This window comes from Euleptes europaea, chromosome 2 (assembly GCF_029931775.1).
Source record: "Euleptes europaea isolate rEulEur1 chromosome 2, rEulEur1.hap1, whole genome shotgun sequence".
NCBI lineage: Eukaryota > Metazoa > Chordata > Lepidosauria > Squamata > Sphaerodactylidae > Euleptes > Euleptes europaea.
Genome location: NC_079313.1, coordinates 126692975 through 126765063, shown reverse-complemented (window position 1 = coordinate 126765063; position 72089 = coordinate 126692975). Strand labels below are relative to the sequence as shown.

Below are 72089 nucleotides of genomic sequence, written 5' to 3'. Positions count from 1 at the left end.
GTAGAAAGGAATTAAATAAATGAATAAAGGCTATTTGACTTCCAAGAATTGCAGGATCTGTATCAAGAAAAAGTCATGGGAGGGGGCTTCAGAGATGGGAATAGACACAAATGCCTTCCTTCGGTCAGCAAAGAGCATGTGGAATCTTACCTGGCACTTTTCAGTGGACTTTATTCACAGTGCAGTTGCCATCAGCAGTTGATGAAGATTCAAACTAAAGCCATGCATGCATTAGGGAATTGCCTGGATGAGGGGTAGGGTTGCCAGGTCCCCCCTGGCCACCAATGGGAGATCAAGGGATAGGGTTGCCAGATCCAGGTTGGGAAATTCCTGGAGATTTGGGGATGGAGCCTGGAGAGGACTGGGACCTCAGTGGGGTACAATGGCATAGAGTCCACCCTCCAAATCATCCATGTTCTCAAGGGGAACTGATCTCTGTAGTCTGGAGATGAGGTATAATTCCAGGGGATCCTCAGTTTCCACCTGGAGGCTGGCATCCCTAATTGAGGGACATGCAGTGAGTCAGTGGTAGAGCATCTGCAGAAGGTCCCAGGTTCAATCCCTGGCATCTCTTGTTAAAAGGATTGGGCAGCATGTGAAAGATCTCTGCCGGAGACCCCGTAGAACCACTGCCAGTATGAGCAGACAATACTGCCCTCAATAGACCAGTGGTCAGATTCAGTGTAAGGGACCATCATTTATTCAGTGAAATGTTGGCGTAGAGCAGAGAGAGAGAAAAATAAAGCAGTAAAAATGCAGTTGAGAGCTGGAACAGGCTGCTTTTCACATTTAGAGCCATTAATCTAAGGATATTGTACAGGTCTAACCAAACACAAACTTTTTCATGTTAAAGAATCTCTGTTAGGAAACAGGCAGTAGTTAAATGTGAAAAACCACAAAACCCTCTTTGAATCTCTCAAGTGTCCTGCTTCCTAGCATAACCACATTATCTGTCAAATGTGCTCCCTGCTTGTCACTGTCTACAAATTTATGAGGTCTCACATTGTTCTGGAGGTCTCACATTGCAATGAAACTGTTAGCCTTCTGATTAAAACAAGTTCTTTATTTTGAATATTTCTACTCCCTCCCTCTACCAAATAGTTTCTGGGGGCAGTTTACAAAAGATCTTAAATACAGAACAACAACAAAAGTATTTATACAAATAATGGGCAAAATCTAAGCCACTGAAATGAGAAAAAGAAACTTATGACTGCTTAAAAAGGAACATTTAAGAACAGCAATAGTATCAATGCTGCAAATATATTTAAGTAGCATATCACATAAAATCAAGTATTAACAAACAATGTCCAAATCTGGTACATTTCAGGCTCCCTTACCCCAAGGAGCTTGGGGTAACTTGGTGGTTCTCCCTTGAACACATGAAGCTGCCTTATACTGAATCAGACCCTTGGTCCATCAAAGTCAGTATTGTCTACTCAGACTGGCAGCAGCTCTCCAGGGTCTCAGGCAGAAGGTCTTTCACATCACCTACTTGCCTAGTCTCTTTAACTGGAGATGCCGGGGATTGAACCTGGGACCTTCTGCATGCAAAGCAGATGCTCTAACACTGAGCCCCTCCCCAAACCCTTCTTCATTTCATTCTTACAAGGACCCTGTGAAGTTTATCTGGCTGAAAATGACCAGCCCAGGGTCACTCAGGAAACTGGGAATTTGAATCCCGGACTCCCACAAACTAGGCTGGCACTCCAGCCACAATGCCACGCCAGAGTGGCTGTAAACATGCTCAAATAGATTACTGAGGGAGAGGAATTTTTTTAAAGGGCTGAGGGGACCCTGATTTCCAACTGCAGTGCCCATGAATTAAAAAGAGTATTGCATTTAAAAGAGCAGTTCTTCTCCCCATCCCTTCAGTCCAACCCTGCTTGTTTGTGGGCTTCCTAGAGGCACCTGGTTGGCCACTGTGTGAACAGACTGCTGGACTTGATGGGCCTTGGTCTAATCCAGCATGGCCTTTCTTATGTTCTTGTGTGTGTGCAAAACAAAATGCTCCATCGGTCCAGCATTGCAAAAGCCCTGTCTTAAAATCCTTGACTATTTTATTTATTTAGTTAATTAGTTATTTCTAGCCCACCCTCTCCGGCCAAAGCCGGCTCAGGGCAGGTTACATCCTTTATAATTTTATACCAACAATATTAAAACTTATAATAATAAAACCCAATTAAAATCAAACAAATCCAAAGATGGCACAACAATCCCATCATACTGGCCAAGCAAATAGGCAGGCATCCCTCAGGTCGATCTTATATACACATAGGAGGAGGGGGAGAGTAGGGAGGCCAGCAGTTGTAATATCCGCGGCTGTCCTCAACCGTAGGCCTGGCAGAAAAGCTCTGTCTTACAGGCCTTGTAGAACTCCTTAAGGTCCTGCAGGGCCCTGGTGTCACCAGACAGAGCATTCCACTTGGCCGGAGCCAGGGCCGAAAAAGCCCTGGCTCTCATCGAGGACAACCACACACTCTCAGGGCCAGGAACCACCAGTAGATTATTAGCAGATGATCTTAATGCTCTTTGTGGGGGTATTCCAGGTATATTGACATTCTTCGCACATTTTCCATGAGCATGCTTTCATGTCTAGGCGATTGTGGTTTCCCGAGCCCTGGGGGTGTTGACTTTGTAATAAACCTCAGCTTTTACCAGAATGCCTGTTCCACAAAAGCTCCCTTGGGTCCCACTTCAACTGGGTTCCCCAAGTTCATCATCCAGATATGTGTCTGTGGTAGATGTAAGACTGCAGACCAAACCCCTGCCCTATAATCCTGTTGTATTAAAATCAGTGGGACCTCATTGCTGGTTTTCTTAAGTATACAACTGCACTCTGGTGTGTTCTTTTCTCCTGCCATTGTTTCCACCCAAATGTATTAAGATGAAACTTGGGGGAAACTGCCCAGGTTACCAAACCACTTTAAACCAGGTGGGGCCTGGAGATCTTCCAGAATTACAACTGGTCTCCAGACTACAGAGATCAGTTTCCCTGGAGAAAATGGCTGCTTTGGAGGGTGGACTATATAGTATTATACCCTACTGAGGACCCTCCATTCCCCAAATCCTGCACCCTCCAGGCTCCACCCACAAATCTCCATGAATACCCAGAACTGGCAACCCTATTGAGGAGAAATGTAATCCAACATTTATACTAATTTTTGCCTCCCGAAATGGCTTAGGAGGGAAGGCAGCATGGTATAGTCCGATCTCTTCAGATCTCAGAAGCCAAGCAGGGTCAATACTTGGATGGGAGACCACAAAGGAAGGCTCTGGAGAGCACGGCAATGGCAAGCCACCTCTGCTCCTCAACTGCCTTGAAAGCCCCTTGCTGGGGTCACCATAAGTCAGCTGCGTCTTGACAGCACTTAAAGGTAAAAGTCATCCCCTGTGCAAGCACTGGGTCATTCCTGACCCATGGGGTGACGTCACATCCCGACGTTTACGGGGTGGTTTGCCAGTGCCTTCCCCAGTCATCTTCACTTTACCCCCAGCAAATTGGGTACTCATTTTACCAACCTCAGCAGGATGGAAGGCAGAGTCAACCTTGAGCTGGCTGCCTGAAACCAATTTCTGTCGGGATAGAGCTCAGATTGTGAGCAGAGCTTTTGACTGCAGTACTGCGGCTTACCACTCTGCGCCACGGGGCTCCTATGTATGTATATGACAGCACGCACATACATAATTATGAGGAAGCTTTCTTTAAGATTTCACAAAGTTTTCTTACTCTCGTTGCCCTTCTTGGACTCTCGTTGGGCTTGTCCTTTTGCCCACAATTTTCAAAAGAGTCTGCAGCATACAGGCATGTGTATGTGTGTGTAAAGTGCCATCGAGCCAAGGCCAACTTATGGCGCATACAGGTAAAGCCAACCTATTTTAAGCCGCTTCAAAAACGCTGTACAATCCTGACATGTCCCTCCCTCGTCTTTTCGGCGCTCAGATGAGGAGAGATTTTATGAGAAGAGAGGACGTTTTAAAAGAAAGCTCAGCAGGATCCCGAGATAACATAAACAGAGAGGTTCAATATTCTTTGTTTAACTTGTCTGACATATTGTAAGCCATTTAATCCCAGAAGATTTCACTAGACTGTAAACCTTTCCATCACTCCTTGGGGGAAAAAAGAGCAGCAGCAGAAAACTGATCCTATTGCCTGATTCCCGTGTTAAAAGTTTCACTTGTCTGCTGCCACAGCGGATTCCATTGTTCAGATTCGAAAAGTGGGAAGTTTACACAAGTCGCATATTTGTCCGCAAACACTTTTGGGCTCATTTACATGTCACATCCAGACAATGGAGCACAGATCTTTGTCCATCAGTAAAATGCAAATTCCAGGCCCACTCAGCCCCCGTTTTGGATCAAGGTCACGCAAGGAAGAGAGATGGAATTTTTTAATAATTTTGGCCATTTTAAATTCAATCACTTTCCAAATAACACCCAGCATGGAGTTTAAATTTTTGGCTGCTGCTGTCCTCTTTGTCAACAGAGCATGGCTCTCGTCAAAATCATACTACCAATGTGCAGTCTTCCGAATACCCCAGAATCCTTCACTAGGGTAATATTTAAACATTGGAGGGGAGGGGAATATTTCAGGTCATGACCTTAAATCCTCTTCTCTGCATCCTGTGTAGAACGCTGGGCAGCTCTGAATGCATAAAATGGTGCAGGGAGGAGCTACTATCAAGTTGCACGTTTGGCTTTCCGGGAAGAAGAAACAATCACAGACTTCAAGTGGACATCAAAAAACCAGCCGTTAGAGAGGTTTTTCTTTTCAATTTCCCCCTAAATTCCATTTTCTTTCCAAATGCCAGGAAAGAACAGCCATCAGCCAGAATACGGCTGTTTTGCCAATGAACCAAACATCGTGGTATAGTGCAGGGGTCGGCAAACCGTGGCTCGCGAGCCGCATGCGGCTCTTTGGCCCCTTGAGTGCGGCTCTTCCTGGCATGCGTGGTGTCGGCCCCCTGTCGGGTATCCAGTTCTATCCACCGCCTCCTTGTTGGCAGGAAACCGCTTCCCGAAACAGAAGGCAGAGCCTGAACAGGAGAGATGGTTGGGCGGGAAAGGGAAAAAAAGGGGAGGAAGCGCGAGAGGGAGCCACTTTGCGAGCCACAAGAGGGGCCAGTGGCCGGGAGCCGGGGAGAGGGAAAGGTCCCAAGCGAGCCCGGCTCGTCCCACGCCTTCCCCAGAAGGGGGTGGGGGGCGCACTGAGGCAAACTTCCCTCAGCCATCAAGGTCTGGCTTCCCTCAGGTGGAACTGGGCAATCACCCGGCCTGGGGGTTTCCACGCCTCCGCCACCTCCGGGGACTCCTGGCCGTGGTGCGCTCCCACCTCCTCTTGCCGCTGCTGCTGGTGTTGTCCTTGAGCAGCAGCACCAGCACCAGCACCCGCGCCTCCTCCGCCGCCGTCTCCTTGCCACCGCCGCCTCTACTCTTGGCAAGGAGCATCCCAGCCACCAGGCTGCAAGCGAAGAAACCCATGAGGAAGGAGGAAGGTATGCTGGCCAGCGGGCAAGAGCGCGCCTGGCGCGGAAAAGGCTTGCCAAAAATTAAGGATCAGACCCTGCACAGTTTGCAAAAATTGAGAGCGGGGGGCTTGCAAACATTAAGACTCACACCCGGCAAAGTTTGCAAAAATTAAAGAGGGGGGGCTTGCAAAAATTAAGGATCAGACCCTGCAAAGTTTGCAAAAATTGAGGTATTGGTAGGGTTTAATTGCTGGTACATTGCTTCAAATTCCCTCCACCTTTGCTCCCCTCTGCAAGTCACACCAGAGGCAGCAGATGATGCTATAAAGCCTGCAACCCTATGCACACTTACTTGATAATGAGTCTCATTGGCAACCGGAAACATTCTTAGGGTTACACTACATGGTGTGCAAGGCCATTGTTCACATTAAGTGTCAGTCATTGTCATGATTTAATTTTATGGATACCTTACTTTTTTCCCTCCTCAGAGGCCATGTCTACTCACTGGCTTTCTTGGCGGTAGACCTGGACTCCGAGGAGGGAGTCCCCCTTCAGAGGCCAGGTCTACCAATTGGCTTCTATGGGCCTCCGGAGGCCAGGTCTACTACCAAGAAAGCCAATGGGTAGACCTGGCCTCCCAATGGGACTCAGCCAGAGGCCAGGTCTACCAATAGGCTTTTATGGCAGTAGACCAGGCCTCCAGATGAGGACTCTGGACGGGGAGGGGGAAATGGTAGGGACTTACAATTTAATTTTTATCAATAAATAAGATCACTATTAAGTATGATATCAAGTTTTATTCAGTGTACCTATAGTTTAATTAAGACTTAAAACTTTAATTAAAGTTTATTAAGTTAATAAACAGTGTACCTACCTATATAGTTTAAGAAATTTGGCTCTCAAAAGAAATCTCAATCGTTGTACTGTTGATATTTGGCTCTTTTGTCTAATGAGTTTGCCGACCCCTGGTATAGTGGTTAAGAGTGGTGGTTTGGAGTGGTGGACTCTGATCTGGAGAACCGGGTTTGATTCCCCACTCCTCCACATGAGCGGCGGAGGCTAATCTGGTGAACTGGATTTGTTCCCCCACTCCTCCACACGAAGCCAGCTGGGTGACCTTGGGCAAGTTACAGCTCTGTTAGAGCTCTCTCAGCCCCACCTACCTAACAGGGTGTCTGTTGTGGGGAGGGGAAGGGAAGGTGATTGTAAGCCGGTTTGAGTCTCCCTTAAGTGGTAGAGAAAGTCGGCATATATAACCAACTCTTCTTCTTCTTCCACGATAAGTAATGGCAGCAGGAGAATCACTTGTTAGTATAATTCTGCATTTGACAACATCACCGGATGAGAATAAAGCTAGCAAATCACCTTCCTTTAAAGGATTTCAGATGGCTGCAATTGATCCAGACCCAAGGCAAAAGCAAGAGCTGTCCGCATATGCAGTGCTACGCCATGGTGAGAATTCACTGCACAAGATGGAGAACCAGCGTGGTGGAGTGGTTAGAGTGTCAAAATGGAATCTGGGAGACCCAAGTTCAAATCCCCACTTGGCCATGGAAGCTTGCAGGGTGACTTTAGGCCAGTCACACACTCTCAGCCTAAACTACCTCGTAGGGATGTTGTGAGGTTAAAATGGAGGAGAGGAGAATGATGTAATTACAGAAAAGTGTTTGCTCTACCCATATGCTCTGCCTTGCCATTGGCAATCTTAGAAGGCAGGTACAAAAAGATCCACTTCTTGGAAAGTGTTTATGTATACTTGGGAAAGTAGAGTCTCGAAAACATGTGTTTTTTTGTTGTCCTTTTTACAATGGAATGTGAATGAAGATTACCCTTTACTAAAGAAAATCCCAGGTAGTTCTGAAAAAAACTCAATTCGTTCTGAAAAAACACGTTTCGGCAGGTACAAAAAGATCAACTTCTTGGAGAGAAAGAGTTTAAGTTTACTTAGGAAAGTAGAGACTCAAGAACATGTGTTTTTTTCGTTGTCCTTTTTACAATGGAATGTGAATGAAGATTACCCTTTACTAAAGAAAATCCCAGGTAGTTCTGAAAAAACTCAACTCGTTCTGAAAAAACGACTCGGCAAGAACAAAAAGATCCACTTCTTGGAGAGAAAGTGTTTATGTATACTTGGGGAAGTAGAGACTCGAGAACATGTGTTTTTTTCGTTGTCATTTTTACGATGGAATGTGACTGAAGATTATTGACCCTTTATTAAAGAAAAATCCCAGGTTGTTCTGAAAAAACTCAACTTGAAAAACTCCTCTCTGACGAAAATCCACAAGTCACAAGTAATGTCGCTATGTTCTGTGCTTTTGTACATAAAGTTCATCGCAGGTATGATGACAAAAATGCTAAATGAATTTAAAACTTAAATTTCATATTCATATATTTACTGTATTTTACTGTATTTTACTTTTTATATTAGCTTTTAAAGATTTATTGACCCTATTGCTATTGGAATTATACAAGTGATTAAAAGGTTTTACTGTTATCATGAATTAGTCTTTGGTGTTGTCCTATCGAAAATTGCTTTCGTCTTCACTTGAATGTTTTGTGTGTGTGCGCGCCATCAAGTCGCTTCGAACTCATAGCGACCCTATGAATCAAAGTCTTCCAAAATGTCCTATCTTTGACAGTCTTGCTCAGATCTTGCAAATTGAGGGCTGTGGCTTCCTTTGTTGTGTCAATCCATCTCTTGTTGGGTCTTCCTCTTTTCCTGCTGCCCTCAACTTTTCCTAGCATGACTATATTTTCCAGTGACTCTTGACTTCTCATAATGTGACCAAAATATGATCGCCTCAGTTTAGTCATTGTAGCTTCTAGGTTCAGTTCAGGCTTGATTTGATCTATAATGTTTTATATGAATGTTTTATATACATGAATATGTATTTTCTGGTCAGTGACCATAATAACAATAAAAGAATGATGTACGCTGCTTTGGGTCCCCCATTGGGGAGAAAGATGGTGTGTAAAAGCAGCAAATAGGGTAAATGGTAGCCAAGGATCAGCATCACTTATCAAAATGCAAAAGTTGTTCCCAGATTTCCTTCCCGCCCACCGCCCCCCACCTCACAGTTTCTGTTTACAGAGCAGGCCTGCATTCTAGGGCTGTCAATTCGGTTCGGCCTGAACTGAAAATCAGCCGAATTTCCCTTGATTCGGCGGTTTTTAGTTCGGGAGGAACCGAACTCAAAACTGGCGGGCAACCGGGGGGGCTGAATTCAGCGAGTTCGGGAGTTCGCGAATAAATTCGGCCAATTCGGGGCCGTCAGTAAGCAGCATAACCTTCAGTAAGCAGCATTCTCCTCCCCCGGCCAATGGGTGGCCAAGCTGGGTCTTCTGGCCAATCAGTCAGGATTGAGTACTGGAGGAATCAGGTGATGTGCGGCCGGCCGGGGAAAGAGATAGAGAGAGGGAAATCCTCGTGTGTGTGAGGGGGTGCTTGTGCACATTCGCTCCTTTCCGTGGCTGCAGGGGGCGCATTTTTTGGGGTACAGACCCCAAACTTTCAGGGGATATTCAGACAAGTTTTCTTAAGAGACCACCCAAGTTTTGTAAACATTGGGTCAGGGGGTCCCGAGATATGGGCTCCCCCCTTTTTCTTTCCATGGCTGCAGAGGGCGCATTTTTGGGTGTGCCGACCCCAAACTTTCAGCGGAGCATCAGACAAGGCTTCTTAAGATACCCCCCAAGTTTTGTAAACATTGGGTCAGGGGGTCCCGAGATATGGGCTCCACCCCTTTTTCCTCTCCCTTTTCCATTTTCGTGGCTGCAGGGGGCGCTTTTTTGGGGGTGCAGCCCCCAAACTTTTATCATAGCTTCAGACAATCCCTCTTAAGAGACCACCCAAGTTTTGTAAAGATGGGTTCAGTGGGGGCTGAAATATCGGCTCCCCTTTTCTCTTTCCGTGGCTGCAGGGGGCGCATTTTTGGGTGTGCCGACCCCAAACTTTCAGCGGAGCTTCAGACAAGGCTTTTTAAGAGACCACCCAAGTTTTGTAAACATTTGGTCAGGGGCCCCCGAGATATGGGCTTTCCCCTTTTCCCTATTGGGATGAATGGATCACCCTTGAGAGGTGCATACATATGGATCTTATATTGGATACAAATGGAATCATATTGGATTACCCAGCCTCCCAGCCCCTCCTGCTGGAACAGAAGACAGCCACAGTAAGACCCCTTTGGGGGCTTTAATCTATAATTTTTCTTTTCTGTGTGTGTGTGGGGGGGAAAGAAGAGTCTGTGTGTGTGTGTGGGGAGGGAGCAGTTTCTGTGGGTGGGGGGGGAAGCCAAAGGGGGCTTTTGCCGGTTCTGCCTGGGGTGTGTGTTCCCCCTCCAGTCTCTCTCTCCCTGGTTTGAGGGGGGGCTTCATTTTTATTCTTCAGGTTTTTCCTCATTCATAAGATCAGTTAGGTTATTTTGATGCTTGCTCAAAACTGGTTTTCAAATGGTGACTTAAAGAATGCATCTGCCTGGTCCCAAGTCCAATGCAAAAGGAGAAATTCCACCCCCTCCTGCTCATTATGCATAGCTAGCTGCCTCTGTCCCTTTCCATGGTATGCAAACTCCCAGGTGTCAGGTGTTGCTTTGCACTGTTGCAAAGGTGTTGCATTGCATGCTTGTGTTGCTTTGCAGTTGTATTGTTTTGCAAAATTCTTCACACCTGCCCCGCCCTTTGCATGTTTGCAAAGGTGTTGCTTTTCAGTTGTGTTGCTTTGCAAAGTTCTTAGCACCTGCCCCGCCCTTGTTCTCATCAGCTGTTTGTCGGGGCTGGGAGCTTTGTGCTTGGGGGCAAGCTCTGCTGAGAGATGCACATTAAGGGTGGGGGGGACCCCTTTCAGGGCCCATATCTCAGCCCCCCCGACCCAATCTTTACAAAACTTGGGGAGTCTTTCAATATACGTCCTTTAAGCTCTGCTGAAAGTTTGGGACCTCTAAGCCCAAAAATGCCCCCCCCCCAGAGCCGCGGAAAGGCGCAATTGTGTTTTTAATGGCTTTATTCGGCCGAATTTTTTTCCCGAACTTTGAATTCCCGCCGAATTGAACGGATCCGAAGTGGGGGAGTTCGGACTTCGGCACGTACCGAACCCACAAGGGCCAAATTCGGCCGAATCCGAACTGTACCGAATTTTTTTTTGACAGCCCTACTGCATTCTCGCCTAGCTAATTGCCAGCCTCCTCTTTTACATTTAACCCAGAGCCTTCCATAAGGTCAGCTAATTTAACAGGAGAGTGGATCACTCTGAATTCCTTTTGGCTGAACTAGGACTAAGGCATGTGTGTGTTTTTCATTTCAAGGTTTCACCTTCTGACCGAAGATATGCACTAACTTTTTCCCCCAGAGAGATGAAGCCAACCTGACAGTCCTGTCACCGTCTTGTATACTTTCCCCCTGCCCTGCAGCAAGTTCTGGTGCAAACCCTACCAACACATGTCCCTGCAGTAAGCATGTATTGGCTAGCACCTGTACTTTCACCACAGAGCAATTAATAAGCTTTAGCAATAAAACAAAACAGGTCTTCCTTTCTTCTTATATCATGATGTAGGGTCAGTTAAAGTAAGTAGTAGAAGCAAGACCCAGATATGCCCCAATTGCTCACAGGTACCAAGGCTTTTAAAAAGCAGTCTGTGAAAGCTTCAGAGGCTTATCAAGAGCCAATTTCTCACTCTCTTAATTAAAACGCATTAAACATTATTTTTCAACAAAACAGAAATTAGACACGTCCATAAAGTGATCGGCAAACGAGGAAGCTCACATAAATGTGATAACAGAGAGACTTATTTACTTTTATAAGTAGAATAATTTATTTATGTAATATATTCATATAATATATTTATATATATATATATATACTTTGACAAAGATCTCTTCCTTTCTTGTTCCAAACAATGTCCATTACCTCTTTGAGAACTTTATATTTGGGTTTGAAAACAGCCCAGGAGTTCATGTGTCTTTACTGCACAAGTTCATAAAGAGTTCATAAAGTCTTTAATGCGGCCTCCAAATATGTGTTCTAGTAAAATATAATTTTGAATAGAAAAATATCTCGGAAGTGTTGTTATTGTTGTTTTTTTAAGTGAAGTATCCTTTGAGAGGTTTCCAATGCTTTTCTTTTCATATTGCTGGTAAAACGACTCTTTAATTGTGAATTTCTTTTCCTTCTTTCTCTTTGATCAGCAAACATTAGATTAATTTTTTTCCAAAACAGATTACATCCCTCAATACTGCCAGTTTTCAATAGTGAACTATTTTTTAACAGCATCTGATATTTCCCTCTGTTCTTTCTCATCCAGCCCATCTAGCAGTTTGAATTACAGGCTAATAACGGTTTTGAATGTTTTTAGCAAATGTAGTTCCAGAGGGCAGCCTTGTTGGTCTGCAGTAGAAGACCTAGATTTGAGTCCTGTAGCACCTCAGAGCCCAACAAGATTTTCAGGGTATGCTTTCGAGAAAGCTCCCTGACTCTCGAAAGCTTGAGTGTTATATGCTGTCCAGTTGGCTTCCAACATACGGTGACCCTGTGAATTAATGGACTCCAAAACGTCCTATCATTAACAGCCTTGCTCAGGTCTTGCAGAGTGAAAGCTGTGGCTTCCCTGACTGAGTCAATCCATCTTGTGTTGGGTATTCCTCTTTTCAGGCTGCCTTCAACTTTTCCTAGCATTATTGTCTTGCCTTTATTGTCTCAGAAGCTTATACCCCAAAAATCTTGTTGGTCTCTAATGTCCTACTGGACTCAGTTCTAGCTCAGCAAATCTATTATTCGTACATCAGGCTTTCAAAAACAAGAAACTGGAAAGGTAACTGGTCTTTCACTCGCCAAAGCAATAGCTCTGTCAACTCCTATCCAATAAGCTCTGAACAGCCTGAAGGCCTAATTTAAAACTCCAGTGCACAAATAATTGGTGCCTAACTCCAATAGCCTATGACATGCTCACAGTATACTGTTAGCTTGCTATATGTTTATAGTGATATTAATATTAGCCATTCATATTTAGATCTGCATAGATATTTTGTCATTTAAATTCTTTGGTCACTGAATATACAATACAAAATAAAAGCTTGCATAAGATTAGAAAAATAAAAAAGGATTTATTTGTATCTGTATATAAAAGTGACATCAAAATACACCTATTTTTTTCCTAATGCACCAATCTCTCCCTTGACAACTGCCTGCAGAAAGTTAGACATTCACAATAAACATACAAAACAAGCAAGTGAAACAATATGTTTTCTCCCTCTGTCTTTGGTAGTAAAAAAAAGTCTTGTATGGTCAAGGGGTTGTTTGGACCCTAAAATATCACAAAAGAGTTCCTTTTCCAAAACAGACAGAAATGGTCACTGTGTTCTGTGTGATGGTAGAAGACTCTCTCACCAAAACAGTATGGAACAGTACAACATTGTCTAGGAAGGAGAATAGCACCCACTTCAAGGCAATCCATTTGAGAATCTGGCCACAACTGTCCACCTTGGAGGAGTTTTATGGCATAGGTCATAGCTTCTTGGCTTCACACCTTTTGACAGAACACACAGTGAAGTATCATGATAAAGGGTTTTTGTCCAGCTGCTCATACATTGGGGGAGTTTGCTTGGCGGTGTGGAAAAAGGATGATTTGAAAGGTGTAAGCCGGCAGAGTTTCCACGTACGCAAAACAGCACAAAGCACCACCTGTAAAGAAAGGGAAATTTAAAAATGTCCTAAATAAGCAAATAAAAAAACATGCATTGCTCATGAGTGAATTTAATTACAGAATAAACAAATCTAACAGTCTGCTCAGTGGGTTGGAGCCTAGGGATCCATTTTGCTAGCAACGTCACTTTCCTCTCACTCAAAGAGCTCACTGAAGGAGGGTCTTGAGAGCTTCCTGTGTTAGTGAAGCATTCCTCATGACAGAGAAAAGTGCCTGACTTGCTTTTCAACAGGCACTATGTTGAACATGGTTGCCCCATTCTGAGATAAAAGAAAAAGATAGCATAACACATGCTAGGCTTTTGAGGAGAGCCAGGAGGAAGTGGAATAACATCTGCTCGGCATGCAGAAAGTTTCACATTCAATCTCCAACATCTCCAGTTCAAAAAGGGATGGTCTTTGGTGATATGAAAAATGTCTATTTGAAATCCTAGAGAGCCAATGCCAGTCAGAGTAGACAATACTAACCTTCAGACCAATGGTCTGACTGTATAAAGCAGTGTCATGAACTTGAAGCAAACTAATTCTGATTTGGGGGAGGGAGGCAAAAATGACACCTAAATATGGCCTTAAAAGAGCACATACCCGGGTTTTCCATGCATACTTCTTGACTTCTTGTGGTCTTTTTCTCGATAGGGCTCCGTTTCTGCTGCGTTGTTCAGCAGCTCCTTATTACTGAGGGAGAAAAGAAAATGGAGGGTTAACCCCCTTTTATTAAAAGAAACTTGTTCATCCCCACATTATTGTCCCAGCCAAAATATTTTACTGTCATCTACCATTTTTCAAAGAACAAAACATGCACATTGTTTCTCCCTCAACAACAATAATTTGACGAGGGACTTTAACCCCATCATTATTTCCCTGATGCCGCAACATAAAGAAATATTAACGTTCATGCAGTCCTTGCTTTTTCCATACACTAAACTCATCCATGTCCAATTGCTGTGTTTTGCACCGTTACAAACCTAAGAGCATTCTTCCGGCGCTAACCAGAAGTGACGTCACTGCATAGGGGCAATGCTCCAGCATTCACCCAATACTCTATGGGTAAACACCCAGTGATGATGTGAGTTCCGAGTCACGCCGAAAGCGATGTCACCACATCGCCGGCTTGCTGGCGATATCACCACAGTGCTAGAGAGGGCCTCCTTCCGCACTAGGAGGTTCCCCACTAGTTGCTAACCTTGGTAACCCTAGTGCAAATACTAGAACCACACGGGAATGGCAAATCAAATGTCTTTCCCACCCCCATCAGCACTCAACCTCTCTCCAAACACAGCAGCAATCAAACGAGAATGGCCACTCAATTCCAGTATTTACATGCTTTCTGCAGCCACAGTGTGTGACATCACAGGGAAAAAAGCTCCCACGAAGCTATGGACAGGCATGTACTAACAAGAGTTTTATAAACAAGAACATAAGAAAAGCCATGCTGGATCAGACCAAGGCCCATCAAGTCCAGCAGTCTGTTCACACAGTGGCCAATCAGGTGCCTCTAGGAAGCCCCCAAACAAGACAACTGCAGCAGCACCATCCTGCCTGTGTTCCACAGCACCTAATAGAATAGGCATGCTCCTGGACAGAAGAGGTATGCATCATGACTAGTATCCATTTTGACTAGTAGCCATGAATACCCCTTTCCTCCATGAACATGTCCTACCAGGTGGCCAGTGGCCAACCAGGTGCCAGATTAGATTATGCACTATGTAAAGGAGGACGTTCTCCCCCTTTTTCTTCTTCTTTTAGTCCTTTCTGAACCAACTGTCAATTGGCTTCTGAGGAGAACTCACGTTTGACTGATAAGGCAGGGAGGAAAGCTTAAAATCTGCACCATTCATAATTAAGTCTAGGATAAAAGTTTGAACAGAAGGGGGGTGGGGAATGCATAGTCTTACCATTGGCTGCCCTGGGCCCTTTGCAAAAACGAACGCACTGTTTGTCGCATCCGTCTGTACACGAGCAGCGCGACGGAGGCCATTTTGACGAAAGCGTGCTCCCGCGATGTTGCCCCGCAGACCTCTTGCCTCGGAAGCTACCCCTGTAGTTAGTCAACCCATAGGGAACAGTCCTCCTGTGGTGACAGATATACAAATAAAATTCTCATTTGCCACGCCCAAGGGATATTTTTTTTCACAAGAGTTACTTCCTTTTTCTTATTCAGCAAAACACAATAGTTGCTAATAACACCAGCTGCGATAGCAACTTGTGTAGCTGCCGCTGTGAAACAATGAAATTAATCCGTTCAGAAAACATAATGAATTACTACTACTTGTAATGAGGTTAGGTAAAGTCTCTACAAGTGTGAATGATTCACTAAACAATTCTTTCTATTTGGTTTTTATCCTGGAAACCCTCTCCATAATCGAACCCTCTATCAACCTTTAATAGCATATGAATTTCAGTTACAATCATAAATATGAGGAAAAGGAGGAGGAGGAGGAGGAGGAGAAGTAGTAGAAGAAGTAGTAGAAGTAGAACTAGTAGAAGTAGAAGGAGTAGAAGGAGAAGAGTTGGTTTTTATATGCCGACTTTCTCTACCACTTAAGGGAGACTCAAACTGGCTTACAGTCACCTTCCCTTCCCCTCCCCACAACAGACACCCTGTGAGGTAGGTGGGGCTGAGAGAGTGTGACTAGCCCAAGGTCACCCAGCTGGCTTCCTGTATAGGAGTGGGGAAACAAATCCAGTTCACCAGATTAGTGTCCGACGCCATGTGGAGGAGTGGGGAATCAAACATGGTTCTCCAGATCAGAGTCCGCCGCTCTAAACCACTGCTCTTAACCACTACTCCACAGTAATACAGTTTATATGTAAATAAAATAATTAATAATGACAACTATCAAGGAGGTTTGCACTTGGATCCTCGAATCATAATCGAACCCTCATTCCCTGTTACCCATGGGCAGGCACAGAAAGTACCCTCGAAAGCTGATAGGGCAGCAAGGAAGGCAGCAGGTGGACGAACTACCCACTCCTGACCCAGGGAGGTAGTGACAAAAAATACAATACAGGACTCTTCCAAGGCCCTGTAATTGGAATGAGTATACTTTTTATCCTAGGAAGCCAGTGAGATTGCAGCTTTCCTTTTTCTAAAAGTGCTGAATTAGAGCAGAAACAAAACAAAGCAACAGTTTGCTTTTTTAAAACGACACCTTTAAAAGGAAGATGTGCTAAGTAGGTAGTGAGCCAATTTCTTAACCTCACTTTTCTCCCCAATGAGAACCCAGAGTGGCCAGTGTGGTGTAGTGGTTAAGAGTGGTGGACTCTAATCTGGGGAACCGGGTTGGTTTCACCACTCCTACACATGAAGCCTGCTGGGTGACCTTGAGCCAGTCACAGTTTTCTGCGAACTCTCTCAGCCCCACCTATCTCACAAGGTCACTGTTGTGGGGAGAGGAAGGGAAGGAGACCGTAAGCTGGTTTGATTCTCCTTTAAAAAGGCAGAGAAAAACGGCATATGAAACCCAGCTCTTCTTCTTCTGGCAGCCTCCCTGTCTCCATTTTATCCTCACAACAGCCCTGTGGGATAGGTTTGGCTGAGACTATACGACTGGCCCAAGGTCACCCAGCAAGCTTCTATGGCAGAGTGGGGATTCGAACCTGAGTCTCCCAGACCCTAGTCTGACACTCTACCCACTACACCACACTGGCTGATGCCTGAAGTTACAGCAGTTGGGTGAAGCTTAATTATGTTGCTAGCTTTGCCCCCAAATGTTTCAGCAGGGCTAAGATTCAAGCAGCCAGAAGTCCAAGCCATCTGTCTAATATAAAGACTTTTTGAAAAAAGTCATTTTAGATTGTTCCATAATTCACAAATAACTTTTCCTACATACTGCCACCTGTCTGAACCTGTGATGCCAACTGCTGAGAGTCATTGAGGAAGGGAATGTGGGTGGTACACTGCGGTGGCATCAGTGGTAAAGGCATCAGTGCTCCATTCACCTTGCCTCTCTTCCCACAGCTAGAACAGAATCAATATATCCAATTCTGAACAAAGCTCTGGAATGCAGACCAAAAAATCTGTACAATGGGGCCATGAACAAGTAGGGAGGAACCCATAGGTTTGCATTAAAATCCCCAAACTTAATAAAAAATATGGTGGGCTTAACACACACCCCAATGGAAAATGCAGTTTGAGATAGGATGAGGGAGACTTGTCTCAGCGGTAGTGTGTGTGAAAAGGATCTTGGGGTCTTAGTAGACCAAACACTAAACATGAGTCAGCAGTGTGATGCGGTAGCTAAAAAGGCAAATGCGATCTTGGGCTGTATCAACAGAAGTATAGTGTCCAGATCACGTGAAATGATGGTATCACTTTACTCTGCTCTGGTTAGACCTCACCTAGAGTACTGTGTTCAGTTTTGGGCACTGCAATTTAAGAAGGATATAGACAAGCTGGAACTTGTCCGGAGAAGGGCAACAAAGATGATGAGGGGTCTGGAGACCAAGTCCTATGAGGAAAGGTTGACGGAGCTGGGTATGTTTAGCCTGAAGAGGAGAAGACTGTCAATCATTTATTTTACGGTCATTTGACCAAAAAAAGAACAGATCTAATCAGAAGTAACAGAAATTTACAATAAAAACAGTATCAATCAGTCAAAGAATGCACAAAGTAAAATATATCAATAAAATCCCATAACTAAAAAGACAAATATGCTAGTTTCTAAAATGTTTATCAATCAGATTTTATCTATTTATAAATTGCATCCTTTTGGGCCTTATATATTGCAACACAAAAATTGGCCACACATCTCAAAGTTTGTGGGTTACTATCCTCCGGTAGTCGTTGGATGCAAATTTTATCAGGTAGGCTTATATTATTTCTTAAAATTTTCTTGAATAGTCTTAGCTCTTGACTCATGATGGATAGGGCAGTATAAGAAGACATGTTCGCGGGTCTCAATTTCTTCACAGGAGAAGACTGAGAGGGGATATGATAACCATCTTCAAGTACTTGAAAAGCTGTCATATAGAGGATGGTGCCGAGTTGTTTTCTGTTGCCCCAGAAGGTCGGACCAGAACCAATGGGTTGAAATTAAATCAACAGAGTTTCCATCTACACATTAGGAAGAATTTTCTAACAGTCAGAGCGGTTCCTCAGTGGAACAGGCTTCCTCGGGAGGTGGTAAGCTCTCCTTCCCTGGAGGTTTTTAAGCAGAGACTAGATGGCCATCTGTCAGCAATGCTGATTCTATGACCGTAGGCAGATGATGAGAGGGAGGGCATCTTGGCCATCGTCTAGGCATGGAGTAGGGGTCACTGGGGGTGTGTGGGGGAGGTAGTTGTGAATTTCCTGCATTGGGCAGGAGGTTGGACTAGATGTCCCTGGTGGTCCAACTCTATGATTCTTTGATCTTGCAAAATCACAGTCAGCACTATCAGGTTGCTGCCTAGAAGTGTGCATTCAGTAAAGCTGAACTGCGGAAAAAGCCAGAAAATATCTTAAAGGTATTTTTCGGCTATTTTTCAAGCTGTAGCCGGCAGTCCTGATTCTGAAAAAAATTGGCTTTTTCAGGATCTTTTTGGGATTGCCTGCTACAATGTAGAAGAAGGGGGAAACTCTGTAAAAAAACAACAACCACACTTTGCCCCATTCGAACTGTGTTGGAGGGCTTTAAAGTTTAATGGCTCCCTTATAGCCTATGAAAAATCTTTCCAGAGCTGGAGGGGCTATTTTTTAAGACAGAAGCACCAAATTTTCAGCATAGCTACTGGTGACTCTCCTTAGAACCACCCCCAAGTCACAGGGTCCAATTTTATAGGCCCCCATTTTTCCTCCATTGAAAACAATGAATGGGAGCACCCTCTTTGGAGTCCATAAAATCAGGGCCCAGTATTTGGAACCTGAATAACTGAAAATACTGATGTTTTTCGGATCCCTGATATCCAGATCCAAAAAATGCTAATTATTTTTGAGGTGTACATCCCTAGTGTCAATTAGTGAAACCATTTAAGTGTGGAAGGGTTAAATCCCCTTTCTCCTCCTGGCCCTGATTCAAATTGGGGCTGTGTGGCTGAAAATTTGACTTTTAAAGACTAAATAAAATATCTCTGTCACATCTATGTTTACCCAAATTGTATTTCAATAATCTGCTGTAGGTATCTATGCTGCAAAAGCCAAGAAGAATCTAGTGACAAAGACTAACAAAATCACATTGCAGCATAAGATTTTGGGACCTATAGCTCACTTCTTCATAAATTAATCCTAAATCCCAGTATGTCACTATAACTTTGATTCCCCACCCATTGAAACCATTAAATAGTTTAGCATAACTGAACTATATAAACAGATTAACTTAAAATACATTCTCTATATTTTTCCTGATTAGTTGTGAATTTTACATTTTTTGTTTTACAAAAAATTTACCCCATCTATCTGCCATTATAAGGTGGCTAACAAACTAAAACATACATAATAAAATCACATTTTTGCTGTCAAGTCACAGCTGATTTATGGTGACCTCATAGGGCTTTCAAGGCAAGGGACATTCAGAGGTGGTTTGCCAATGCCTGCCTCTGCGTCACCCCCCCCCCCCCACACACACACACACACACTGGTATTCCTTGGAGATCTCCCATCCAAATACTAGCCAGGGCTGACCCTGCTTAGCTTCTGAGATCCGATGACATCAGACTAGCCTGGAGCTATCCAGGTCAGGGCTAATCACATCTGAATAGCCATTAAAACCAACAAAAACACAATATTAAAAAGTTAAAGTCAGTGCTAAAATACACATACAAAAGCATAAAAACAACAACTAAAACATTGGGAAGGAAGGAGGGATCACTGAGAAAACACCAAAATAAAAAGTCTTCACCGGTTTGCAGAAGGTGGCCAACAGAACAAGACAGACGAGTCTCCCTTGAGAGAGCATTCCAGAGTTTTGGTGCCACAACTAAGAAGGCTCTCTTTCTTGGGTTGTCAGCCATCTGATTTCTGGTGGAGGGCACCTGAAGCAGGCCTCTGGAGATGCCCATAGTTCATAAGGGAGTCCACGGACCTTCAAGTATGTTGGTCCCAAACATATACGGCTTTAAAGGTCAACACCCGCACCTGAAACTGCGTCCAGAAAAAAATTAGGAGCTGGTGTAGACAGGCCAAGACTCTCTATTCATTACATTCAGGGGCTCTTGACCATGCTGTCTATGTCCCCCACCCACTCAAAATCTCAGATGTAAAACCTCACTATATAGTGACGCTTCGCTCATATCATCTGAAGAAGTGGGCTCTAATGGTGAATCTAATGGTGGCATAAAATGTTGTAAGTCTTTAAAATACAATACTCCTGCTTATTTTTTTTTCTGTGGTAGACAACCCCTCTGAGACTGTGACTCATGAAGCCTGTGTGAGATCTGACACTTGCAAGCGTTCAAAAAGAGTGATTAGTCAATAAAAAGACGGCACTGCATCTTTTCCATTTACTTTTGGGAAGAGTCTTAACTAGCTTTAGTTCTGCTCCATGAATGAGATTATGTACACAGAGCTCAGATTACAAAGACCATCCTTGCAACTGCCCAGTAGCAGGGCATGCCTGAACAGAGGAAGCTGCCCACTGTGCCTCCATGTAAATTCTTGCTCTGAGGAGTTTCCCCAAGAGGCCAAATAGGACTTCCCAAATCATTTCAGGTTGGGAAAACAATGCAGGATGGAACGGGGAAGCCCCTTCTCCATACGGACTGTGGCCCCCATCTAAATTGGGCACAGCACAGGAATTGAGGAGAACCCACAACCGGTGTCTGACTGTCACACAGGTTGGAGACCCCCACCCAACCAGTGTACTACACAATGTATGAGTCAGGCTGTCAGAATATAAGAAAAGAACCAGCAGGAAGGTTCCTACAGGAAAAGGAGAACCTTCAGGGGTCTCGCTTCCACCCCATGCAGAGCTTTCAAAATAGTAACCAACATTTTGAATCGTGCACTGAAAGGAGTCAGAAGACAGCTCTGAAAACTGGTGAGATATGACCCTGAAACTTGCACCAGCTAAAAGTGACCTTTTGGCCTACTTAAGTTTATGAACAATCATCAGTGGCAGCCCCATGTCGAAGGCAAGTCAACAGTCCAATCTGGATGTGATCAGAGCGTGGATGACTGACATCTCATATCAGGTACTTTGATCAAGGGGCTATGGTTGGCTGCTGTTCCCAGAAGAGTTCACCCTCGGGGATGAACCAGCGTTTGAATTGGGCCATGTGCAAAGTGACACCCGTTGAGAGAACCCAATTCTGACAGCCAGCGATTACATCTGAACAAAGCCACCCTATTGCAAAACCTAATTTCTCTTCCCCTGGTTTTCCCAACAATTGAGCATTGGAAAGATTACCAGGAAAGGAAACCTAGATTAATTCTCCATGCATCAACGAAGTGACTGTAATAATTGGATGGGGGAGGTGGAATTCCCAGACCGGTGACACCGCTCCAAGAAAAATCAATGAGTGGGGCTACACACCAGTGGACGCAATTTGCAAATTTCCAACCTCAAAGCATCACACAGCAGCTTTTCTTGCTGTCACTTTTTGTTGTCTTTGGTTTTATAGCAAATCGTCTACTTCAAATTAAATTACTTTACAAAGAACTGTGTGGGGGGGTGGGGTGTCCAGAGTTCTCCGTAAACTAGGTAAGGAGAATGAGCATTCAGTTTATATTTCAGGCACCCACACTGTAATATGGAACCATGTAAGCTTTTATTTGCTCAAATGAGAGCCAGACGGAATGAGAACTACACCCAAAAAAACCAGACCTAGGGAAGAAAATGACAAAACCGCTCTCATTTGCATTTTCCCCTTTTGTTTTTACCACAAAAAAAGCAACAGAACACCAAAGAAGCCCCATTTTATCCTCACACGGCATTCCCAATTCCCTTTTCCTGCTATCGTGACTGAAAAGCCCAGGTCAAAACAGAGCCATGAGAAATTAATTTTGGTCTTGCTGGGCCTCATAATAGTTAAGCTCTGATACAGTGCAGAAGTTTTGACAATAAGGAAGGAGGGGGAGAAAGGGAAGGCAACTAATTAAATATGGAATACGGAGAAGAAATAATGCAGACCCTTTGTTTCAACAAAAAACAGCAGCCTGAGAAGAAAACGCTGGAGACTAAACTTTCGAATCAACAGAACAGCACTTTTTACAGTTCCATATTGTAATTTTCAGAGTTGTCAGTGAGTGGCTCCGCACTGCTATTAGGGTAGCCAGCCCAGTGCTGGCAATCTGCAAGAGGTTTCTGGGAGCAGGGACAATCAAATTTGTGCTGCTTCAACACATGATGTCACTTCTCGTGCAAAACGAGAAAACCACAGAGTTTTGGAGGAATCCCGAGAGTGTTTCCCCGACACGATGATGCCACTTCTGGTTTCATGTCAGAAGTGATGCTGTGTGTCGAAGCAATGTACATTCCCCACCACCACCATTTTATCACCACCACCTAACCAAGTGGTGGTGGGGGGGGATTGGGGCTACCAGCAGCAGTTCTCTGTGTATAGAAGCAAACACCCTGGTCTGGATGGCCCAGGCTAGCCCAGTCTTATCAGATCTTGGAAGCTAAGCAGGGTCAGTCCTGGTTAGCATTTGTTTGGGAGACCGCCAAGGAATACCAAGGTTGATACTCAGAGGCAGGCAATGGCAAACTACGTCTGTTAGCCTCTTGTAGTGAAAACCCTATGGGTCACCATAGGTTGGCTACTACTTGATGGCGCTTTACATACACACACAAGTAAACTAGAATGGGAGCAGGAGATGTTGCCTGAAATCCTGTGCAATCCCTTCCATGAGAGGAACTACACTAAATATATTTCTTTTTCCATTTGTACATTGTAGAATCCAACCTAGCAATGAGAACAGGAGCATGGCCAACATAAAGCATGGCAGAACAGACGTGCCCACCTAGGATGCCACACTGGTTAAGCCCAAATAAGCCCCTCAGTCCCCCCTTGTGACTGCGCATCTCTTTCCCTCCATGATACTGATCTACAGCTTGTTGAATCAAGATTAGAGAGGCTTAAGCATAGTTACGTTGACATATTTGTGAAGATCTAAAAGTTTAATGGATATGGACAACAGAAAGCAAATTATTAAAAATACAGAAAATCCCTAATAACATCTTCAACTTTTTTATGTGCCGTCAAGTCACACCTGACTTATGGCAACCCCATAGGGTTTTCAAGGCAAGAGATGTTCAGAGGTGGTTTGCCATTACCTGCCTCTGCGTGGCAACCCTGGTATTCCTTGGAATTCACCCCTCCAAATACTAACCACGGCTGACCCTTCTCAGCCTCTGAGATCTGACGAGATCAGGCTAGCATGGGGCTATCTAGGTCAAGGCTGACAATGACTTGACTAATCTAATTATATAGAGAGAGCCCCGTGGCGCAGAGTAGTAAGTTGCAATACTGCAGTCAAAAGCTCTGTTTACGACCTGAGTTCGATATCGACGGAAGTTGGGTTCAGGTAGCCAGCTCATGGTTGACTCAGCCTTCCAACCTTCCGAGGTCAGTAAAATGAGTACCCAGCTTGCTGGGGGTAAAGTGTAGATGAATGGGGAAGGCAATGGCAAACCACCCCATAAACATAGTCTGCCTAGTAAACGTTGGGATGTTATGTCACTCTGTGGGTCAGTAATGACCCGGTGCTTGCACAGGGGACTACCTTTACCTTTAATTGTATATAACAAAATGGTTCAGGAAGGTGCTTTTACATAGGGAATGGGAATATGAACACAATAGTATAAAGTTCTCATGTGCCCCAGTGGGCCTTGCTTGCCAGCAGTTCAGCAGCCAATAGGAGAAAGAATTTTTTCAATGGCCATTAGCAACAGTGCGATGTCACTTCTGGGGAAACCAGGAAGTGATGTCAGTCCTCTCTTAAGAATTGCGAAAAACTTTATAAGTTTTACCGCAGAGTTTCTGGCAAATCCTAGAGAGATGTGACCCAGAGTTGATGTCACGCCATCGCAGATGGTTACCCCTTCCCAGTCCAGGCTACTCTAATATAGTACGTATTATCTTTTTGCTGTATGCATTACCCTATACTCTCTGCTTTTTATACCTATGTAATACCATTTTCTGCAGTGTTTAACATATGTCTAATATCTGTTTTGTTTAAGAATGCTGTAAACCTAGCTCTATTACACTGCTTATCAGATGTCTCACTCATTGACTTACAGAGTGTAGTCTCAGTGAGATATGCAAGCTATAAATAAACAAATATGAAGGGACCCACACGTTAGACACCTAACATGAAACAACCTCTTCCATCAATGGAATTGTATGGCTAACTATGATGCTCCCAGTATCAGTTAGAACAGCTGCGCCAACAAAGCCCAATTCCATTTACTGTCTTAAAACCACTAGTCATCACAAAACACCCAAATATATATCAGAGGTTTTGTGGGGAGTAACCAAACAAAACCACACTCAGAATTAGCAAATTATCACTACATTTACAGATCAGAATTTTGACAGAGCCTCATACATTTTGTGGGGATAACCACACACACACACACACACACACTACAGTGAACTTCGATTCCCACTTCCACAAGGAATAGCAAGGGATCACACATAGTTACAATGCAATCCTAAGAAAAGTTACACTCTTCTAAACATTAGATTCAAGACCAGTAGTATCTTAGAAACCACAAGATTTTCAGGAGCTTTGACTCTCAAAAGCTTATACCCCCAAAATCTTTTTTAATTAGTTTTTTTTATTTTCCAAACAACATAAAAACAACACATACAACATACAACACACACTCCATATATATAATCAGTGCCCCGTGCCTAAAACTGGGTCTTCATCTATGAGCGGAGATACATCAATCTGTATTATCTAGCATCAATCTTTAAATCTTACAAGTAAATAAATCTTAAAAGTAAATAAATAGATAGCAGGGGCCATCTATAATTATCCTCCCCCCTCCAGCAAAATTAACAACCATGTGAAACTTAATAGTCATTGTACTTATGACAATTACTGTATCATCAGCTGTAATATCTAAAAAAAAATAATTATACAAATTTAATATTATTAAATCTAAAAAAGAAATATGTGTATAAATTAGGGTTGCCAGGTCCCTCTTCTCCAATGGCGGGAGGTTTCTGGGGCGGAGCCTGAGGAGGGCGGAGTTTGGGGAGGGGAGGGACTTCAATGCCATAGAGTCCAATTGCCAAAGCGGCCATTTTCTCCAGGTGAACTCATCTCTATCCGCTGGACATCAGTTGTTAATAGCAGGAGATCACCAGCTACAAGCTGGAAGTTGGCAACCCTAGTATACATATATAGCTACTTTCCACCATGATGGCCTATACCCCCAAAATCTTGTAGGTCTCTAAAGTGCTTCTGTACTCAAATCTAGCTCTTCTATGGCACACCAACACAGCTACTCTCCCAAAACAACAACCTTCTAAATGTGTTGACTTCAGTGAGCGGGTACTTCTGTTTCGGACTGCACTATTAGTCTTTGGGGGGAAAGGAAAAATACATTCAGTTGATCATTAGCTATGGAATCCCACTATTGCTGGAAACAATTATTTTGGGTTTGTTGAAAGTTTATGTTAATAAGGAACATTTTGTTTTAGTATAGAGAATAATATGGCAAAAAAGGGAGATCACTTCATATTCCAGGCCAATAGGAATGGCTCAAAGTTTGGTATGTTTGAATAATTAATCATGTACATATGTATCAAGAAAGCCAAGAAAGACAATTATTGCATGGTTTTTGCATTTTTTGGAACAATTAATGACATTTGACAGCACAAAGACAATCTAATTTTGTAACAGGACTTGAATCATATTTCCTTTCCTTTTGGTTAATATAATATAATGTAACTATTCTTCTGAACAAGAAAAATTTAAAAATTACGTCGGTCTCCAAACAGTCAGATCCCGGAACAAGTAGCTTCCAGAAAGGATTACCCCCTGTCTGTTTTGCCTGCAGTTTTCCTCCCCAGTGGTTAGAATCATAATCTCTTCATTATTTACTTTTAATAGCTTGAGACATTTATTTGCTCCTAATCCTCCTGCCTGTCTCTCTCTCATGCAATGTTAGAAGCATATGTACAGAGGCCGTTTGGGATTGTGGAATTCTCTCACGCAAACCTCCCCAAACGGAACCATGGTTTAGTAAGGGCTTGAAAACACTTCCACATTTAGACAGTCCAATCTTATTGGTTTCTCTTGGTAGGGTCAGGCGTGAGGGCTTACAGTAGGGTTGCAAGCTCTAAATTGGGAAATTGGGGGGGGGGAGCTGGAGTCTGGGAAGAGGAGGGACTTCAACAGGGTATAATGCCATAGAGACCAACTTCCAAAGCAACCATTTGCCATTAAGCCTGCACAATCCTGGCATAAGCAAGAAGTAAAAAGAGGCTTCCTCTACTAGGGATATAAATTTCATTTTTAATTTAAAAAAAACCCTGTTTAGACCATCAAAAATATCATTTAAATACTAACAAGTTCACCAACATATTTTACATATTACATAATTATTACATATTACATAATAGCACATATTTTTACATATTATTGGCTCTGCCGCTGACTTTTAAGAAAAATTAACATGTTAATGTGCTCTGGTGTCAGATGAGGATACCAAGGTTGCCAGTAACGGAATAAATAATGTCACTAGCACCACCCTATCGAGACCAAAAAATTAACAAACTGACATCATGATATCTAATTCTGAACAACTTTATATATTCTGTTGTTCAGAATTATATTCGACTCTGAACAACAGCATTAGAGTGTGGATCAAAAGATCCTCACAATGGGGTCATGTATAGATACCAGGTATTTTCATACAGCCCTGGAGAAATCCCCAAGTTTGCAAGAAAATATGAAAGGTAAAAAAGGTTTAAAAAAAACCCTAGCAGGTTAAAAATCTTAAACTCACAGAACCAGTACCTGCTTCTTTAAGAGAATGATAGTGAGATGTCATGAGACTATACTACAAGACCTCAGTGGCTATTTTGGGGGAACACTGCCAAGGATTCCAAGCCTTGGTTGGTGTCAATGCAGGTCAGGGAGGAGACAGACTTTGAAAGATAAAAGAAAGAAGGAATGGAAGTTAAACCAGGGTGAGTAAAAACAAGGTAGAAGCTGCAAGGGAAAGAATCCAGGGAGGGAAGTAAGTGGGTGGGAGAGAAGAAAAGAGGAGAGACTACAAGCACCACTGGTGGGGGACAGGAAAAGCAGGAGGGAGAAAGGGAACTGGGAAATGAGATCGCCCTACAGTCCTTGAGGGGCCCCCACTTGTAACATTATCTTACAACTGTAGTTTTTGTTAGCTGAGACATGATTACCATTTTCTCATGATACATCTGTACCCCTGCTTCCCAATTAAAATATTCATCTCAAATATTCATCTCTCTATAATCCTACCCATTGGGCTGTGAGGTGGGCGGCAAACAGCGAACAGGACTTTCCGGTTGGAAAGGTTTGCCCCTAAAGGTTTGCCTGGCACCGAATCCCTAGGCAAATCTAGGAGACCAGCTAGGGAAGGTTGCCAGCTATGGGTTGGGAAATTCCTGGAGATTCAGGGGGTGGAGCCTGGGAAAGGTGGGATGGGGGGGACCTTAGCAGTACACATCATAGAACCCAATTTCCAAAGCAGCCATTTTCTCCAGGAGAACCGATCTCTGTTGTCTGGACATCAGTTATCATTCTGGGAGAAGTCTAGGTCCCATCTGTTGGTTTGCAACCCCACACCTAGGGCACCAGGGTTAAAGGGGTGCCTAAGAGCAAGTTTCAAGTTCAGCAGCACCTTAAAAATGCATACTTAAAGGGTATAAGTTTTCAAGAGGCAAAGCCCTACTTGTCAAAGGCAGCTTTCACTCTCAAAAGCTTATACTCTGGAAATCTTGTTGGTGTTTAAGGCGCTGCTGGATTTGAGGGCTGTCTAAAAGTCTTCACTGAATGGAGGAAGAGGTTGTTTTTATATGCCAACTTTGGTCTTTTCTGCATGGGCGTTTTACCTGAGGTTCGTTGCTGGCTGGACTCACAATTTCCTATTGGGAATTTCGGCACCGGCAGCCTCCCAGGCTCAAATCAAGTCCCGCCCCTTTAAATGCCGCTCTGTAATTGGCTAATTTCGCCGGACTCGCTATGAAAGATAATCACCCCCCAAAAAAACCCAACTGCTGCATAAAAAAGCATTTTAAGAATGAAAAACAAAAAATGGAGCAATCTGAAAGCGGGGGGGGGGAATCCAAGCCTCATTTTTAAAAAGCTTTTTTTTTTTTTGCTGAGAAAGAGCTCCGAGGTAGCAGGAAGCACCTGAATCCCCGCCTCTTTACATGCCGCTTCATGATTGGCTCTTCTGCCTGCTTGTGCTTCTGCACTGATTGTTAAGCTGGGCTGAGATCACGTTAGAGGGAAAAGTCGGATTAGCAGAGGAATGGGATGAGCCGGACATTGTTACGGCTGGCAGCGATCTCACGTCTCATGGAAGGAAAACACGTGCAGAATTCCAAGGAATATCCGAGTCAGACAGGGAGCGAATGTGAGTCCAAGTACCCATGCATAATAGGCCTTTCTCTACCTTTGAAGGAGAATCAAACCGGCTTACAATTACCATCCCCTCCCCACAACAGACACCCTATGAGGTAGGTGGGACTGAGAGAGCTGTGACTAGCCCAAGGTCACTCAGCTGGCCTCATGTGGAGAAGTGGAGAAACAAACCCGGTTCACCAGATTAGCCCCTGCTGCTCAGGTGGAGGAGTGGGAAATCAAACCCGGTTCTCCAGATTAGAGTCCACCACTCCAAACCACCGCTCTTAACCACTACACCATGCTGGTTCTCTGACTCAGTATAAGAGCTGCCTTATACTGAGTCGGACTATTAGATTACTTAGCCAGGGATTGCCAACAAAATGGAGGGGGGGGAAGAGAAATGTCCTCTCTCTTCAGTACAGGTTCAATGAGATAACTTCTCACTTTTCTTTCTAATGAATTGGGGGCGGGGGGAGGAAGAAAGCCACAAAGTACCAAAAACCTTGGCCCACCAAGCCCCTCTCCCCAAAGACCTCTTGCCCCAGTCAGCTTCAGTATTAACTGTTTTTAAAAAGGTAAACATCCCCTGTGCAAGCACCGGGTCATTCCTGGCCCATGGGGTGACGTCACATCCCAACATTTCCTAGGCAGACTTTGTTTACGGGGTGGTTTGCCAGTGCCTTCCCCAGTCATCTTCCCTTTATATGAAAAAGTCATTGGTGATGCTGTGTGAAAGCTGTCCGGAAGTGATGGGAAGAATTTTCAGCTTTTGTGGTTTCGGCGGCAGATGTCAGCGAGAGTCACTGCAATCTGCAACATGAAGCAGCTGTGCAGAAACAGCTATATGAAACGCAAGTCTCTTACCCAGTGCCGGAAGGCAGGAGTAATCGGGTTTTGATTTCTGTGGACAGGCAGGGTATAGAGATCCAGGAACCAACTGGCCCAGCCAGTATATTTATTTATAAGCAAATGAAACAACACAAGTAGGAAATCATTCTCTCTTCTTTCTTTGGGGTCAAGTCACAGCTGACTTATGGCGACCCCAGAGGATTTTCAAGGCAAGAGTTGTTCAGAGGTGGTATGACATTGCCTGGCTCCCTGTCACAACCCTAATATTCCTTGGAGGTCTCCCATCCAAATACTTGCCAGCGTCAGCCCTGCTTAGCTTCTGAGATCTGACAGGATCAGGCTAGCCTGGCCTATCCAGGTCAAGGCATTCTATTTTTTAACCTCATACCATACTAGAGCTACAGTCTTAAGAGGAGGAGGAAGAAGACGAGTGGCTTTTTATATACCGATTTTCTCTACCACTTAAGGAAGAATCAAACCAGCTTACAATCACCTTCCCTTCCCATTTAGGCCCAGTTCACACATACCAAGGAATGGGGTGGCAGCAGAGTTGCCAATCTCCAGGTGGGGGCTGGAGATCTCCTGGAATTACAACTGGTCTTCAGACTATGGAAACCAATTCCCCTGGAGAAAATGGCTGCTCTGGAAGGTGGACTCAATAGCATTATATCCCAAAGAGGTCCCTCCCCGAACCCTGCTCTCTTCAGGCTCCACCCCCAAATCCTCCAGGAATTTCACAATCTGGAGTTGGCAACCATAGGTGGCAGAGACCTCAGGTGGATAGACTGCAGGTGGGGGATCATGGAAGATAGCATTTTAAATGTTTCCCTATGCTGGAAAATCCCTGAAAAACCTGCACACCAGGGAGAGAGGAGTACAACTTTTCTTCCTGCTGCGTTTGTTGTTTTTTGCATGGAGTTTTTTTTTATGTGCCTAAAGCTGAAACCTGCTACCTACTGTCTGAAGTAATACACTTTATTCTGTTACCTCAGCATCACGATCCAATTGCTCTCCCCACTATTGTCCTTGTTGTGAACCAGGCCTATGAAACCGAGGACACTGTTTGCCTGCGGAACTCTGGAATGGTAACCACTAACCACAGGGTAGAAAGTAATTCCAAAAACAAGAGGTCTACAATGTTATTCATTGTTATTTACTTCAATGTTATTTACCCCACCTTTCTCCCCAATGGGATTCCCCACCACCACCATATGGGCAGCAGCAAGCCCCCACAAAAAATGGGTGCATGCAGATGACGTTGCGCCCAACCTGGGCATGAATCATTTGGCTCACTGTTTTTCCTCTTTGAGCAGAGAAAATAAACACTTCAGCAAGAGCAAGGAGAGTACATGGGTGCTGTTTCTACCTGTTCTCTCCCTCTTTGCAGTAGGTGTCATGGCAGCGACATGTTTTCACAGCCGCATATAGATGAGTCCTACCCCTACCTCCATGAGTCCTACCTCCAGCCTGGCACTGAGTGCCTGCAGGCATTGTGGCAATCTAACTTTACCTAAGAGATAGGCAGGCCATGAGAATGTCCCTATGATATCCTTAGACACCTCTAAGAGACTATTGTTGGGCTACAGGTAAAAGCCAAAAATCGCTCCTCACAGCATGGGCCTATACTTGCTGGAGTTGCATCTATACCCCAACATAATCCTAGACCACAAAACGGCTGTCACAGAAGGCAGAGCCAATGACAAAATACCAGGAAGTAATGTTATGCATAACTCTAATAGTGATTCTTCTACATTTCAAGCATTTGAGCCTCCATGGTCTAGATACGTGCATCTGTAACTGTTTTCCAACTGGAGATAGATCATGTTGGGCAGCTGTGTTAGTCTGTCACAAGCAGTAGAAAAGAGCAAGAGTCCAGCAGTACCTTAAAGACGAACAAAACTTATGGCAGGGTTATGAGCTTTCGTGAGCCACAGAGTGAGCTGAAGTGAGCTGTGGCTCACGAAAGCTCGTACCCAGCCAGAAGTTTTGTTAGTCTTTAAGGTGCTGCTGGACTCTTGCTGTTCTCCAACTGTGGAACAAGCTTCCTTAAAATGTTGTGCTCCAACATCTCATCTAGCTTGGTCCTCAAACTCGCTGGGTGACTTTGGGACAGTTGCCCACTCTCAGCCTAACAGGGTTGTCACAAGCCGCATCTTGGTCCCCATGTTTTTATTAAGCTTCAAAATCAGGCAATCCCTTTGGTAAGCCTCTCTAGCAGCAGTGGGAACAGAACAGCAAATCACAAAGCTGCAGAGGGAAGGATAGGGTTTCTCTCTCAAAAGGAAACAGCTGATTAGCTTAGCACCATCTAGAGCAGGGAGACGAAACACCTAGCTATCCCATTTAGCTAGGGAAATATTTCAGTCTGGTTGCCTTAGCTTCCTGTGTTGTTTTATCTGCTTTGCATTCTCCCATCTGTATGAAATCTTTCCCTGTTCCCTTTATTCCACCCCTGCAAGTAATTGTATACATCTTCCCTTTTTACTTTTCCCCCCAAATAAAGTTAAATTCAGTAAATTTCACAGAAAACTCTACATGAAGTTGGTCGATTAGACAAATTAAAATTGTCGCTATCTCGTGAGGTAGCATTACAAGATTTCAGTTGTCATGCATTCCCTTTTTTTCGCCCTTGCGATATCTGCATTTAGGCCAACATCTGTATAAAGTGCTGCTGTTTTTTAAATTATTTCAGCCCACTGTGGTTTTTTTGTTTTGTTTTGTTTTGGTTTTTTTTTTTTTGTGGTTTCTTTCCTTACTCTTGTGTGGCTTCCCCATTGCAAATGTTTTGATCCATATGGGAAGGGACATAAGCAGAGGCTGGATGGTCATCTGTCGGGAGTGCTTTGATTGTGGGATCCTGCATGGTGGGGGGAGGGTTGGGGTCACTGGGGATGTGGGGGGAAGGTAGTTGTTAATTCCCTGCATTGGGCAGGGGGTTGGACTAGATGACCCTGGTGGTCCCTTCCAACTCTATGATTCCATACTTGTCTACCTGACAATTCCTGTGTATCTTCCCAGAAGGACAAACAGCAGTATGTGTGGAGAGGGTGCAGTCTTTGCATTACAAAAGGGAACTGAAGGTTGAGGGGGAAAATTAAGGGGGACTGACCAGGCAGAGCAATCCTATGTGCTGCCTTGTAGTGCCATAAAGGCAACTCAGCTTGGTTTTCTCTTCCCCACTTCTGGAAGAAAGAGTGTGTTAAAAACCCCTTTCCCCAAAATAATTGCCTCAACCAAGTTTCAATCTGGCCATTCATACCTACAAAAATAACCTGTAGGGATCTCCTTGCACCTTGACTAATTTGGTTCATCTCATTCACCTCTCGGGAGGGGCTGTAGCTCAGTGGTAGAGCATCTGCTTGGCATGCAGAAGGTCCCAGGTTCAATCCCCTGCTTCACCAGTTAAAGCGACTAGGCAAGTAGGTAATGTGAAAGACCTACACCTGAGCCTCGGAGAGCCGCTGCCGGTCTGAGTAGACAATACTGACTTTGATGGACCAAGGGTCTGATTCAGTATGAGGCAGCTTCATGTGTTCCTTCTATGAGAGCCAGCATGGTACAGTGGTTGAGAGCAGTGGACTCTAAGCTGGAAAACCGGGTTGGTTTCCCCACTCCTACACATGAAACCAGCTGGGTGACCTTGGGCCAGTCACAGTTCTCTCTGAACACTCTCAGCCCCACTTACCTCACAGGGTGTCTGTTGTGGGGAGAGGAAGGGAAGGCGATTATAAGCCAGTTTGAGAAAGTCAGCATGTAAAAACCAATTATTATTATTCTTCATGGTCTAGATAAGAGCATCTGTAACTGTTTTCCAACCATGGAACAAGCTTCCTCAAAATCCTTCAGAAGCAGCAAGAGGCTTTCAGGAATTTGAAATACTTTCTATTACATGTGCATTTTATTCTCTAAATCTGCAAGGTCTCCTTGGTAAACACACTGAACCTATCATGTTAAAACGGAAACGTGTAAAGTGTAGCAGAAACCCACAGAGGAGGCAATTAGGTACAGGGAGATTTTACCACTAGCTGACAGAAGTCTTTCTGGGTTATAGGGGGAGAGAAGAGAAGACTTCTGGAAAACGTTCGGCTTTAAGATTCTGGCAAACAAAAAATGGCCACTACTCATTGGCAGGTGGAGCTAAGCAGGACAGGATTTATTTGAAATCAATTAAAATTTATAGATAAATGAGTTTTTCAACCAGTTAACTGCCTTGAGATTCTGGAATAAAGGCCACTCATGCTGGTCTCAGCCCAGGGACGCTGGCTTGGCTCCCACCAGCGTCCCACCAGCATAAAACCCTACGCCAGTGTCCTGGGGGGCGTTCCCAGGGCATTCCAGGGGGTAGAACTGCCAGTAGGCAGCTTCCTGGCCCCTTTCGAGCCAGGAACGCCCCCCTCCAAAGCAGCGTTGCTTTGCCAGTTTTTTTGCTGGCACAGCCTCACTGTTTTCAATGGGGCAAAATGCCCCATTTAAAAACAAAAACAGTTTTAAAGGCTTAAAGAAGCCTTTTGGCGGCCGGGGAACAGCTTGGGCGGCGGCGTGTCAGAGCTTCGGCTCCGCTGTCCCTGGTCGCCGAAGAGCTCAGGAATGGGCTGCTTTCTGGTGAACCAGGTTGGTTTCCCCACTCTTCCACATCAAGCCTGCTGGGTAACCTTGGGCCAGTCACAATTCTTTCAGAACTCTCTCAGCCCCACCTACTTCACAAAGTGCCTGTTGTGGGGAGGTGGGGAGGGAAGATGATTGTAAGCTGCTTTGAGTCTCCTTTTGGTAGAGAAAAGCCGGGTATAAAAACCAACTCTTCTTCTGAAAATAGCGATATATGAATGTCATGTCACCAACAACAACTTTGCTGTGTTATGTGTCAAAGAGGTGTTAGAAGACTGGTCAGCCTCACGGGCTAATTTCAAAGCTTATTGGGGCAAAAAATCCCAACTTCACATATACACTAATGGGATCTGTGCTGGCAGCAACAGACCAAGAAAGGGATCTTGGGGTGATAGTGGATAGCTCGATGAAGATGTCAACCCAGTGTGCCCCTGCTGTAAAAAAGGCAAATTCCATGCTGGCCATAATTAGACTAGGAATAGAGAATAAAACTGCTGATATCATACTGCCCTTGTACAAATCTATGGTGAGAGCACACTTGGACTACTGTGCACAGTTCTGGTCACCACACCTGAAAAAGGATATTGCAGAGCTTGAAAAGGGGCAGAAAAGAGCAACCAAAATAATTAGGGGACTAGAGCAACTGTCCTATGGGGAGCAGTTAAGACACTTAGGGCTGTTTAGCTTGGAAAGAAGGCGGCTAAGGGGAGAATTTTATAGGCGAGGTCTATAAAATTATGCATGGTTTGGAGAGAGTGAACAGGGAGAAGCTTTTCTCCCTCTCCCATAATACTAGAACACGAGGTCATCTGTTGAAGCTGGAGGGTGACAAATTCAAAACAGATAAAAGGAAGTATTTTTTCACACAACGCATAGTTAAATGGTGGAACTCCCTGCCCCAGGATGTGGTGATGGCTGCCAACTTGGAAGGCTTTAAGAGGGGAGTGGACACGTTCATGGAAGAGGGGAGTATTCATGGCTATTAGTTAAAATGGATACTAGTCATGCTGCATACCTATTCTCTCTAGTATCAGAGGAGCATGCCTATTATATAAGGTGCCATGGATTACAGGCAGGATAATGCTGCTGCAGTCGTCTTGTTTGTGGCTTCCTAGTGGCACCTGGTTTGGCCACTGTGTGAACAGACTGCTGGACTTGATGGGCCTTGGTCTGATCCAGCAGGGCCTTTCTTATGTTCTTATGTTCTAAACTGCCCTATCTGCGCATGTGCCAAAAAGTAAGCAGAGAGTAAAAACGTGCCCTCGCGGTCTATAAAAATTCAAACCGTTTCTCTGAAGCACACCTTGGGAATTCAAAAGTGCTGAGGAGTCGCTTAAGAAAGCTGCCCATTAATGAGCGTTTCATTAACTGGCAGCCATGAACCCGTAACAAGGGCAGCCTGAGGGAAACCCCTCAGGAAAGGCTCCACAAAATGGATGACTGGGGAAGCAGTCGGGTCAGAAACAAAACCAGGAGAAGGGGTGGGTGGGACGCAGGAGCCCCCTCCTCCACATATGCTGCCTGTTGTCAGCAAAATCAGCTTCTGGGGTTTGCAAAGAGACATTCTTGGAACTGATGTGTGACTGATCAGAGTGGTGAACCTGAGGACAACTCTCGGACAAACGTATCGTGCATTTTAGTCCTTTAAGGATGCTCCTCAGACGGCAAAAATTCAGACACTACCCCAGAGTCTCTCTCCTCGCACAAAACCTCTCTCGTTAAAACGGACACTTCTGTCAACATTAGTTTTGACTTATTTGAGTCAAAGTTTGTTTTTAAATATTTGTATCCAAGGGCCCCAAGATGGCATACAATCGTAACAGACATAAACATGGAAAATCAACACCGTAACAAACTGTACACCATAGTCAGAACTGCTTGCCAAACACCAACATCACAGAGGAACAACAGAACAGCCCATCATCCAACTCGGCAAATATGCCTCTGAAACAAGATGATTTTGCGGTGCCTTCTACAAATCAAGAAGATGCCCAATGCACTCCCACTGGGGGGAAAAATATTCCACAGAGTTGCAGCCATAACTAGAAAAGTCTATGCCTGGACTGTGCACAGTCCCACGGGATAGGACTGAAAGCAAAAGGTACTCACATACACATGAAGAGGCCTCACACCGAATCGAACCACTGGTTAATGAAAGTGAGTGTTACCTAGTTTGACTGGAAGTCACTCTTCAGGGTATCAGGTAGAGAGGCCTTTTACATCACCTAGCACCTGATTCTTTTTTTTTTTTGAAAAAAATGCCAGATATTGTACCTGGGACCTTCTGCATGCAAAGCAGAAGCTCTACTGAGGAACAAAGCGGGTGAATGGTACATACCAAGGAAATGGGCTTTCATGACATAAAGGAAACAAAAGACTAGCCAACAACACAGTGAAAATGCGGTGAACCCAACCCAACGGCAGCATCAGCAAACAAAAAAATCGGTCTTATCTGCTCATTGTTGGTAGAGACAAGAGCATGATTCAAGATCAGACAGCACATGATTCAAGAGCATGATTCAAGATGAGACAGCACAAACAGTGAGCAGTAATGTCCAACACTAGAGTTGCCATGCCTCCAGTCTATGGCAGGAGAAAACATTTTTTTAAAGCAATGTTGCCGGTTTTACCACAGAATTTCCAGTGATTTCCTAGAGCTGCCCAACATCAGTTCTGGGTTTTTTCAGAAGTGATGCAGCAACGTTGGCGACTTCACTGACATCGCACACACACCCAGGTCTCTGCCTCCAACCTTCCTGATTGTTATCAGGCTCAGCCTGGCAACCCTGTACCACTGACCCAAGCGTTGATCAAGAGCTCAGAGGCCTGAAGGACAATCTAGGACTCAGAATCTTAAACAGGAGATTATGCACAAAGACAATAATGCTAGGAAAAGTCAAAGGCAGCAGGAAAAGAAGAAGGCCCAACATGAAATGGATTGAGTCTATAAAGGAAGCCACAGCTCTGAGTTTGCAAGACCTGAGCAAGGCTGTTAACGATAAGACATTTTGCAGGTTCTTGCTTAATTCCTCAGGTTGCCACGAGTCGGAAATGACTTTACGGCACTTAACACACACACTCCTCAGGTGATTGTCAGGACCTGGCAGCTACTGTAACTTACACCTGAAGCTGGTCGAAATCCACTTGAGGACCAGAGAGACTCATGGGAAAGGCTCGGGTATTTTAAGCAGCTTCAAGGGTTGTCAGCCAAGGGCAGGCGAGCCTTGGGAGCTTCTGGGGACAGGGCTAGGTGTCACATGGTATCAAGCGATGCTATGATGTTACTTTTGGTCACATAACCGGAAGTGATATCACACATTGTGGGGGCGCTCTAGCAATCCTCAGAACTCAATGGTAAAACCCACATTTCTTCTGCTGCTGCACCCCCTAGTGGCTTCATCAGTCCTTGCTCCTCTAATACTAGTGGAAAGACATGCAGTTTCCAGATCTTTGCTAAGCGCTTGGTTCGGGGGGGGGGGGTTTCTTCTCCTTCCCAGCTTCAGCATTGGATTTTATGTGCCATGTTACTGAAGTGATCTTTATCTACCAGCTCAGTGGCATGGATCCCGCAGGAAATCTCTGCGGATGTAAGGTATTTCTTTCCAGAAGCAATCTTGCCTTCTCACATTTGCTGCTCAAAACTGAAATGCTGTTCTTGGGAGATGGCATCATTAGGAACCACTTGAGGTGGGACTTTGTGGTCAGAGGTCTACAGAAGGAGAGGGAAATCGCTGAAACCACCAGCACCACTTTCTATTAGCAGACATTTGCTGCAGGATGCAACCTTAATTACTTTAGTCAGTTGTAAATCCGCTCTTGCTGTACCGGCTTTTAAAATCTGGCTCTGAACATAGTTAAATTGCTTGGCCTTTTATATTTACCATTTACTTTATGTATGTGCTTCTCTATGGCTTTTTTTAAAGCCTATGTTTCATTCTTTTAATTAAATTGTTCATAGGGCTTGTTTTGTTGTGCAGTTCAATCGGTTGCATGCTCCTCTTTCTGTTCTTATTGTTAAGGGGCAGGATGAAAACCTTGCCAATAAATAAATACTCCACAGTACAACAGAGATAAAGGATTCATCCAGGGGTTAAAATGAATATGGGTTTACCAACCAGTGCTAATAACCAAACCTGCTCCTCTAAATGACCAGTCTGAAGAGTTTGCCTTTGGACTTTGTCAAGTAGAACCTGAGTGACCGCAACACAACATCACACCCTAATGCAGCAGCAACCCTATGCCTGAGTCGTATGTACAGCTGCCAAGTTCAGGTTAGAAAATTCCTGAAGATTTAGGGGTGTAGTATGGGGACGGGATAGGGGAGGAGAGGGACCTCAGTGGGGTATAATTCCATACAGTCCTCTCTTCCAAAGCAGCCATTTTCTCCTAGGGAACTGACCTCTGCAGTCTGGAGATCAGCTGTAATTCTGGGGAACTCCAGGCCCCAGCTGAAGGTTGGCAACCCTACTTACAGGGCATTTTCAGCACAGGGTAACAGGGAAGAACAGACAGGTCTGGGATAAGGAAGGAACTGGGCTCCCTCACGTTTACTCATTAATTACATTTGCATCTTGTCTTTTCTGCAGGGAGCTCAGGACCACAGTCACAGGGCTTGCCAATTTTGTCCTCCCAACAATACTTTGAGAAAGATTAGTTAATTCACAGTGGGTAGCCATGTTAGTCTGTTTGCAGTAGTCAAAAAGGGCAAGAGTCCAGTAGCACCTTAAAGACTAACAAAAATATTTTCTGGTAGGGTATGAGCTTTCGTGAGCCACAGCTCACTTCTTCAGATACCTATGAGCTTTCGTGAGCCACAGCTCACTTCTTCAGATACTGAAGAAGTGAGCTGTGGCTCACGAAAGCTCATACCCTACCAGAAAATATTTTTGTTAGTCTTTAAGGTGCTACTGGACTCTTGCCCTTAAAGATTAGTTAGTCATTGAATTTCATGCATCAGCAAGGATTTGGCTGGAGGCCTCCCCAGCCTCAAAAAAGGATATTGCAGAGCTTGAGAAGGTGCAGAAAAGAGCAACCAAAATTATCAGGGGACTAGAGCAACTGCCCTATGAGGAGTGGTTAAAACACTTAGGGCTGTTTAGCTTAGAAAGAAGGCAGTTAAGGGGAGACATGATAGAGGTCTATAAAATTATGCATGGCATGGAGAGAGTGGACAAGGAGGAGCTTTTCTCCCTCTCTCATAATGCTAGAAAGTAGGGTCATCTGCTGAAGCTGGAGGGGGAGAGATTCAAAAAACATAAACGCAAGTATTTCTTCATACAACACATAGTTAAATTGTGGGACTCCCTGCCCCAGGATGTGGTGATGGCTGCTAACTTGGAAGGCTTTAAGAGGGGAGTGGACATATTCATGGAGGAGAGGAGTATTCATGGCTACTAGTTAAAATGGATACTTGTGATGATACCTATTCTCTCCAGGATCAGAGGAGCATGCCTATTATATTAGATGCTTTGGAACACAGGTAGGATAATGCTGCTGCAGTTGTCTTGTTTCTGGGCTTCCTAGAGGCACCTGGTTGGCCACTGTGTGAACAGACTGCTGGACTTGATGGACCTTGGTCTGATCCAACATGGCCTTTCTTATGTTCTTAAGAACGACACCCTATCCACTACACTGGCACATTGTCCTATCACCAAAACAGAGCCGTAAAGAAACTATAAAGGGGACAAGTGCTATGCAGATCTGGATCTTTACCTGAAAGGATGCTTGCTTTTGCTCACCTGTGCAGGAGCAGGGTTGAGCCACCTGCATTTGAAGCATTTTGAAGTAGAAAAGACAATCGAATTCTTGACTGCGATGTCTATTTTTACCCCATTTTGCAGTATATTTGCAATCCCTGCCAATATAAAAATGCAAACCATACAACTGACTCGCAGAAGGCCAACTTGTCCAAATTAAGGACATGTACCAGAAAGCAGGTATGGAGACTCCTGCTGAGATCAATGGAATTCAGATCATGGATAATTCAATCATGATCACTAACTCAAGAACTACTGGAATGTCTCCATGGATAAAGCAACCAGAGCCAAGGTGATTATTACTTCCAAATTTCAGGTGTCAATATTGGAATGCTTCAGCAAGATTTTCTAAACTGATGTAGGGCAACTACAGGCACACCAAGAACAGCTGCATTTATTTCACTGCACAGGAGTTTGAAAGCTATTGTACCAAAACATACACGTGGAGCTTTCCTACACAAGAAGCAATGTCCACATTACATTACACAGACAAAGGACAATCTAGTTCAAGGGCTGAATGCAAGCACCTTTTCACACAAATTTCTCCACAACGAAAAAGAAAAAGTGCGCCAAAACTGACACCAGGAAGATTATGAATCTCCATCAGTTTGTACAACGTGAAAACATGCACAGCTACGATTCAGAGCACGGCAGCTAAGAGGGGATTTTGCCCTTCAATATCTGCTCAGCTTTTCCAATCAGAACTGGGCCTCCTGTTCTGTTATTCGCATTTTAAAGGGAGAAAGTACAGGTTTTAAAGATACAAACCTTTCCCCCTTTACAATCACTGATAACAGCAGAGGGAGCCCAGCTTCTATTAGCGAAATCAAGCAAGGCTTGAAAGGTGAAAATCTCCTGCTCAGCCCCATATGAAGAGCCCTGCTGGTCCATCTAGTCCAGCATCCTGTCTCACAAAGTGGCCAACCAGTTCCTCTAGAGCAGGGGTCCTCAAACTTTTTAAACAGGGGGCCAGTTCACTGTCCCTCAAACACTGTTGGGGGCCGGACTGTTTCGGGGGAGGAGGCGGCGGCGCGAGGGGGCTCTCCGGAAAAGCATCCTCCTTACAAGCCCGGTCATTCCCCCTGTAGTGGTTAAGAGTGGTGGTTGGGAGCGGGGACTCTAGAGAACCGGGTTTGATTCCCCACTCCTCCACGTGAGAAGCGGAGGCTAATCTGGTGAACCTGGTTGGTTTCCCCACCCCTACTCACGAAGCCAGCTGGCTGACCTTGGGCAAGTTACAGCTCTGTTAGCGCTCTCTCAGCCCCACCTGCCTCACAGGGAGTCTGTTGTGGGAGGGTATGGGAAGGGGATTGTAAGGCAATTTGAGTCTCCCTTTAGTGGTAGAGAAAGTTGGCATGTAAAAACCAAGGCCATTTATTCATGGAAGGGTTTGCCTTGGATTTGCCGCTCTCCAGATGCACATTTTCCCCATTCGAATTCTCCAAACTCTCCCCTGGGGTGGGGTGGGGAATTTACTTTTGAGTTCTGAGAATTCGGATGGGGAAAATGTGCATCTGGAGAGCGGCAAATCCAAGGCAAAACCTCCTGTGCATAAATGGCCACAAGTCTTTTTCTTCTCCCTGGAGATATGCCCAGCCCCCCCCCCAAGGGGCCCCTACAATTACCTCCAGGCCACAAGGATACTCCCAGAAGGAGAGAGAGCCCTGAGCCGTGAGAACACGGCCAACTGTGGCCAAAACAGGAACGCCAGGACAGGAAGGGGGCGACTGGGCGGCGTGCGAGGCAGCAAGACGCCTCGCGCACCCAGGAAAGGAGGTTTTGGGCCTGGGAGGGAGAGGGGGAAGGGGGCGACCAGGCGGCACGCGAAGCAGCAAGATGCCTTGTGTGCCCAGGAAAGGGGTTTTGGGCTGGAGAGGGAGCAGGGAAGGGGGCGACTGTGGCGGGAGGGAGGCTTCCAGTTGTGCGTACACAGCCAGGAAGCCCAGAAAAGCTCTGGGGAGGGGGGCAAGGGGGGACTGGCTTCCTTGGTCCCCAGGCCGGACAAAAGCCCTCCGGGGGCCGGATCCGGCCCTCGGGCCTTAGTTTGAGGACCCCTGCTCTAGAGGGCCAACGACAGGGCACAGAGGCCGAGGCCAGCTCCAGGTTGGGAAATACCTGGAGATTTTTGGGGCGGAGCCTGAGGAGGGCGAGGTTTGGGGAGGGGAGGGACCTCAATGCCATAGCATTGAGTCCAATTGCCAAAGCAGCCATTTTCTACAGGTGAACTGATTTGTTGTAATAGCAGAAGATCTCCAGCTAATACCTGGAGGCTGGCAAACCTACTAGTCCAGTTACCCTGACGGGCCAACAAACAGGACATGGTGCCCAGTTCCTTTCCTGATACTGGTCTCCTAGCACTGATATTCAGGAGCCAGTCTGAATCACGGTTGTGCATGCAATTTATCTTTTACCGACTGGTGGATAACCATGATCTTCATATGCCTGCTTTGGTCCAGCAGGCCACTTATTACAAGTTTTTATATGGCAACATATTCTTAATGCGGAAAAAAAATTACATTCTTATCAAGGATGATACTGAGGACGCCCACATGGAGTTATATTTCTTTCAAACAACTGAATAAAAAGGGGAACAAAGAAACTCAACCTGAAGGTCAGAGGAAACCAAAGGGGCTGAGCTAAACACTATCTAATATAGCAACCAATAAATCTATTTTTATTATATATTGTGCACAACTGCATTTTAAAACACAGGGCCAAATATACAGGCTTCCTAAAAAGCACAAGCAAAGTTACAAATATTACCAACACATAACAGTTGATGTAAGTAAATAAAATGACCAAAATCTGACCAGACGCGTTTCGGCCTTTTACAGCCCTTCCTCAGTGGTCATACATACACAATTTTACAATACACATCCTGACATATACATTATACGAGGTAAAAAAAAAAATACACAAAAGCCTTTTATTCTGTGTGGATTTATGTTAAAATAGTTCATCCATGTGCCTTAAAACATGGCTCATGGCTCACAACTTGTATATGGTGTCTAGCGTTTCAGGATGTGTATAACATCAACAGACGTGAAGAGTGGCATAATCTCGACTACATTCAGCTAACAAATCTTAATTGAGGATGATTTCTTTCAAACACATTATAAGATGCAACCAGCAAGTGATAAGGCCCCAATCTGATATGTTTTGAAGTGGGAAGAGGTACCAAGGCAGACATATGGTGGCTCTCAAACCCAATGCTATAAACCCACATTTCATACCCAGGAATCTGTTTTCCCCCCCTTTATAACACATTTATTTATTTCCAAAATTCACACCCTGCCCTTCTGCCCTCATCAGGAACACCAAGTCAGCTAACTGTCAAATCATTAGCATGTCCTAAGAACTATTAAAACCAGAAGATAAACTGGGTCAGCCCTGGTTAGTATTTGGATGGGAGACCACCAAGGAATTCCAGGGTCACTATGCAGAGGAAGGCAGTGGCAAACCACCTCTGTTCGTCTCTTGCTTTGAAAAGTCTGTGGGGTCAGTATTAGTCAGCTGTGACTTGACAGCAATTTCCACCAGATTTTTATTTATTTATATCCACACATACACACACACACACATTTGTAAAAACAGCACAGAAAACCACAATTAAAACAGGGCAGGAAGGAGGGATTACTGAGGGAATACCAGATGAATAGGTCTGCCAGGTCCCTCTTCACCACTGGTGGGAGGATTTTGGGGTGGAGCCTGAGGAGGGCGGGGTTTGGGGAGGGACTTCAATGCCATAGGGTCCAATTGCCGAAGTGGCCATTTTCTCCAGGTGAACTGATCTCTATTGGCTGGAGACCAGTTGTAATAGTGGGAGATCTCCAGCTAGTAACTGGTGGTTAAACCAACCAGAAAACAGCACAAAAACAATACTTTGCAAATTAATATATTAGTGAAAAAGTGATAGAATATAAATATACAAAATTCAAAAAACACAATACAACAATACAACATCTAACATACCACATACAATATACAAAATACAAGTAAGCACAGATTGACAAATTGCAATAAGGTTTCTCCAGTCAAGAATTCTGAACCAGCAACAATGATACTGGATACAATGTATCATATGTTAAGGTAAGTATCACTTGTAAAGTCTTGAAAATAGTTGCAATAACTATCTTTTTTCTCCTTTTCAGAATGAAGTTATAAACTTGACTTGGAAATAAACATCAAAGCTGTCCCAAAATTGGATCAGCTGGACGTGTCGTCTAGATCATATGAACACGTTTCGCTTTGAGCTTCATCAGCTAATTAATCTAAACAGATGAGCTGTGCAGACCATGGACGGCTGTTTCCATAGCTGCACTGAATATGTGAAAGGCGAGGGGAGGGAGAAAAGTCTTTGGCAGCTTCACGTTCCAGACTTTTCTCCCCCCCTTGCCCTTCATGTATTCAGTGCAGCTATGGAAACGGCCCTCCATGGTCTGTACAGCTCATCTGTTTAGATTAATTAGCTGATGAAGCTCAAAGCAAAACGTGTTCATATGATCTAGATGACAAGTCCAGATGATCCAATTTTGGGACAGCTTTGATGTTTATTTCCAAGTCAAGTTTATAACTTCATTCTGAAAAGGAGAAAAAAGATACAGTTATTGCAACTATTTTCAAGGCTTTACAAGTGATACTTACCTTAACATATGATACATTGTATCCAGTATCATTGTTGCTGGTTCAGAATTCTTGACTGGAGAAACCTTATTGCAATTTGTCAATCTGTGCTTACTTGTATTTTGTATATTGTATGTGGTATGTCAGATGTTGTATTGTTTTTTGAATTTTGTATATTTATATTCTATCACTTGTTCACTTTATCACCAATATATTAATTTGCAAAGTATAGTTTTGTGCTGTTTTCTGGTTGGTTTTGTACTCATTATACAGCACAGAGCCCCATTTTTTCAAGTACCTGGTGGTTGGCAACCCTACAGGTGAAGCCAAAAAGAAAAGTCTTCACCTGCTGGTGGGAGACCGTGACAGATGGGGACAGATGAGTCTCCCTGGGGAGAGAGTTCTACAGTTTTGATGCCATGACCAAGAAAGCCCTTCCTCGGGTTGCCACTCAGGGCCTCAGAAGATGACCATCATCAGATTCTTAAAATTTAAATTGGATTTTTTTAATTTAAATTGAATTTTTTAAATAAAATGCTTCTTGAGGAAAAATCTATCGAAAGATAGTTTTATATTTAAGATACATTATCATGAAACAAGGATTAGTTTTTAAATATGTTGCACCAGGCTGCATATTCATGCAATGTTTAATTTGGAAAATGAATTCAATTAATCCATTCACAATGGATTAATCTATTCACAATGGATTAATGTTTAATTTGTTTGGTTAATGAATTCCATTAATCCATTCACAATAGATTAATTACCGAGGTTTCTGTAAGATTAGTTTAGACAATTTTTCTGTCTAGAAGATATTATCACAGATGCTTGATTTTGCAGTTCTCAAAACTGAGTTTGTGGCTGTTACCGCACTAGGTATTCCCAGCGATGTATTAAGAGTTTGAAAATGTTATAAAAAATACTATTCGCACTTTCTATGCATTCCCACCAACGTATTAAGAGTTTGAAACTGTTGTAAAAAATACTGTTCGCACTTTGTTTGGCCCCTTTAGCTGTGAAGACGTCTTCCAACCATTTTTTAGCCATGGCATCCAAAAACCGATGTTTTTTATAACATTTTCAAACTCTTAATACATCGCTAGGAATACCTAGTGCGGTAACAGCTGTGTCTGCAGAGATAATGTGCCTCTTCTTCACAACAAAAATGTTATAAAATAAACATACAGAATTGACAAAAAGCCCTTACTCCCATTGTTCCTTAGCAAATCAATGTAGGGGGTTACTGCACTTTGTATTCTCAGCGATGTATTAAGAGTTTGAAAATGTTATAAAAAACATCTCTTTAAAAGGGTTTTTGGATACCACGGCTTATAAATGGTTGGAAGACATCTTCACAGCTAAAAGGGCCAAACAAAGTGTGAACAGTATTTTTTATAACATTTTCAAACACTTAATACATTGGTGGGAATACATAGAAAGTGCGAACAGTATTTTTTATAACATTTTCAAACTCTTAATACATTGCTGGGAATACAAGTGTGGTAACAGCTGTACACACAATCAACCGCTTACCACTTAAGTGCTAAATTTCAAGAAGTTCAACAATAGAAGATTGTTTGTAGTGGAATAGATCTGCACAAGGAGCAAAGTGTGAGGAGGGAGGGGCAAGCAGTAAAAAATGAAAGTGAAACATTTTGAGTAGAATACTCCACAATACTTTTATGTAGAGAACCAAGATTTATACCTAGTCTTACTGACTAGTGATTTACATCATGATTTAAATCCATTTGATTTAAATCAAATCCACCCTGTTTGAAGCAATCACAATGTTGTTTTTTTAACGCAGCATTCCAATTCATAAATTATGTCCCATTAGTAAATGTATAAAGATGAACATACTTTGAGAGCTTAACTAGAGGAGCCAGCAGAAGAAGCATAATCCTGCAGGGCTCCCACCACCACCACCACCACCACCAAGTTTAAATGCTGCCAGAGAGGGGCAGGGTCGTTCAGATCAGGGGATGCAGCCCTGGAAAAGGCGGAAGGAGTTAACCCCCCCCCCCATGCCATGTGTCAGATGGAAATCACAGCCACATGCTCCAAGTTGCTCTTTGTCCTGTGAAGAAAAATATGTCATAGCAGCTTCAGGATTTGCATCTGAAAAACCGCACATGAAAAGGGGGGGAGAGAGAGAAAAGAGTTCCTCTCATTCCTACTCCTTACTAGGGGTGACTCAATCATGGCTCTCTCCATCTCATCTAGATTGATCGTAAAATGTAATCTAAGGGTCAGAAGTATCCTATTAAATAAAACGGAAATTGAGACAGCAGAAAGGAAGTTCTAGCATGAATAAAACCGAGTTTAGAACAGTTCAAAGGCAGAGTTTAGAACAGAAATTTCAGTTTCACTACCAACAGCTGCTTCACACATTACAATTTAGCTCTGCTCTTTCAAACGAAAAGGAGCTTGCAACCGAGACCTGTACTTAATAAAAAGGTGGGCCCTAGAGTCACATCTGGGGTTCTGCCCACTCCTGAGGTGGATGCTGCCTTTGACTGCTTCCAGAGCCAGCAGTTTGCCAGTGTTGAAAACGGAAAGAGACGGCATCCAACCTGAAGCCCTAATAAGTAGGCTGAGCCCCAGATGTGGCTTTCTTTCCCCTACTCCTCTGCTCTTCAGGGCCGTTGGCACTCAAACCACTCCATGATTCTTTTGAAGCATCACCCCACTAGCTGATTCTGGAGCTGAGCAGGCATGTGTGTGTGTGTGTGGTAAGTGCCGTCAAGTCACTTCCAACTCATGGCGACCCTATGAATCAATGTCCTCCAAAATGTCCTATCCTTAACAGCTTTGCTCAGGTCTTGCAAATTGAGGGCCGTGGCTTCCTTTATAGAATCAATCCATCTCTTGTTGGGTCTTCTTCTTATCCTGCTGCCTTCAACTTTTCCTAGTATTATTGTCTTTTCCAGTGACTCTGGTCTTCTCATAATGTGACCAAAGTACGACAGCCTCAGTTTAGTAATTTTAGCTTCTAGGGTCAGTTCAGGCTTGATTTGATCTATAACCCACTGATTTGTTGTTGTTTTTTGGCAGTCCACGGAATCCGTTACACTCTCCTTCAACACCACATTTCAAAGGAATCTACTTTCTTCCTATCAGATTTCTTCATCGTCAGCTTTCACACCCATACGTAGTAATAGGGAATATGATGGCATGAATTAACTTGATCTTGGTGGCCAGTGACGCATCCTTACACATAAGAATCTTTTCTAGCTCCCTCATGGCTGCCCTTCCCAGTCTCAATCTCAGCCAAGCAGGCAGGGGTTCTCAAATTGTAGCTTGCGAGATGGATGAAAAGCTCCTGTAGGCCAGATAAGGTGGCACACACACACACCAGCCTATAATTTGCCCAACTCTGTTTCAAAAACACATGTATCACATGGTATCACTTACATTGCAATTTGAAACAGTCATCCAGTCTAAATCAACGGGCTTAGGTTGAAGTAACTCTGGACTCCTGACTACATTGTTAGAAAGCTTGGCATGTGTGAAATGGGCCCAGTTCTCCGCTTACTTGACTTTACCATTTTAGAATGAAACTTGACAGCAGCATATTCCAGATAATTATCGTCAAGGGAAGTATTTCATTTGCCCTGACCTGTATACTCCAGGCTGGCCCGATCTCATCACATCCCGGAAGCTAAGCAGGGTCAGTACTGGTTAGTATTTGGATGGGAGACCTCCAATGAAGTCCAGGGTTGCTATGCAGGTTTACTATGGCAAACCCACCTCTGTTTGTCTCTTGCCTTGAAAACCCTACAGAGTTGCAATAAGTTGGCTGCAATTTGACAGAATAAAAGAATATTATTTCACTCACTAAAGCAAGCAGAATTTACATCTCCATTATAGACTATTATAGACCCCTAAGTTGGCCCGGTGGGTCTATAGACCCCCAAGAATAAAAATTTAGGTTGCTCAGTGGGGCTCAGCAGGAGGGAAAGCAGCAAACTCCCACTTTGAAAAGTCCATGGATTCACATCGCTATGGGAAACCAGAACGCCCAATCAGCCATTAAAATGCAACAGAGAAAATACATGTGGTGCATATTAAATCCATATGCCTTCCAAGACTTTTTAAAAAAACATCTGTATTTGCCAAGTAAAATTATTTGCCATTATACAGGAGTTCTTAATTGAAAAACGTATGTTTAAATATTTGTCTATACTACATTGGCCATTGACTGCAACCTCTGGCATCCAGCTGTGGCAACTGACTACTATAACAGGATAATCCAATTTGGGTAATAGAATTTCCCCTTGCATCTGGATTTGGATATTCCAATATTCAAACCATACAAATATTTTTAATCCAAATAAAGCAGATCAATAGGGTTTAGATCAGAAAGACAGCAAGGTTTTTGCAATTTGCATCTGTACAAAGATCAAAGAAACATGAATCTGTATACTAATAGTGAAGTTGGCCAAATCTGAGGATACTTCAGTCTGGTGACTAGAGCTGTGAACAGGCAAGACAGATCTTTCTACAGACCAGAAAAGAGCCCCAGGTTTGCAGAAAAACGTAAACTTTAAAAAACACACTGAGGGGTTTAAAAACCCCAAAAATTATAAAAGGAGCATCTGTAGCTTTAAGCATGGATTTACCTCAGAAGCTGTTGCTAGGCAACCACAATATTCCCAGCTGGGTTTCTGTGAGTAAAAAAGCAGGGGAGAGGGCAGGGTCCTTTCCAGGCCCATTTTGGCCTTTGAGGAAGGACTCATTGGCGCCAGGCCTGACTAGGGTTGCCAGCTCCAGGTTGAGAAATTCCTGAAGATTTTGTGGTATAGTCCGAGAAGGGGAGGGTTTCGGGAGGGGAAAGGCCTCACCCGAAAATAATGCCATAGAGTCCACCCTTCAAAGCAGTCATTTTCTCCAGGGGGACAGATCTCTGTCGTCTGGAGTTCAGTAGTAATTCTGGGAGATCTCCAGGTCCCACCTGGAGGCTGGCAACCCTAGGCCTGGCAGCAACCTCTGGGTGATTTGATACCACCCGATTTCCATGATTCAGCTAAGTCTGGCTGCTTGCTACTGTTCAACAGCAGCCACCCTATGAAAGCCAGGGTGGTATAGCAGGTTCGAGCTTCAGAGTAGGGCCTGGGAGACCCAGGTTCAAATACCTATCTTCCTGTAGGAGCAAACTGGTTGGTTTCAGAACAGTCACATACTTTCAGCCTAAGCTACCTCACAGGGTTGTTGTGAGGATAAAACAGATGAGAGGAGAATAATTAGGGTTGCCAGGTCCCTCTTCGCCACTGGTGGGGGTTTTTTGGAGTGGAGCCTGAGAAGGGCGGGGTTTGGGAAGGGGAGGGACTTCAATGCCATAGAGTCCAATGGCCAAAGCAGCCATTTTCTCCAGGTGAACTGATCTCTATTGGCTGGTTTTATTGTGGAGCTCGGGCTGGTAAACTGGAGGGAAAGAGCTGAAATCCCCAAGAAGCTGAAATCTCTCCTAATGGGGTTTGTTATTTTATTCAGGTTTTAACTGGGTTTTTTAAAAACTATTACGGCAAACCACCTTGAACCATGAGGAAAGGCAGGGTATAAATAACCCCCCCCCCCCGCACCCACAACTGCAAACACCACGACTTCTTATTTCCTAGGTGTTTTATGCATGGTTGCTCTAACCTCCTTTATTCCTCGTTTCAGCCAGGATCAAATTTTTCAGTATGCACACTATCTCATTCCTTGGAAGCTCAACGCTGTTTCGCCGCAAAACGAACCCAGCTTTTCCCATTCCTCTTCTGGCCCGAATTAAACCGTTCATCCTAGCTCATTCTGGAGTCACAGAGCGAGCATACTTCGTTCTCGGGTTGAGCTTCCCTTTTCCAAACCCCTCTTCAAAGCAGCATGCAGGGGAAAACAGAAGATTGGCTCCTCTCACAGCCAACCACAAAGCAGTGTGTAAAGAGGCAGGGATTCGTGTGCCTCCTGCTTCCTCGGAGCTCTTTCTGAGCAAAAGAAAGGCTTTTTTAAAACGAGGCTTGGGTTTCTCCCTCCCCCCTTCTTTCAGATTGCACCGTTTTTTGTTCTTAAAATGCTTTTTTATGCGGCAGTTGGGTTTGGGGGGAAGGAAATCTTCTCTCACGGTAAGCCAATTACAGAGCAGCATTTAAAGGGGTGGGACTTGATTTGAGCTTGGGAGACTGCTTTTCTGTATTCATGGTTCGATTAGCACACAGTTTCGTCCCTGATCATTCAAGCCAATGCATACAGTTTCCCCCAACCCGGGTTACTTTAATGTGCAATGAACCCAGGTCCAAGCAGGGAGATCCAGCCCATGCATAAAAGACCCTAGTGATTACTGAAAGTAATCACCATCAGGGAAAAACAACTGAAAAGTAGATTGTGTGGAGGGGGGACACACATCTCAGTCAGGAGGAATGTTCAGCTCCCCCCTATCCATAATGCACTTTAAATCACCCTCTCACCCCTGACTACGAACTTGGAACAATCCACCTAGGGCTATGCAACCGTAGCATCTGCTGCAATATGCTCTGTGCATTGGAGACCAAAACAAAAATACAACAAGAGGGGTTTGGGCCATGGAATAGCCCACTGTGTTTGCTCCTAATCCAACAACAACCTTAAAAATAGACTCCATGGGCTATTATTGGCAGAAACTCTCTCAAACCAAAGCTACCCACAGTTGCACTGCTGTAGCTATACCGCTCGGTAAGGACAGATTCTCCCCCAGCTCCAAAGTACCAGGCATATTTGGAAAGAAGCACTCACAGTGACTGGAGGCGCGATGCTGCTGTAGGTTGCATAACCAACAAGTGGTATTTGGCCATTTAGAAATTAGTACGTGCATGCTGTTGTGCCCCAGGTGCTAGAAAGAGACAGTCCAGGCAGTCCTGAAATAGTTGCCATGCCTGCCCCGTTCAAAGGGACTGTTCCTCACATTGCCTTACTTGTGGGTCAAGGTGATCCTGCCGTCACAAAGCAATATTACCCAGCTAGCTTTCCTTTGGCCCTGACCTGGATGGCCCAGGCTAGCCTGATCTCGTCAGATCTCAGAAGCTAAGCAGGGTCAGCCCTGGTTAGTAGTTGGATGGGAGACCACCAAGGGTTGCTGTGCAGAGGAAGGCACTGGCAAACCACCTCTGTTAGTCTTTTGCCATGAAAACCCAAAAAAAAGGGGGTCGCCATAAGTCGGCTGCAACTTGACAGCACTTTACACACACACACACAGCCTTCCTGTGACTCTTTACCTGATGCATCTCCCAAAACTAATATCCAACTTTTTAACAGAAGGAGGACTGCCGCAGTTTTTGCTCGGCCATACAACGGTCATCCATATAGCATCATGGGTACTGCTTGCTTTTATATTCTTGAAAGAAATACATTTTGGGTTTTTGCTTCAATGTCCAAGTGGCTGTTCATGCAAACGGAAGCCTGTTATGCACCCTACACCATGAAGTCCAATCGAGTCTGAAATTCACCCTGTATTTCTGCAAACTGCAGAGTCAAAGCTCTTCAGTCACGCCCAGAATAATTGGTTCCTGCGCCCCATTCCCCTCCCTTCTTCTTGTACCGAACATCCAGCCCACTTAAGAGTTCATGAGAAGTCAAAAGTTCGCTCGCTGTATTGTGATATTTTGTGCATACTAACAAAAAGAACATAAGAACATAAGAAAGGCCCTGCTGGATCAGACCAAGGCCCATCAAGTCCAGCAGTCTGTTCACACAGTGGCCAACCAGGTGCCTCTAGGAAGCCACAAACAAGACGACTGCAGCAGCACCATCCTGCCTGTGTTCCACCACACCCAAAATTATAGGCATGCTCCTCTGATACTAGAGAGAATAGGTATGCTGCATGACTAGACTAAAAGAAGAATTGGTTTTTATTATGCCGATTTTCTCTACCTTTTTAAGGAGAATCAAACTGGGTTACAAACTCCTTCCCTTCCTCTCCCCACAACAGACACCTTGTGAGGTAGGTGAGGCTGAGAGAACTTGAAGAGAGCTGTGACTAGCCCAAGGTCACCCAGCAGGCTTCATGTGGAAGAGTGGGGAAACCAACCCATTTCATCTGATAAGAGTCCACCACTCATGTGGCGGGGCGGGGAATCAAACCCGGTTCTCTGATTAGAGTCCACCACTCTTAACCACGACACCAAGCTGGTGTTCTACTACAGTTCTTTCCGGAATGTTTTGGTAGACCAACATAGCTACTGTGCATGGGAATTTAAGAAGTGAGCTGTTGGATTAGGCCATAAACTGGATCCCATGGAAAATTTCTGCTAAGGGAGGAAGGGATTATTTCTGCCAATTCCTCCCTCCCGCTGCAGACCTCCAGCTCTTTCCTCAACATGTCCTTAGAGGCAACATTTCCAGAAAGTTTTGAAGCGCGGCAGGAGAGGGAAGTCAACGGAATCCCATTCCGGTGACAAATCTCTTCCAACATGAGAGATTTACCGCAGGATTCATGCCCAGGAGCCCATGTTGTGTCCAAGCATAGCAAGCCCAGCAATTCCAGGAATCCCGCAAAAATCAGCCTCCCCGTTGTCCCCCACCCCACCCCAACATCTGGTGCTCTGGAGGAACACATGAAGCTGCCTTATACTGAATCCAACCCTTGGTCCATCAAAGTCAGTACTGTCTACTCAGACCGGCAGCGGCTCTCCAGGGTCTCAGGCAGAGGTCTTTCACATCACCTACCTGCCTAGTCCCTTTAGCTGGAGATGCCATGGATTGAACCTGGGACCTTCTGCATGCCAAGCAGATGCTCTACCACTGAGCCACGGCCCCTCCCCAAAGGATGCCACTGACCAGAGACTTCCATGGAGCCATTTTGTCTAATGTGGAACAGCCGCGGTTTCAACTGCACAGGCCAACCATATGGCAGCAAAGCATCTGGAAGCCAAAACAGACCATGTTTCCATTGTTTTGTTTCTGGGAATAATATAGCCAGAGGTTGGTTCTGACCTCCCCGCCTTCCTCCTCCTCCAGAATCAGGACCCCCTGTACTTACCCCTATTTCCCCACCCCAGTTTGAAGGCGTTTCCCTCCCCACTCACTCTGGCGTGTTGATCCAGATGATGTCCAGGTGGCAGTAATAAATACACTCCTTATCCTTGTAGGTGTAGCATGTACAGCGCTTGGCTCGGCGGTGCACGTCTCCCGGGCCAGCCACTTTCACCGTGCCAGTAGTGTTGCCGCTCTTGGTCGACAGCACCTCCCCTGCCGGTGCCTCGTTTTCGTCACTCTCTCTCTCCCGGAGCCCCGGAGACCTCAGCCCACGAATGCTGCTGCTGCTGCTGCCACCCCCTGGGGGCAGCAAGGAGTGAGAGACTGGAAGTGGGAAACCTAACGGCCAGGGAGAGAGTGCTAAATTAGAGGGATGCGCTTTTAGCCAACACTACTGAAGTACTGCAAAGAACCAGCTCTGGTGGTCCACTGTCCAATATGCTGATATTCCAATATACCAGCTATATAAAGTTCAATAAAGAATTTTTATCTCAATAGTAATTTTTCAGTTAAGTGTTTTTATATAACACTGTTGCTTTAACTACATCAATACAATAACATTGGATACAAAAGTGACAGTACAAAGTCCAATTCCTTAATAGGATACTCAATTGTATACTTCATTTATACATATATTTGCTCATTGCACCATTGATGCCACTGGATTCCATAAGAAGATGGGCTTCCGGTATTTATACCCATTTCACCTATTCAGGCTTCATCAATCCAAGAAATCCTTGGGTGGCTGCAGGACACGGTGCTTTATCCAAACATGAGGAGTATACCTCACTTATTCAAATGGATTGCATTGTGAGTCGTCTCTAGCTGGAGATCTCCTGCTATTACAACTGATCGCCAGCCAATAGAGATCGGTTCACCTAGAGAAAATGGCCACTTTGGCCATTGGATTCTATGGCACTGAAGCCCCTCCCAAAACCGCTCCCTCCTTAGGCTCCGCCCCAAAAACCTCCTGCCAGTGGCGAAGAGGGACCTGGCAGCCCTAATCAGCTTGTAGAAAGACAGCTGCAACAAACCAGCAAAACGTTATGCTAAAATAACAGAGGCTTCACTCATTAAAGCTGACAGTAATTAATATTGCGAGGAGGAAACAGAGGAGAAAGAGACACGAAAGAAGACAAAACTCTATAATCAGAGTGTCCAGAAAAGCATTCCAAATTGCATCAAATTTCCACGCTTAACAAATGCTTTAAGAATAGTTGGTTTTTATATGCCGATTTTCTCTACCTTTTTAAGTAGAATCAAACGGGCTTACCATCTCCTTCCCTTCCTCTCGCTACAACAGACACCTTGCGAGGTAGGTGAGGCTGAGTGAGCTCGAAGACAACTGGGACTAGCTCAAGGTCACCCAGCTGGCTTCATGTGCAGGAGTGGGGAAACCACCTTGGTTCACCAGATTAGAGTCCACCGCCCATGTGGTGTGGGGAATCAAACCCGGTTCTCCAGATTAGAGTCCGCCACTCTTAACCACTACCCCAAGCTGGCTCTCAAGCAGACTGCTGGTAGGTATAACTCAGAAGCCCAACAGTGTACGTTTGGATATTCCGTTCTTCAACATTAGTGTTTAACCACCACCAAAGTGCAAAGGAATCCCATGATTGATGTATTTTCTAGATGCCAAACTTCATGAAACGTTCCAAAGGTTCTTTACATAAAATGAACAATCAGACCTAATAACCATGCTACATAGGGATAAAACTTCTTCTCAGAAAGGTGTTACCTAACAACAGCCATTGAAAAAAAAAACATGGCCCTTACACAAGCACTGGGAGAATAGTGGCCTCTTGCCGAGTGTCCTGGAATGCAGATTTCCGAGGGGATCAGAATACGTCAGTCCACAGAAGAATAAGCAGTATTTTTAGGAGTGTTGATGAAGCAGCCTGCAATCTTAGAGGTCAACACAAATATCATCTTCGGTACCACACTGCAAAAGATTCCGGGAAGGCGGGTTGGAGTCTGATGAACTGGGCTGTGACAAGCCTTGATGAAAATAACTTCAAAGTAAACTATTTTATATAGTTTCAGGTGAGTAGCCATATACGTAGATCTGCCGTAGAACAGCATGATTCAAGTCCAGAAGCACCTTATCAGTCAACAAGATTTTTGGAGTATAAGCTTCCCAGAGTCAATGCGCCCTTCGTCAGATCTTACAATGGGAGCTTTGACAATAGAAAACCTATTTTATATATAAAAGCAGTCCAGAAGTTTGCCTGATAAGTAATTACAATCCTAGGAGTCTTCAAAGCACTTCTAAAAGTAGTATTCACAGCCTTGAAAGGTAGGCCCTGTATTATCTTCGCATCACCGAGGCTGTGTGGCTCACCAAAGGCCAGTTCCTGGCTGTGGGCAAATCTGAATCAGAGACTTCTCCACTCACCACGCACACTCCCGATCATCATAACCACATCACAAGAGAGAGAATGATGTGCGATCTTAAACAGAGCTATACTTGCAGTGCAATCGTAAGTATGTTTACTCATAAGTACATCCCATTTAGTGCAATGGGGCTTACTCTCTAATAAGTGTGTTTAGGATTGATGCCTATGTCCACTGAAGCCAACAGGCTTAGAAAGATGCAGCTTGGTTTAAAATTGCACTACAAGCGGCTCTTTTGGTCAACATACAATGTTCTACCTAAACATACATTCCAACTCTACTATATAATTTGGAAATATTTCTCCATTTTTATTGTTTTCAAATATTTTGTCACATTTCCTTCATCAGCCCAGAATTTTGGATTTCCGCTTTTGGAAAGTTATTAATAATCCTAAAAATGTACAATTTAGTAATATCTGTTGCCAAATGACTTTTTTTAAAAGGTGGAAACATACAAGGGTTTATTTTAAAACTACATGCATCAAAATAAATTAATACCAGAAAAAGACCGTGGGCGGGTTTTCACTGTTCCTATTAATTCATTATAATTAATTCATTATAATTCAAAAACCCATTGGGTTTTTTGAGAAATAAGCAGAAGTTTATTGGCATCTTAAAGACCAACAAAATGTTGTCCCAGCATAAACCTCTGTGGATTAGTGCTCACTTCTTTCGCGGTTTAAGAAATCATCCTAATAAAAATAATATACTATAATATAAAAATACTGTATATACATTATTGAAATAACCCCCCTTAGTAATAATTAGTGTTATTATATATTTGACCAACGGTTGCCTAGATTGTCCTTAATGTCACACTGAAAGGAAAGGCAACTGTGGCCATTTATGCATGGGAGGTTTTGCCTGGGATTTGCCACTCTCTAGATGCACATTTCCCCCCATCCGAATTCTCAACTCAAAAATAAGCCCCCATGCAGTTTTGAGAATATGGATGGGGAAAATATGCATCTAGAGTGGCAAATCCCAGGCAAAACCTCCCATGCATAAATGGCCACTGTGTTTGACCTAGAAAGTTACTAACACTGCTACTGCTCCACATTGCTAATCGACCCACAGCTGAGGAAACCCCATAGATTTCAATGAGATTTCTACAGCCTCAGGCTGTGAATTGACACACACGTTGGAGGGGGCAAATCCCACTACATTCCTGAGTGTATATGCTGATCTGACCACTGCAAAACCAAGCTTTCTTCCGTTAGCGCCACTGGAAGACACGGAGCTCAAGAACAATACTAACGCAGGGCCTACTTTTCAAGGTTGTTGTGAGGCTTTTGGAGATGGTATTAGAAGTGCTTTGAAGGCTCACAGTGCTATTAAGACTTACCTGGCAAACGTCTAGGCTGCTTTCATGCATACAGTAGTTTACTTAGAAGTCATTTTTCACCCAGGCTTGCAAAGAATTTCGCTGTCCTCAAACCGCACGATCGACCGACCGACACCCCCAATTTCGGGGATCTTCTGCAGTGTGGTACAGGAGATGATGTTTGCAGTCACCTTGCAGGCTGCTTCATCGACACCCCTAAAAAAAACTGCTGCTCCTCGGGGGGGGCAGGCGTCCTCTGATCCCCTCTGAAATCCGCCCCCCCCCACGGTGGACTCTGCAAGGGGCTTGTAGGCGCTGCGATCCACACCCCGCCCCCAGCTCTTTTACCTGCGCTGGATGTAATTGTAAGTCCCAAAAGAATCAGGAATCGCAGCTCCATGAAACCCAAATGCAAACGCAGAAGACAAAGGGCGGGGGGACAGATCTGTTTCCCCCACCCCAAGTAAAATCGCTCCCGGCAAGAGGAGAATTGCGGGTTCCTCTTGTCCTGCGAGCCCTTCTCGTTACTTCCACGCGCCGACAGGCTCTCGGGGGCTGCAGTTAAAAAATACGCCCCCCCCTTTGGTGCAGAACCAGTCCTAAGAAAGTTAAAAGGGTCGTGGAAAGCCCCAGACGCGCTCCATGGCTCGCCTCTTCTTTAGGGTTTTTTCCCTCCAGACCCCCGCAATCCGATTTGAAACCGAAGTGGAGGGTTTCCTAAAAAAAAAAAACCACCCCCACCCCCCGCCAGGAGCCGCTTCCTTCAGGCTGCTCTGCCTCCCGCGCCGTCTTGCAAGCAGCCGCAGCCAAGCGAGACGCGCCGCGACTGCAAACCGAGGCGGCTCTTGCAAAGGCGCGCTCTGCGCTCCCGGACGCCCATCACTGGTCCCCGGCGCGCTCGGCTGGGGGCGTGGTCTGAGGAGAGAGGGCGCGGCTTGAGGGCCTGGGGCGTGGTCTCGCCAAGGCTCTGCTTCTGATTGGCGGCCCTCCGTCCTGAGATTTGCATCCGAGGAGAGTTGCGAGCGGGCTGGGGGGGGGGGGCGGAGCAACCACGAGGTTCCCGGTGCGCGCGCCGTGCGGCTCTGTTCTACTGAACAGGTAGAAATAAATGCGCGGATGACACCTGCAGTCTAATGTGCAAGGTGCATTGGATTAATTGCTGCTATTCTCACGGACTGCTATTCTCTCGTGTGTGTAAAGTGCCTTCAAGTCGCAGCCGACTTATGGCGACCCCTTTTTGGGGTTTTCATGGCAAGAGACGAACAGAGGTGGTTTGCCAGTGCCTTCCTCTGCACAGCAACCCTGGTATTCCTTGGTGGTCTCCCATCCAAATACTAACCCGGGCTAACCCTGCTAGTCTCTTGCCATGAAAACCCCAAAAGGGGTCGCCATAAGTCGGAAGCGACTTGACATTACTTAACACACACACTGCTTAGCTTCCCAAATCTGACAAAATTTGGCAAGCCTGGGCTATCCCTGTTCGGGTGCATCTATTCTGTGTGTGTGTGTGTGTGTAAAGTGCCTTCAAGTCGCAGCCGACTTATGGCGACCCCTTTTTGGGGTTTTCATGGCAAGAGACTGACAGAGATGGTTTGCAAACGCCTTCCTCTGCACAGCAACCCTGGTATTCCTTGGTGGTCTCCCATCCAAATACTAACCCGGGCTAACCCTGCTTAGCTTCTGAGATCTGACGAGATCTGGCTAGCCTGGGCCATCCAGGTCAGGGTGTTTTCTCATGGGCTGCCATAAAAACCAAATCAGCGGGTTATACATCAAATCAAGCCTGAACTGACCCTAAAAGCTAAGAAGACTAAACTGAGGCTATCGTATTTTGGTCACATCATGAGCGACAAGAGTCACTGGAAAAGACAGTCATGCTAGGAAAAGTTGAGGGCAGCAGGAAAAGAGGAAGACCCAACAAAAGATGGACTGACTCAATAAAGGAAGCCACAGCCCTCAGTTTGCAAGATCTGAGCAAGTCTGTCAAAGATAGGACATTTTGGAGGACTTTCATTCATAGGGTCGCCATGAGTCAGAAGCAACTTGACGGCACTTAACACACACACACATTCTCACAGACAGGGCCGGTGCCAGTCATTTTTGCGCCCTAGGCAAGACTAACTACTTGTGCCAACCAATTTTCAAAACCAGATGTCTTGTAGAAAAAATAAAAGCACAAAACTTTTCATAAGACATTATAATAAATTATATTTCATAGCACTGTTGCGGTACTTCTCTTCAAATAAAAACATATAAATTGTCAGTTGCATTCCCCCCCAAGAAACTAATATGCTTAAAACTGCCCCCCTCAGGCCAGTTCTGCACCCCTCTGAGGTCTGCGCCCTAGGTGACCCGCCTCGTTCGCCCAATGGTAGCACTGGCCCTGCTCACAGAACAAGGATGCTATTTTTATTCTCTCTCTCCCTTGTCTACCAGCATCTTGAAAACCTCTTTTACACTTCTGCTTTTTTTGCCATCAAGATGCAACAAACTATGGCAACCCCATAGGATGCTAAAGGCAAGAGAGATTCAGGGGCAGGTTTCCATTGCCTGCCATTGCACAGCAACCTTAGTCTTCCTCTACAGTTTCCCATCCAAGGACAAAACAGAGATGACCCTGCTTAGCTGTTACTATGTATGGGTGTGAAAGCCGGACAATGAAGAAAGCTGAGAGGAAGAAAGATTCCTTTGAACTGTGGTGTTGGCGGAGAGTGTTACGTGGACTGGCAAAAAACCCCAAACCACAGGGTTATAGATCAAATCAAGCCTGAACTGACCCTAGAAGCTAAAAAGGCAACTTAGGTTGTCGTACTTTGGTCACATTATGAGAAGGCAAGAGTCACTGGAAAATACGATAATGGTAGGAAAAGTTGAAGGCAGCAGGAAAAGAGGAAGACCCAACAATAGATGGATTGACTCAATCAAGGAAGCCATGGCCCTCAATTTGCAAGACCTGAGCAAGGCATTTTGGAGGACATTGATTCACAGGGTCGTCATTAGTCGGAAGCGACTTGACATCACTTAACACGCACACTGCTTAGCTTCCCAAATCTGACAAAATTTGGCAAGCCTGGGCTATCCCTGTTCGGGTGCATCTATTCTGTGTGTGTGTGTGTGTGTGTGTGTGTGTGTGTAAAGTGCCTTCAAGTCACAGCCGACTTATGGCAACCCCTTTTGGGGTTTTCAAGGCAAGAGACTAACAGGTGGTTTGCCAGTGCCTTCCTCTGCACAGCAACCCTGGTGTTCCTTGGTGGTCTCCCATCCAAATACTAACCAGGGCTGACCCTGCTTAGCTTCTGAGATCTGACGAGATCAGGCTAGCCTGGGCCATCCATGTCAGGGTATCTATTCTAAACACGTCAAATTTGGTCAGCAATACATCCTCTTTTAAGACTAGATCTGTGTAGAATTTTGGCTTTGCCATTATTTCTTAAAACAGCTTATTTTCTTTTCCTTTCTTGTTCTGAACATTTAGCCTGATAAAATGTTCCAGAGAACTCGGAAAGCATGCATGCTGGTATGTGGTGCTTTTAGTTTTGAGATATTTTGGCTGGTCCTATTCGAAGGCATTACATGACTTCTGATGAGGGAGCTGTTCCTGTTGGCAGCAGAGGATAGGACTCGCAATAATGGGTTTAAATTACAGGCGGACAGGTACTGGCTGGATATTAGGAAAAAATATCTCACCCCTTTTCTCTTAAAAACTCTTCTCTTTCTTTAACCCCCCCCCCTTCTCTCTCTTTCAGTTCTCCTTGTTACTGTATTCCCTGATACAGAATTCCCACTCAGCCAGAGGCTTGGCTCTCTTTTTCTCTGTCTTTCTCTCCTTTCATGTAACTTTTCATACACATGTCTCTGGGAACACAACAATTGCACTGTTCTTATGGCTTGAGTGCCTTTTCAATTGCTGTACCCCGTATTTCCCTCAATAAATTCTAAACCTTGCTTTGGAAAAGATCTGGTTGTAGTGTAGTGGTCTAGTGGTTAAGAGCAGTGGTTTGGAGTGGTGGACACTAATCTGGGTTTGATTTCCCACTCCTCCACATAAGCAGCAGATTCTAATCTGGTGAACCAGGTTGGTTTCCCCACTCCTCCACATGAAGCCAGCTGGGTGACCTTGAGCTAGTCACACTCCCTCAGCCCCACATTCCTCACAAAGTGTCGGGAAGGTGATTGTAAGCCAGTTTGATTCTTCCTGAATTGGTAGAGAAAGCTGGCATATAAAAACCAACTTCTTCTTCTTCATGGCTACTGGTAGACTATTAGAGGCACTTTGAGCTTGCTTGCCCACTTTCCAGGTAAAGATCCCTAAACCACAGGTTCTGCTCCCCCTTAATTGGTGAGTGTGTCAGTTTTCCGAGCTAGCCAGGCTGTGGAAGCGGGAAGAGGTTTCCCCGTGACACTGAGCTTAATTCCCCCAAACTAGTTCTTGTTCTGGGTGAGAGTCCCAAACCCAAGTCAGAGAGTCCATCCATGTCGATACACATGTGGTAACACCCTCCACCTGGCAGCCCCATATTCTCAACCTTCTGACCCTATTTATTTATTCATTTTCCTTTCCTCCGTTATTTATCCTCAGAAGAACCCTGTCAGTAGGAGAGGACTGAGACTGAAAAACCCTGGGGAAAGGCCCCTTCCCCAGCCTCCCTGGCCCCAGCCCCAAAGGAGGGAAGGAGGGAGGAAGAGGCAGCCTGCCTAACAAAATGGCCCGGTGCTGCTTTCCTCATCTCAGGTAGGCCAAGTGCTGCTTCCCTTGGCTGGCACAGGCTGGGCACTACCTCACCAGTGTGGTTAAAAGCGATGGTTTGGAGTGGTGGACTCTAATCTAGAGAACCTGGTTTGATTCCCTACTCTTCCACATGAAGCCAGCTGGGTGACGTTGGGCTAGTCACAGTTCTCTCCAAACTGTGGACTTGTGGCTCAGCGATAGAGCATCTGCTTGGCAAGCAGAAGGTCCCAGGTTCAATCTATCTCCAGTTAAAAGGGCCAGATTGCAGGTTATGTGAAAGACCCTTACCTGAGGCTGTGGAGAACCATTGCCGGTCAGAGTAGACAATAGTGAGGTTGATGGACCAATGGTCTGCCTCAGCATAAAGGCAACTTAAATGTGAGGTTTCAGTCAAGAGGAAGAGTTGGTTTTAGGGGAGGGGCCGTGGCTCAGTGGTAGAGCATTTGCTTGGCATGCAGAAAGTCCCAGGTTCAGTCCCTGGCATCTCCAGTTAAAAGGACTAGTCAAGCAGGTGATATGAAAGACCTCTATCTGAGACCCTGGAGAGCTGCTGCTGGTCTGAGTAGACAATACTGACTTTGATGGACTGGTTCAGTATATGCCATTTTCATGAGTTCAACCCTCTCAGCCCCACCTACCTCACAGGGTGCCTGTTGTGGGGAGGGGAGGGGAAGGGAAAGGTGATTGTAAGCCAGTTTGATTCTTCCTTAAGTGGTAGAGAAAGTCGGCATATAAAAAGCAACTCTTCTTCTTCTTCACTCAGCTGAGCACCTCCCTCATTTCACACAGAGCTTGGCTGGGATCTCACCAGATCTCGAAAGCTAAGCAGAGTCAGCCCTAGTTTGTACTTGGTGGGAGATCACCAAGGAAGTCCAGGGTCGCACTGCAGATGAGGGCAATGGCAAACCACCTCCTTTCATCTCTTGCCTTGAAAACCCTATGGGATCACCTTAAGTCAGATGCAATTTGATGGCATTTTCCATCACCAAGCAGAAGAAGCCCTGACCTGGAGGGGCCAGGCTAGCCAGATCTCGTTAGGTTTCAGAAGTGAAGCAAGGTCGGTCCTGGTTAGTATTTGGATGGGAGACCACCAAGGGTTGCTAAGCAGAGATAAACCACCTCTGAACATCTCTTGCTTTGAAAACCCTATGGGGTCGCCCTAAGTAGGCTGCAACTTAACTGCACTTTCCACCACCACTATGTCTGTTTGAGGGAGTTCATGATAAAAGGCGTGAGATGGTTCACACAGGCTGTCAGTCCTGTGCAAGTACCTCAGTAGTAAAATCATAGAATCATAGAGTTGGAAGGGGCCATACAGGCCATCTAGTCCAACTCCCTGCTCAATGCAGGATCAGCCTAGAGCATCCCTGACAAGTGCTTGTCCAGCCTCTGCTTAAAGACTGCCAGTGAGGGGGAGCTCACCACCTCCCTAGGTAGCTGATTCCACTGTCGAACAACTCTTACTGTTAAAAAAAAAATCCTTCAATTTAAACCCGTTATTGTGAGTCTTATTTTCTGCTGCCAACAGGAACAGCTTCCTGCCCTCCTCTAAGTGACAGTGTCTGAGGCCACCCCTGACTTCATGGAGATAAATGATTTTGCAATGAGTAATGTACTCCCTAATTCCCCCATGGACCTCCACAATGTAAATCTCCCTCCAGACTGTTGCACCTCACAGGTCTGCCTTTGAGCTAATGACATGCACCACTCACTGTAAGATGGAAATGGCTCATTCACAGAAGGAAGGAATCACCCAAAGGATTCAAAATGTGGTGTGACAAACAGCATTTTGAGCACTGGAAAATCCTTTATGCTCTATGAGGTTTTTTTTGTGAGACTTTGAGCATGGACTGGAGTCTTTGCTGAGGAACAATTTGTTTCTGGACCTCCAAAAATGTTGACAATTGTCAGGCAACAGGCCAAGATCCATCGCTCCAACTTGTCTGAAAATATTTGCACTGCTTTCCAACGCAGAGAAAATTCACTGCTTTTACATGGGGATATAATGCCTACACTGGTTCACTTCTCTTGATTTATGATCGTCATTACTTTTTCCCTTATTCATGGGAGATTCTTAAAAGACACCATGAAAGATGCCAGTTTTCTGCTATAACTCACCGATGCCGCACATGAGATGTTTATGAGGGGTGTGATTGTAAGGTCTTTATCATTTCCCTTCATCCTGTATTGCAAAACCCCTGCTCTTTCCCAAACCATAGAACATTTAAGCTGCAAAGAAAAGGAAAACAAGCAGGAAACTATCATAGTTTTCTTTCACGTGTGACCTTTTTTTTTTTCTGGAGTGTTTTCCAAGAAAATAACAGAGTCCTATGTCACCTTAAAGACTAAACAATTGTGCGTAAAATGTTATGGATAGGAGCTCAATTCATCGTATGCTGAGACGCTGAGATGTTTGGAGGTGACAAGAGATGAAGTTTAAGGGCTACTAGGCAAACTGAAAACTCATAAGTCTCCAGCTCCAGATGGCATTCACCCAAGGAATTCAAATGTGAAATTGTTGATCTACTACCCAGAATATGTCAAATCAAATCAGGTTTATTTACGGTCAAAGACCAGCAACAGTTGATATCATTCCAGCCATATTAAAATTATCGGATAACACCATTACAATGATGCAGCACATCTCTGATCCAAGGTGATAAATCCTTAGTCTAAATACATGGCTATTAATGCTCTATGTGGGTTTTTTTGTGAGACTTTAATTAAATCCTTAGTCTAAATACTCAATTTTACGGGCAAGGACATCTCCTCACCATACACACCTGCACACAATTTGTTATTATACAGCATTAGCAAAAAGTAAAATTAAAACACCTAAATCTCTATACATTAACTATAATTTTAAACACTCTTATTAACCAGAATATGTAACTTGCCAGTAAAATCAGTCTCTGTGCCATAGAATCGTAGAGTTGGAAGGGTCCATACAGGCCATCTAGTCCAACCCCCTGCTCAATGCAGGATCGGCCTAGAGCATCCCTGACAAGTGCTTGTCCAGCCTCTGCTTAAAGACTGCCAGTGAGGGGGAGCTCACCACCTCCTTAGGCAGTCGATTCCACTGCTGAACAACTCTTACTGTAAAGAATGTTTTCCTAATATCCAGCCATTATTTTTCTACCCATAATTTAAATCCATTATTGCAAGTCGTATCCTCTGCTGCCAACAGAAACAGCTCCAGAAACCAGAAGTGTTTTCACGGATACCCCCCTCCTCACAAGGCATGACAAGCATTTCCCCATTTCACCTCTGACCCCTTCTTGGGTCTCCAAGACCCACAACAGACTTTTACTGTCTAGACAGGTGGCCTCTGACGTTGCCTTCTGTGCTGCTGAGCCTATTTCGCATACCAAGAGGAAATATGCCATCGCTGATAAGAACCTGTTAGTGATGAAAGGTGCATTTAACCTGAGTTGGCAAAGCACCTGATGAACCTGAAATATCTATAGTTCGCCAAGACCCTCACCCAATGACAACATCGCTGGGCCTTGTTCTTCTCCAAGTTCAGCTTACAGATTTCTTACTGTCAAGGTGAATGCTTTATACAGCAAGGGAGGCTTTTATGTGGTTCTCCCCCTACCTGTGGAGTCACCTGAGGGTATCTTGAGTAGGGATTGCCAACCTCCAGGTACTGGAAAGAATGAAGGCTCAGTGCTGTATAGATGATGGAAAAGATCCAAACAGCACTACAAGATAATATAAACGCAAGATAAATTTATAAAGGTGCAGGTAAGTGCAAGGAGTGAACATATGTACAAAAATTAAGGGAAACACAATCAGGGTTTTTTTTAAACAATTAGCATAAATAGTCCAGCAAGATATGCAATATGACAAAAGAAATTGTCCAATGGATCACATAAAAACAATATAGCTGTCCATGAAAGACTTTCCTGTACTTCTCGGTACCTGGACACAAAATGTCAAAAATGAGGACCACAGCAAGGAGGTGCCAGAAGAGGTGCCCGGACGTGTCGTCTAGATCATGCACACGTTTCGCACATGGCTTCATCAGCTACACATATCTGCATAACATGATCAAAAAAGTATACCATGCTAATACAAAGATATCATGTCAATAAATAATTGTTTTCTCCTTTAAGCATTTTTCTTCACTGCTCCACCAGCTGCTGTTCATTTCCTTGCATTGCTTTCTATTTGAACTCGCATCTTGTCAGTTTCATTATATGCTTTGGAGACCTATATAGAAATCCTCTCGGTCCCTCTTTGAAATTGATATGATTGTTATAAACTTTTCTGGTAAGTTTTTTAATATATATTTATGATGGTAGTTGCATAGTTTCTTAATATTAATATTTTTGATATAATGTGAAATAAAGGTTTAACTCTTAATATTTTTAAACAATTATTTATTGACATGATATCTTTGTATTAGCATGGTATACTTTTTTGATCATGTTATGCAGATATGTGTAGCTGATGAAGCCATGTGCGAAACGTGTGCATGATCTAGACGACACGTCTGGGCACCTCTTCTGGCACCTCCTCGCTGTGGTCCTCATTTTTGACATTTTGTGTCCAGGTACCGAGAAGTACAGGAAAGTCTTTCATGGACAGCTATATTGTTTTTATGTGATCCATTGGACAATTTCTTTTGTCATATTGCATATCTTGCTGGACTATTTATGCTAATTGTTTTAAAAAAAACCTGATTGTGTTTCCCTTAATTTTTGTACACATGTTCACTCCTTGCACTTACCTGCACCTTTATAAATTTATCTTGCGTTTATATTATCTTGTAGTGCTGTTTGGATCTTTTCCAACCTCCAGGTACTAGCTGGAGATCTCCCGCTATTCTAACTGATCTCCAGCCGATAGAGATCAGTTCACCTTAAGAAAATGGCCGCTTTGGCAATTGGACTCTATGGCATTTATTTATGTATTTATTCCTCCTACTTATAGCCCACCCTTATTCCCAGCAAGCCGGGCTCAGAGCGGGTTAAAGTCCTTCCCCTTCCCAAACCCCATCCTCCTCAGACTCCACCCCAAAAATCTCCAGGTATTTCCCAACTCGGAGCTGGCAACCCTAAACTTGAGTCTGTACAGCATCCCCTAAATTTGTCACGTCAGATGAGCCAGAGAGGACCAATTTGCTTCCCTAGTGTCCACTAAAGGAACAAGGCTTGCCCACACAGCACAGTGCTGTTGTGTTTTCAGACTAATTGGTGTCTCTAAATAAATAAACACTTTTATTTTATTTATACCCCACCCTTTCCCAGCAAAGCCAGGCTCAGGGTGACTTACAACAATAATTAAATACAAGCATACCTTGAAGATATTGCGGTTCCAGTTCCAATAAAGCGAATATAGCAATGAAGCGACACCTGGATTGTTTGGTTTCCCGATGCACATAAAAGTTATGTTTACACTGTACTGTAGTCTATTAAGTCTGCTATAGCATTATGTCTAAAAAAATGTACTGTAATAATAATGAAAAAGTTTGAAATATTGCAAGAATTACCAAAATGTATCACAGAGACACAAAGTGAGCACATGCTGTTGGGAAAATGGCACCAATAGACTTGCTTGAAAATGCAACATCTGCGAAGCGCAATAAAACGAGTTATGCCTGTATACCAATATAGAATTAAAACATATCATTTTAAACCATACCGCCGGACCTAATTTTACAATCTAATTTTACAAGATGGTTACACTACATAGCCACCTCATGTAGGTGGAGCTGCCATCAGGTGAAGTTGGCCCAAAGATAATAATAGGGAGACCAACAGAGGGAGGGAGGGGAGGAAAGGGAAAGGAAAGTGGAAGTAGAAAGGGAAGGGAGGCCAGCTGATCTACATAATTGTTGCTGTCCTCAACCGTATTCATAGAATCATAGAATGATAGAGTTGGAAGGGATCACCAGGGTCATCTAGTCCAACCACCTGCACAATGCAGGAAATTCACAACTACCTCCCCCCCTCACACCCCCAGTGACCCCTACTCCAAGGCCAAGATGGCCAAGATGCCCTCCCTTTCATCATCTGCCTAAGGTCATAGAATCAGCATTGCTGACAGTTGGCCATCTAGCCTCTGCTTAAAAACCTCCAGGGAAGGAGAGCTCACCACCTCCTGAGGAAGCCTGTCCCACCGAGGAAGCGCTCTAACTCATAGAATCATAGAGTTGGAAGGGACCACCAGGGTCATCCAGCCCAAATCCCTTGCACAATGCAGGAAATTAACTGTTAGAAAATTCTTCCTAATGTCTAGACGGAAACTCTTTCCTAGCAGAACATCTCCGTCTTACAGGCCCTGCAGAACTGAAAAATATGGAACCATACAGTCTAGTAGACTTCCCCCTTCCAGTCATGCGTCATGACTCCCTAGCAGTAGGACACCAGCCATATAATAATTTATTAAATCGGTCACTGACCAGCAAAAAAAAAAACATCCACAAGGCACCAGCCATAATGGGATCATTCATCTGCTAAGCCCATCCTTTTGGCAGACCCCAAGTTCACTTGGATGGACAGGTATGTGTTCAGAGTTATAGCACCTGGACCTGGACTGAAACACCCCAGCAAAAACTATTTGGGCTATTGGTATGCTCAGAAGCCCCAACCTAGTCATAGAGTCAAGGACTTTTAGAGTTTCCATAATCCCATTCTGTGATCCCATTCTGACCTTAGCACTCGCTAGGCACTTTCCCAGCTATAGATAGAGACGCCAGACCTGTTCTCCTGTTTTCTTTCCATCAGCTGCACAGCACAAAAGGAGGGAGAAGAAGGGAGAAGTATCCTTTTAAAGCAGAGACAAGGGCAAGATGCGTGAAAGCATTTTGGAATGTGGAACAGCTGAGAAGGGTGACACCGGAGATCCCGGACTGAGCTTACAGAAGGAATTCCCCCAGAAAAGTGACCTCAACACATTCCAGATTCTATTATTAGAATGTGGCATTTACACACCCCATATTTCTTTAGCAGATAACCATTTGTAACATCTGGCTCTCCTCTGCCCATCTTCAGGCTCATTTTCAAAATCAAGATTCAGAGTTTACATCTTTATTTAAAATGTTGATATCCTGCCTTTCCACAATGCCTAAGGTGGTTTGTTGCCTTGCAATACCCTTGTCTACAAAAACAAATGTTTATTGTTTTGGGTCATTCACATAAGTAGGGTTGCCAGCTCCGGATTGGGAAATACCTGGAGATTTCGGGAGTGGAGCCTGAGGAGGGTGAGGTTTGGGGAGGGGAGGGACTTCAATGCCATAGAGTCCATTTTCTCCAGGTGAGCTGATCTCCGTTGGCTGGAGATCAGTTGTAATAGCAGGAGATCTCCAGCTAGTACCTAGAGGATGGCAACCCTATCTGGAGATCAGTTGTGATTCTGGAAAACTCCAGGCCCCACATGGAGGTTGGCAACCCTAACTGCAAGGCACTCTGCAAATATGCTCAGAGGCATATTTCAGGACCTGCTTGAGTACTGAAAACAAAATTTGCAAGAATGGGGGATCCCTGCTTTAGCCTACCAGAGCACTTGACTATCTGCAAATGCTACCTACGATTTCTTCCTGCTGGATAATTGAAGGGGAAAAATTTCCTTAGTGCTTTTTCCTAAAATGGAAATGTCAGTTTCTTTCATGGCACCAGCTTGCTGGGGGAGGGGAAAAAATGCACATATATTTTATCTGTTGTTCCTCAATCAAGGTTTTATTTTCAACCTACCTTCTGCTCGTGTGGGCAATTGTCTGCAAGCTTCCAATGGAAGACTTAACAACACATACCACGAGGTGTTCCCGACCAGACCTAAATAAAAAATGGCCATAGGGAACAGTTTGGATCAGGGCCCAACACTGGTGGAAGGGGAGTTAACCCTTTCCTTAGAGTTGCCAGGTCTCTCTTCGCCACTGGCGGAAGGTTTTAGGGGCAGAGCCTGAAGAGGGCGGGGTTTGGGGAGGGGAGGTCCAATTGCCAAAGCAGCCATTTTCTCCAGGTGAACTGATCTCTCAGCTGAAGATCAGTTGTAATAGCAGGAGATCTCCAGCTAGTATCTGGAGGTTCAATAAATGAAAACATCCGTGCCAGAGTTAAATAATTTCAGGAAATTGGCAGCACAGGGGCTCAATATTATAAGCCAATGGATAAAATGAAAGCATGTGATTTATACAGGCATTAACATCATGTCATACACACAAGTAATACAAAAAATAATAATCAGCGTCATGAACCAAATCAAAAATCAAGCAAAACTATAATATAAAAATATCCACTTATAAGGGCAACCACCTTTGAAACATAGAACACTTATCAGTATGCAGAACTCGGTTCCAAAATGTCCCACCCGGGAGTATCGGTATAAACTTAAAGTCCAAGATGATGTTCCAGTAGACCCAAGTCGGGTCAGAGGTAGAAAGGTGATGAAGAGAACGTGTGGCTAGTCTTGCGTCCACGTTTCGGAGGGCTTCTTCAGCTCATAAAACAATATTGAAGCAACAGCAGCAAATGAGCACGTATTGCATAAATTGTTGCCAAGTTGTCAAAAAGACCGTCACGCTAGAATTCATGCATCTAGTACAGATTGTGTGTGCACCTAATGTCTTCTTAAAAGCGGTCATAATCTCTTCTTAAAAGCGGTTTAAGGGCGATCACATGCTTTCATTTTATCCATTGGCTTGTATTATTGAGCCCCCGTGCTGCCAAGTATCTGGAGGTTGGCAACCCTACCTTTGTTTTCCAACAAAAATGCTCCTCCTGCCAGCTGTTGTTAGCCCTCACAGGAGGGGAAGGCAGGCAAGATACACACCACTCTTTATACAGTGTGTGTTTCAAGGAAACTTGAAAGAGCAGAACACAGCCACATCTGGTTCATGTTTAATGACCCAGGGAAAGAGGGGACTGGGTCCCATAGTGAAAGTCTGGACAAATCTGTCTGAGCACTGCATGCGATCCGAAGCTGAGTGACACACTTCTAAATCCACCGAAGTCCCAGGGTGTAATTCTGCTCAGGACCGTACTGTGAGAAACATACATTATCACTGCTGTCCTAAGCAGAGTTACACCCTTCTAAATCCATCGAAGCCAATGTTCTTAAAAGGGTGTAACTCTGTTTAGGAAGGCACTGTATTTGTAGCAGATTTAGGGGGATTTGGGGACCTGCCTGGATATGGCACTTTGAGCTAAGCTCCGCCGCATAGCCGACTGTTTGCCTTATAGTGGAAAAATTCTAGGGCACGGGTGTCAAACATGCGGCCCGAGGCTCGGATCCGGCCCCTTGAGAGTTCTTATCCAGACCGCCAGCCAGCCGAGGCAGCCACTCCCCCGTCCCAAGGTGTCAATGATCAAACACTGTTAAATAAAAGAAAATACTGTGAGAGAGTTATTGTTTTAAGTATGCTTGTATTTTAAGTAAAAAATAAAGTAAAAAATAATATCATTAATTGGCTTTGCCTGTGTAAAGTTTGTAACTTCGGTCCCTGGCATTAAATTTTATGGTACACACGGCCCAGCCTGCCCAAGTGACATTTGTGTCATATCCTGCCCTCATAACAAACGAGTTCGACACCCCTATTCTAGGGAGTCAGTGGTTTGGACACAATGGGAGGGAGGAGACATCGGAGGGTCCTGGCCAGGAAGTGAAAGGGGGGTCTGTTTTTCGACTGGGGGGCCTATTTTTCTGCCCTTGTCCTTACTTGGAAACAAAAGGATTTGTTGTCGAAGGCTTTCACGGTCAGAGTTCATTGGTTCTTGTAGGTTATCCGGGTTGTGTAACCGTGGTCTTGGAATTTTCTTTCCTGACGTTTCGCCAGCAACTGTGGCAGGCATCTTCAGAGTAGTAACACTGAAGGACAGTGTCTCTCAGTGTCAAGGGTGTAGGAAGAGTAATATATAGTCAGAAAGGGTTGGGTTTGAGCTGAGTTTTGTCCTGCAAAAGTATTGTCCTGTAAGTATCAAGATAATGTGCTAATGAGGGTATGGTATGTTAATATGGAACCATTGTATCCTGAAGTGATCTGTTAATGTGTGTAATCCAAAGCTAATCTGTATGGCTATTGTTGAATGTTGTCTTTGTCTGGAGGTTTTTCAGGGCAGGAAGCCAAGCCTTATTCATTCTTAAACTCTCCTCTTTTCTGTTAAAGTTGTGCTGATGTTTATGAATTTCAATGGCTTCTCTGTGCAATCTGACAAAATAGTTGGTAGAATTGTCCAG

At 44.5% G+C, this 72089-nt stretch overlaps 1 protein-coding gene across 1 annotated transcript; it reads right to left on the bottom strand.

The window, feature by feature from the left end:
* Positions 1 to 13816: 13816 nt before the first annotated feature.
* On the bottom strand, positions 13817 to 57581 carry EDN3 (endothelin 3). Its single transcript, XM_056845489.1, has 4 exons — positions 57527 to 57581; positions 53511 to 53799; positions 15054 to 15229; positions 13817 to 13833 (listed from the first exon to the last, which is right to left on the bottom strand). Exons 1-4 carry the CDS (start codon positions 57576 to 57578, stop codon positions 13817 to 13819), a joined length of 534 nt encoding a protein of 177 aa, XP_056701467.1. The 5' UTR covers positions 57579 to 57581.
* Positions 57582 to 72089: the final 14508 nt, after the last annotated feature.

Bases quoted from the DNA above. Each gene is read 5' to 3' on its own strand.
- EDN3 (XM_056845489.1), bottom strand. From the start codon at position 57,578: ATGGAGCTGCGATTCCTGATTCTTTTGGGACTTACAATTACATCCAGC. The intron at 53,800-57,526 runs GTAAAAGAGCTG...CCTGGCCGTTAG, and splicing joins TACAATTACATCCAGCGCAG to GTTTCCCACTTCCAGTCTCT. The intron at 15,230-53,510 runs GTGAGTGGGGAG...CTGTCACCACAG, and splicing joins ATCTGGATCAACACGCCAGA to GAGGACTGTTCCCTATGGGT.